General features: G+C 39.1%; 4 protein-coding genes and 1 long non-coding RNA gene across 11 annotated transcripts; 4 read left to right on the top strand and 1 right to left on the bottom strand.

The window, feature by feature from the left end:
• The first annotated feature begins 15,160 nt into the window (after window positions 1–15,160).
• On the top strand, window positions 15,161–25,693 carry LOC147510073 (kinase superfamily with octicosapeptide/Phox/Bem1p domain-containing protein). 6 transcript variants are annotated; one of them, XR_015218743.1, is made up of 9 exons: window positions 15,161–18,571; window positions 18,671–18,858; window positions 18,943–19,014; window positions 19,103–19,255; window positions 19,383–19,546; window positions 19,671–19,818; window positions 21,955–22,181; window positions 22,259–22,325; window positions 24,827–24,952. XR_015218743.1 is itself a non-coding variant. In XM_086602137.1 (9 exons), exons 1-9 carry the CDS (start codon window positions 15,571–15,573, stop codon window positions 25,422–25,424), a joined length of 4,137 nt encoding a protein of 1,378 aa, XP_086458263.1. In that variant the 5' UTR covers window positions 15,164–15,570; the 3' UTR covers window positions 25,425–25,693. The 6 variants fall into 6 exon arrangements, 2 of the variants coding, with proteins under 2 accessions (XP_086458264.1, XP_086458263.1); XM_086602137.1 differs by lacking the exons at window positions 21,955–22,181; window positions 22,259–22,325 and adding exons at window positions 25,056–25,143; window positions 25,225–25,693 and having other exon boundaries at window positions 15,164–18,571; window positions 24,827–24,949; XR_015218741.1 differs by having other exon boundaries at window positions 21,955–22,325.
• On the bottom strand, window positions 22,168–24,816 carry LOC147510074 (uncharacterized). Its single transcript, XR_015218745.1, has 2 exons — window positions 23,436–24,816; window positions 22,168–22,899 (listed from the first exon to the last, which is right to left on the bottom strand). It is a non-coding gene; the product is annotated as an uncharacterized LOC147510074 (long non-coding RNA).
• Window positions 25,694–27,091: 1,398 nt separating the features above from the next.
• Window positions 27,092–31,809, top strand: LOC147510072 (putative monogalactosyldiacylglycerol synthase 3, chloroplastic). 2 transcript variants are annotated; one of them, XM_086602136.1, is made up of 8 exons: window positions 27,092–27,464; window positions 29,319–29,491; window positions 29,759–29,920; window positions 30,011–30,152; window positions 30,241–30,465; window positions 30,557–30,619; window positions 30,749–30,823; window positions 31,275–31,809. In XM_086602136.1, the coding sequence occupies exons 1-8, from the start codon at window positions 27,240–27,242 to the stop codon at window positions 31,542–31,544; spliced, it is 1,335 nt and encodes a 444-aa protein (XP_086458262.1). In that variant the 5' UTR covers window positions 27,092–27,239; the 3' UTR covers window positions 31,545–31,809. The 2 variants fall into 2 exon arrangements, with proteins under 2 accessions (XP_086458262.1, XP_086458261.1); XM_086602135.1 differs by having other exon boundaries at window positions 27,093–27,464; window positions 29,759–30,152.
• Window positions 31,810–54,408: 22,599 nt separating this feature from the next.
• Window positions 54,409–55,619, top strand: LOC147510071 (uncharacterized). Its single transcript, XM_086597997.1, has 2 exons — window positions 54,409–55,018; window positions 55,156–55,619. Exons 1-2 carry the CDS (start codon window positions 54,409–54,411, stop codon window positions 55,617–55,619), a joined length of 1,074 nt encoding a protein of 357 aa, XP_086454123.1.
• Window positions 55,620–58,264: 2,645 nt separating this feature from the next.
• Window positions 58,265–58,723, top strand: LOC147510070 (uncharacterized). The gene has a single exon (XM_086597996.1). The coding sequence runs from the start codon at window positions 58,265–58,267 to the stop codon at window positions 58,721–58,723; it is 459 nt and encodes a 152-aa protein (XP_086454122.1).
• Window positions 58,724–72,089: the final 13,366 nt, after the last annotated feature.

Here is a 72,089-nt window from a genome sequence, read left to right as displayed (position 1 = left end):
AACTCCGGTGTATAGTAGGCACACATTTCCTCACAATCTCAATGACAATCCAAGGAAGTCAAGGTCATTCAAACACATCTACCACTTACTATCACACTAACCTATTCCTAATTGAGTTAAAGGTATTTATTGGGTGATACAGGGCGTAGGTATTAGTTAAAGAAAGAAGGAAATGGATATTCAAAAAGACAAATTTGATAAAATAGGGTCTTCATATTATGTAACTAGAGAAAACCTCGTTCTTATTTTTCTTCTACACTTTGTTTCCACCTTTAGCCCTTTTGTTTTGGCTTTTGACACTTTTTTATTCTATTTTTGGAGTTCTAACTTTTATTTTTCTTCTTTTTGGAATCTTTCTTTTCTTTTCTTTTTCTATTTCTTTTTCTTTTTCTTTTTCTTTCGAAGTAACTAACTAATTTTTGTTTACACGGGTTTTTCTCTTCTATTTTCTTCACTCGTCTTATTTCTCAAAATTATCCAGATAGGTAGGCTATTTTTATTTTTTATTTTGTTTTATTGGGTAAAGGATTTGTGGTTTGTGAAAAGGCTAATGAAAGACTCAGTGGGGCGACTAGCGGATAATAAATTTCATGTAGGTGTAAATTTCTAGCTATATCGATCCAAAGAGAGCCTAAATTCTCACTTAGGATATGGTGTGGTGATCAAGCAAGTAGATGTGTGATTTCTCTACTCGGAATTGACTTCACCCTTGTGTCATCACTCAGATATTAATTCATATGGGCTTTTTGGCTAGATGCTCACAGGATATGTATTAAGTACTCTAACCTAAGTCTCAGAAAAATATTGCCAAGTACAATCATAGATGCTCATGCAAGATGTTCTTGAAAAGATGCAATAACTATTACCTATATATTAATCTAAGTTTCAAAAATTAAATCCTAATTAAAGTACTACGTTAGATTTCTAGACTAATATTATCATGGAGAAGGAAACAATACCATTATCTCAAAGTGTATAGCATAAACTATATTTTTGATTTTTTTGTTCTAATTTTTATAAGACAAATAATACATAATATACAACCTAATATGTGCTTAAATATTTACAACGTGTTTCTATACCACCCCTAAATATAATCATACTTTGTCCCCAAAGTATGGAATGAAAATAAAGGATAGAGAGTACCATAGAAACGTGCTTGTAAATGGGAGCACCTGAAAAAGAAGGTTAATCTATAATAATATAAAGAAATAAAAACATACGCAACTCCTATATGAGTTCCTCCCGTTATGAGGATAACATAAAATAATAAATAGCGCTTGGGACATAAGCCAACTCTAATGTAAATAAAATAATACCGAAACCGGGCAGGTATATTGGTAGAAGTAAACTAGGTTTCCCCTAGAATGTTCATCATGATGAACAACATGGTTGCGCCTACATTCGAGGATAGGCTACAGGCAAGAGTTTATATTGCAATATGTTATATCGTCTTGGTCCATGATACTCTAAATACCCTCCCCCATAATACCTCATGGAAATAGGCATATTCATATAGGTATGAGTTATCCGTCATATATATCCCCACGCGTAGCATTGGTCGTAATGGCAATCCCTAATGAGCATGCAAAAAACCAAAGCTATCAAGTGCTTATTGAATTCCATAGTCGCACCATCAATAGTAAGGGAAAATTTTTGTTCTCCTTCTTGGGTACAAAAGAAAGTAATATTATTATAGAAATTTCGTTAGCTTAGGTCCAAAAAGAATCGGCATCACTCACCGTAAGATGCCGCCATCCTAATCCTGCAAGATCCATAGTTTTTCAAAATGAACCATGCTCCATAGGTATAGGTTCCCCATCAAGTCTTCAAAAGACTGTTCGGGAATGACTATAGGTGGTGTCATCTCAACACTACTTTGTAGAACTTTAGCTAAGAATAGCTGTTTTCCTTAAAACTTAAAAACGGAAGAACCCGGAAAATCTAAAATTCCCTGTGTTTACTAAAGAGGAGGGCGCTGCCAGAGGAAGCCTATTAGTTTAAAATAGTCTCTTTTGGTTTTGAAATTACGAAATAGTTTAAGTTGTTTTAGCCGTCGCTTACGCTTATCGCCGCATATATATAAGATTTTTTTTTGATTTCCGGTGTTTGGCCTAAATATATGGTCGCGATTCTACTTGAAGTAGTGAGAGGCCGCTTAACAGTGAATTTTCGATTTTATTTAAAGTAGAAGGCGAAGTCGTCTAAACGCTGAAGCTTATTCCCCATTCTTATGGCAAACTCACTATTATCTAGGTGCGAGAAAGTGAGTTTCTAAGAAAAAACAAGAAAAACTAGAAAACTCCCTCTAATGGGTCGAGTGAAAAGTGAAAAGATGATTGTGGGGTGTAGTGTGGGTTGTGAGTGTAGTATGATGGAAGTTTAAATAGGTTCTCGGTTTCAAAGCGAATCGGCAAGTTGCCAAATTGTTTAAAGGCAATTTCCTAAAATAGAAACCGCCAAACCCAAAACGGAACTAACCATGTCTTTGATTTCCTAACAACCCCGGTATCTTTTTTTAAACTTGGTTTAGAATAGTAACTTCTAAACTCTCCTACATATCATGCTACCGCTACAAAAAATCATAGATATGCACTTGTGATCGGCCTAATTTTCAACTTTTACCCAAGACAACTATAATGAAGATAATCAAAATAAATTATATTAAAATAATATGAAATCCAAGCACCTAAAATTAACAACTTAATACTCAATCTAACCATGGAAATAAAATTCCACTAACAAAACAATAAAAACAATGTAATTAAAGGACAGGAACAACCGATGGTGCACGAACACTAGGCGTGTGAAGATGGTCCATGAGATGGAGACCGGCTCTGTGGTGATACCCTATAACGGCTTGAGCCATCCGCCTGCGCGGCGACGACGCCATGCCCTCGTCCACTTCACCGACCGGAGACTCATCCACGAAAGTGGCACGCGTCGTAGCATCTCTATCCTGAACAATCGCCGTTTCTTCCATCTCGATCTTGAGTAAACGTTCAGATCTTGGGCTTGGTGATTATTGTGGATAACCTCCATGTTGGAAGACAGATATCGCAAAGATATCGCCCCGACCCTTTACGAGCATTTCAACTATCGCCCGAAGGTTCGTTTGCTTATTTCGAATTTGGGCAACGATTTGTCTATGTCTAATATCTTCACAGATATGATAAGCGCATCGCAAAACCAGTTTGAACTAAAAAAGCATTATCAATCGCTCTAAATTAGAAGTATGACTATCAAAATTATCCCTCAACCAACCATGTCATATCTTCCCCTACATTATCCACTTCGACTTCCTATTCTCTGGCGACAACCGCCACGTCTTTTGATGCATTCCTTATAAATACCGCATTAGAAGGCAATTTGATCTTAATAGGAGCAGATCTAGCGGCGGCTCTAAATGAGAGCATAATCTTAGTGATCAATACGGAAGAGGGCGCTCTTCCCCCACCTCTAATCACATTCAAAATTAAATGAAGGATGAAGAAATTATACTCCCTTCTCGCGTTTGCAAATTCCATTTAGAACGTCGTATTACACCGAAGTCCGATGTCAATTTGACTTTGTCTTTCAGGACGTTCTTACCAATCCATCGAGCGAATTACCAATTGATTGGTTCTCGTGGTCGGTCCCGCGTAAAACGCGAATGAGATATCGTGTGTATTCACCCCTATGATCAGATCTTTCATCAAAACAGAACCTGCGGTATTCTTGGATTCTCGAATGGTCGTATCTAGGTTGGTTACATTCGGGTGATTCCTAATAGCTCGACCAACAACCGTCATTTCAGAAACTTCCTCCGCGGCGTTCGCTATCCTAATGAAAATCCTATTTCCTCCACTTCGTTTTTATTATAAAACCGTTTCTACCAAATCATAGTGATAGAAATCCTCCCGTCGAATACCACAGTCCGTTCCAATGTCTCTTAAACATCTCCGCCATAAAATAAACCGCCTAAGCAAACGCTTTTTCCAGAATTCTACGTCGTTAAGCCATTGAAGTTATTTCTTTAATTTTGATTTGGGGTTTGGTAGATGGTGGTGGATGCGAAGTTTGATGAACTCTAACTAAACCAACAGTGGTGGTTATGGTAGGTAATTTGACGGTGGGTATGAAAACTTGAATTGGTGGATGGTTTAATGGTGGGAAACGGTTGGATTGTGTGGAAGATTGGTGTTTCACAATGGGCGGTGGGTCTTCTTATTGTGATGTAGTCTATTTTATTATTTTTTTTTTTTTTTTTTTGGTTGATAGGGTTTGGATTTAAAATTTGTGTCAAGCGGCTGGAGAAGAAGAAGATAAGTGATTTGGTTTTGGAAAGGACATGCATTGAGCGCCTAGGTGAGCCGAAGCGGCCCAAGCCCACTGCATTTTTCGACTTTTGTCGATTTTTAAGCTAATTTCAAACTAGATTTCGCTCAATGAGTATCGGTCCGATTCTTTTCGAATGAGATATGGAAATGATCAGGAGAGAATTTCCAATCCAATGATCCATAAACTACTCTATTCCGACCGGGGTGACTAATAAGATAGTGGAAAATGCCTCGTAGTGCGTGCATGACGTAAGTTATCGCTAACGAATGAACACTAAATTTGATAACGCCAACCCCAATGAACTATACTAATGGACCTAAACAACACAACTAGAAAGTTCGAAAGCAATCCGATGGAAAGACTGATTTCCACCCCAAACAAATTTTTAACCACAAAATTTGTTTACAACGGGTCGATTTTAAAGTCGATTCCCAAGACTTGTTGGATTGCTATGTCTATGATTTTTATGAATTTTAATTTATTTTTATTTGTTTACTATAAGAAACACTATTAAAAACAATAAATACATAATTCACTCCATAGAGGAACATGACTCAAAAATCGAGAAAACATCACTAAAAAGTGGAAAACGCGGAATTATGTGAACTGTGGACTTAGATCCCAGCATTACATACAGCCACACACTCCATAAGGAGGGCCCGGTTACCCTGAATAGTGTACTTATCAAGATATGGAAATGAAAGTAAGTACACCAAATGACAAGGTCATCCTCATAGATGTGGTCTGTAAAAGGACTTCCTCCACATCGGGGACAAAAGTTCGTGAAAATGTTTTAACCGGGTTGACCATTAACTTGAAAGGTAATGTTGTCATTGGGATTTACCAAGGTAATGCCCCGTAAGGGTGACTTCAAGAACTTAAAAGGACCCGGACCAACGGGTTTTAGTTTCCGGGAAAATATGTAGACCGGGGAGTTGTAAAGCAAAACCTTTTGTCCGACCACAAACTCTTTACGCCAGATATGCTTATCATGAACACGCGTTTCATGTTGGCTTTATAATCCTTCAAAGAAAACGAGATCGTAAGAATCGCCACGATTTCTTCAAGCTCATTTAATTGTAACTCGCGAACTAACCATTTTGACTTGGGCCTCCATCAATATGGAAATTAAGGCTTTTATAGCCCACGAGTTAACGGTTTAATTCAATCCGCAAATGACATGGTTTCCCAATACAAGTCTCAAAGGGAGACATACCCATAGGAGTTTGAAAGCAGTTCTATATGCCCATAAGGCATCCGATGGATAGACCGACCGGTCCTTTTCCTATCGTGGTTTCATCGTTGTTTCTAAAATCTTTTGATTTCCCTATTAGAAACTTCTACTTGTCCGCTTAGTTTGTGGATGATAAGGAGTTGCTACTTTGTGTGTAACTCCATACTTTTTTCACTAGGGGATGCAACAACTCAAGCAAAATGTGTTCCCCCATCACTAATGATGGCTTTAGGAATGCCAAACCTATGAAAATGTATTCTTTAATAAAAATACTACGGTCTTATGGTCATTGCTACACGTAAACAAGCTAGGGCCTCTATCCATTTAGACACGAGTCCACTCAAACCAAACCAGAATATAAATATAAATGGGAAACGGGTGGAACGGGCCCATGAAATCAATACCCCAAACATCAAAAATTTCTACTATTAAGATTGGATTTAATGGCATCATATTACGCTTCGTGATTAAGCCAAGTTGTTGCAACGAATACAAGGTCTTGCAATGCACTTGGGCATCCTTAAAAAGGGTAGGCCAATAAAATCCACATTGAAGAACTTTAGCGGGTTGTTTTCATTCCACTAAAGTGGCCACCACACACTCTTTGTCATGGCGAAGGATAGAACTTCATTATATTCCAATCGGGAATGCAACCCACGAATAATCCGATCCGCACAATACTTAAAAAAGGTAGGGCTCATCCCAATAGTATAACTTGACTCTAAAACTCGGCCAAGAACTTCTTACGCTCATTTCTTGACCCATGAGGCATAACATCAGCCGCTAAATAATTTACGATGTCCAAGATACCATGGTGATGAAAAAATAGCATACGATGCTCATCGGAAAAGAGTCGTATGGACTCGGAATCACTACTATCGCCATTTGTAAGTCTAGATAAGTGGCCTGCAACTACGTTTTCGACCCCTTTTTGTCTTTTATTTCTAATGTGAACTCTTGCAGGAGAAGAATCCATCGGATTAATCTGCTTAGCATCCATTCTTTGCAAGAAGGTACCTAAAGCGGCCGTGATGGTCCGTGGTAAACTAAAGTTTTAGAACCAACCAAATAAGGACTTAAACTTATCTAAAGCATAAATGACAGCCAAGAATTCTTTTTTCAGTAGTCGCGGTAATCTGTTGGCGTCGTTTAATGTTTTACTAGCATAATAAATAATAGTGGACTTATTATCTATTTTCGGTCCTAAGACAAAGACCAACTGGCATAGTCACTAGCATCACACATGAAGTTCGAAGGTTTTGACCAATCAGAGGCTAGTATAATAGGTGCGATGGTTAGGCGGCTTTTAAGGTGTCAAAAGCCTTTTTACAGTTAAAATTAAAATCAAAGATTGCATCCTTCAAAAGCAAGTTAGTTAAAGGCCTAGCTATTTTCAAAAAATCTTTAATGAACCGCCTATAAAACCCCCCGCATGGCCTAGAAAGGTTCTAATCTCACCTGACAACCGCGGTTTAGGTAGGTCGCTATCTTATCTAGTTTGGCTTTATCTACTTCGATGCCATCACTAGATACAATATGACCTAATACTACTATGCCCTTTTACCATGAAATGACACTTTTCCCAATTTAAAAACGAGGCTCTTTTTCTTCACACCGGTCAAAACCTTAGATGTTAGACAAACTGGGCGGAAGGAGTCTCCATAGATAGAAAAATCATCCATGAAAACTTCCATAAAGCTTCTACCATGTCACTAAATATATGAAGCATATCACCGGAAGGTACGGGGAGCATTACAAAGCCAAAAGCGCATTCGCTTATAGGCATATGTTCGAAGGGACATGTGAAGGTTGTCTTTTCTTGGTCATCAATATCAATAATAATCTGAAAATAGCCGAGTAGCCATCCAGAAACAATAAAAGGTATGACCCGCCGGGACGCTCAAGCATCCGATCTATAAATGGTAAGGGAAAGTGATCCTTCGTGTCATAGCATTTAAACGCGTCAGAATCAATCTGATTCTCCATTTCATAGGACCTTGAGTGACAACGTAGTCACCCTTCCCGCTACGCACCATGGTAATTCCGACTTCTTAGGGAACTACATGAATGGGACTTACCCATTCGCCATCTGAGATTGGGTATATAATACCCGCGATCGAAAGTAATCGTAAAGACTTCTTCCCTAACCACCTCTTTCATGGCGGGGTTCAAGCGACCGGAGGTTCATGAGAAGTCTTCGCGTTATCCTCCAAATGTATACGATGAGTGCGCACATTAGGGTCAATGCCCTTAATGTTGGCTAAGGACCAACCAACGCAGATCGATGTTCCCTAATCACCCTTATTAACGATGTCTCTTCATCTTTAGTTAACGTGAGAAGATATAATTATCGGGTGACTACCATCCGGATCAAGTTGAATATATTTTAACTCAGGGAAGAGGTTTAAGTTAATCGGTGTGGGACAGACCGTCCGTTGATGTTTCATAAGTGTCCTTATCTTGCGTAATGAATACTTGCTTAGGTAGCAAGTCTTCATACTCGCGATATGGAGCAACCGATGGGTCTACAATTGGTGTGGATTCCAGATGGTGTTGACCTCCTCTAAGTAGGAGTCATTCACAAAATCAGAAGTTCCAAAAGAAAGGAATTTGTACATATTGTTTTCGTGAAACGTGTTGTTAAAATAATCTTGAGCTAAACTCTCGATCATGCTAACCTCCCCATCTATAGACTTAACTGGTAATCGTTTCATCATTTTAAAAACATTTACCTCGACATTAAAAGATGGCCAAAAGATAAGGACATCTTTCCATCGCGACAATTTATAAGCGCATTGGCGGTTGCCAAGAAGGGGGCCCTAAGATGATCGGCACGAGTCATTAGCGACTCGTGATCGAGGATAACAAAATCAGCAGGATAGTAGAAATCCCTGAACCTTAACAAGCACGTTTTCCACTACACCTTTAGGATACTTAATCGACCGTCCGCTAATTGCAACGTTATTTTCAGTAGGTTGCATTTCGTAGACCCATTTGTTTATACAAGTAATACGGGGGAGTAAGTTAACACCGCCCCGTGTCTAATAAAGCCGTCGTCGTGGTGGGAATCTCCTAAGGTGCATTTTACGATGGGATCTACCGGGGTCCTTGTACTTAACAATTCCATTATTTTCGGATAAAGTCGGGAAGGCTCGGTTAAAAGGCGCCTTTGGGTATGTTCGCCTCTTCGCCTAGGAAGTGCACAACTCTTTAAGAAACTTAGCGTGGTTAGGAAGCTTTTTTAATAGCTTCGGAAAAAGGAGGTTTATCGTTAGATTCTTGAAAACGTTCCTAATTTCCTCAAAGTTTGTATCCCTAGTTAGCATAGCTAATTTTGGGGAACGGTGGTTTCGGCTTCTATATTTCGCGATATGGCTCTACTTGATGCGGTAACCTTGGCTTTCTGTTTTCTTTGGTTGTGATTTAACCGGTACCTCTACCGTGGTAGGCTCCTCATTTCTATTTCGCATCTAGTTCGATATCGGTGGTGTGGAGTATCGATGGGGTAACTACAGCGTAGTTACTTTGTTATCAACCACTCTTCCGTAATCCGGAGAGTGGTGATGGCATTTAGGTCACCTACGATTGTAGTTTCGGTGACTAGAATTACCGTTTACCTCGCGCCGTGGTTTCTTTGTTTTAGGTTTGGTATAAACTTGACTTGGAAACACGCCTTTGGTTTGGCTTTCTCTTGGGGCTAATTGTTGTGCCCCGATTTATGGATTGTAAGATCATTGGTTTGATTGAGTCATTATTCCGGAAAAGTTGTTGGGTAACTTGTATAAAGGCGCCTATACGATCGGTTGTGTAGGTGTAGTAGTCACGGGTGGTGCGACCGAACTATCTCTCGTTGATTATTTATGGGTGGGTTGTGATAGATATTATTATTAAGGAACGATACCTCTATCGGGTATTGTAATTATTATAATTATTCGACCTTGTGCTTCGACCTTGTCGTGGTTGGCGCTTTGGTTGTTATAATTATTATAATTCCCTTGACCTTGTCCTTGTCTAGGTGGAGCTTGGTTATAATTGTTTGCTTGCCTAACGCTTTGATTATTAAACCACGGAGGTTATTTGTTGATTATTTCTCCAACTGAAGTTGGGATGTTGTCTCCAAGGGGCGTTAGGAATAGGATAGTTATTAATAGAGTAAACATTATCTTGCTCTGGTGGTTGTTGTTCATAAGCTAGAGGACAATAATTGTCAGGGTGCTCTGGACTCAAACAGAAATTACATGGGTTGGAGTTTACATTCATGACGGGGATAGGCTTTTGTTGAACAGAAATAGCCTCTACTTTTTTAGTTAGAGATTCGAGTAAATTTTTAAGTTCTGGATCGGTTTTATTCTCAAACATACTAGCGGCCTTATTTGTTGAAGAAGAACTAATGATGAGGGGATATCATCACTCCCCAATTATTATTCCGTTTAGTTTGGTCTTCTAAAAATTTGTAAGCCTCCTCCGGGCTCCTTTACTTAGGAAACTACCCCCATTCATTATGTCAAGGACTTCTTTATGGTGATGTTGAAGTCCTTTGAAAAGGCAATTTAACTAACGTGTCTTTTGCTAGGGTTATGGTGTGGACACTCTATAAGGAGATCGGTGAAACGATTCCATGCCTCGAGAAAATGATTCATTTAGGGTTCCCGGAAGAAATGGATCTTGGAAAGCATTTCATCCGTCTTTTAGGGGTAAAAATGTTCCATAAATAAATGAACAAGTTTAGCCCCGCGGTTCACGTAATTAGGGCGTAGGCTTAATCAAGACGCCGCCTTTATCGCGGTAGGGTGAAAGGGAATACCCCGGTTTAATTTGTTCGCACCAACCGTAGGATGGTGGAATGTTGTAAGGACTTGTTCAATCCTACGCGTAGCCGATAAGGTTTTTCATGGTCTAACCCATGAAAAGCGGGTAACAAATTAAATATGTTTGGGGATTCAAAAATCCCCATCGGGTCCGCTAGAACGATGCACGATTTAGGGCTATCGCTCAAGGCTTTGTAAAAAGTCGGGAGAGAGGAGCTCTCTTTCTTCACCATTATGTCGTATGGTGTGTGTGATAAGTAGTTAGAGGTGTCGGGTGGTGTACTAGATAGACTTGTTTGTTGTGGTGTAATTACGTTTGTTGTTTTGTTCGACCGGACCTTAATCTCATGCAAGACTAAGTTGAGCTTAACTAACATGCAACACTCCAAACAATTCTCGATATACTAGTAGAAAACCTCTAACTGGAAATGCTGAGGTGTGGAAGAAAGGAATACCGATGGCGCCCTTGCTTGCTTATGAATAGCGTCTTGTAACGCGTGTTCAAGTGCGGTATATAAGAGATTAGAACACCGAAAAGCTTGACAACTCGAAGTTCAATCAAACTGCGGAAATCCTGAATTTTCAGAGAAGGGGCTGGCTTTCCAAGATTGCGGCGGGCGCCAAGGCAATGTCGAAGCTCCGGAAGAAGCGGGTCGCGCTCTTTCGAAGCGAAGCCTTCTTTGTAAATCCAGAATTCCAAGAAGATAGCGTGGTCGCTCTTCTTTGAAAGCGCGATTTGTATTTTCTCTGAATTTTTCCAAAACTGAAACTTAGCAACCACAAGATGAATCAAACAAGGGTGGGTGGGTTTAATGGGACTTAAAAATAACTACTTCTACAAAGAAAACAATGCTAAAAGTGCAACTAAGATGGCGGTGGCGCCATTTGATAAATGTAAAATGAATAGTTTACCCTACCTAAATGAACTATGAATTCACAACGTAAGTAAACTATAACTAAACTTTTTACGAGTCCATTATCAAAGCTTCTACCTCAACGATTAATTGCACTAAATGGAGTACCTAAGTTAGTTTCCACTCCTAGTTCCCTAGCATAGATTGTTTCTCTAAGTCTAACTAGTCGCTCTTAAGTCTATGAGAGCTTTACTTAAATATTAAACTACGATACTTAATTAAGATGATTACTAGAAATTAACTACAAATGCTATGGAAATACTATTGTTTGACTCTAGATAAAGGAATTAGGGAATTGAATCCCCTCGAATCCAACTTAATGACCTAGTACAGTTGTGGTATCTCCGATTCTTTGCCGGCAAGAATTCGAAGTCTAATCCCTAGTGTTCATGGCATTTCTACCAAGTACTAACTAGCATGTGAGGTCGCCCACCCATTCTCATGGCTAAACGTGACCTTCAGAGTGGAATAGATGCTACAACGTTTCTATACTAAACAACTAAAGGTTTCATCAAGGCTTCATCAACCCCTCTAATGGGTTTAGCCTTGAATCATCAATCTAACATTTCCCATTGAATCTAAACTAAACATAATGTAAGAAATTTAGATTTACTTAATTTGAACAATAATGAATCTAATTTAATGGTCGGAATAAAACAATGACAAGAATTGAATTTAGATCTAAAATGGAAATGACAAATTCGAACTTGATAAAAATACTACTTTATTTATCTAATCAATCAAGAACAATGATTCGTAGATTTAATCTAAAACAAGAATTTAAATGGAGCTAAAACTTAATTTAATTAAATAAACTAGATCTAGAATTCTATATCTTAATTTAGGTCTAACTAGCTACCATTAACAAAGAGCTAAGCTTTTGTTTTTATACATCCAGATCAAAATTCGTGCATGGGCTTGGAGCCATGTTTTGGAGAATCGGGGCCCAAAACCCAATCTTCAAATCCAAAAGGCCTCTTCAGACTGCAGTTGGCTTCCACAGACTTTTTCGTCCACTTCTGCTCCTCTGATTGGGTCAAGGCTTGGACCATTGCAAAGCTCTTTCCGAGCCGGTCGTTTTGACATAAGGTAGGCCCAATTCGAGGAGGTCCGAGTCCCAAGATATGGCATTCGGAAGTTCTCACGACTTTTTGCTCCTTTATCTTGCTAATGTGGCACATTTCGCATTACATAATGGACTTTCGAAAATAATAAAACACGCGTATATTATTAACTCTTACTTATTATTCACATAATTGGTCTATTCGGTATGATTATTAAAGGGTTATTTTAGACATTTTACGGTTTGGGCTCTTATCGAGCATCGCCATCCAACTTTGTACAGTCTCAGTCATTTTGGGACCGGATATCAAATCTAAGCCTAATTCCTAAGTAGTGACTCTAGAATATTAAAGAGTCAATCCGGATTTTTTCACGAGCAACATAACCCTCCTCGGGGGGATTAGCTCATGGTCATAGAAGGAATAATAAAACTTGTTGTATACATTAAGTAAATAAATGCAGGATAGGAATTAAACTAAAAAAGAAATGACTGTTATTAAGGGTAAAATAGCTTACGAAGATTTTTAAGTCACATTTGGAATGGAAATGGCGTAATGTAAGTATTGAAAAAATCTAACTAGCGGAAGCTAAAGCATTAATATCTTTCGGGGGGTAATAATGAAGGTGACCCCCATATATATAGCTGGAGACTGAAGATGGTTTAATTTGATGTTGTTTGTTTGCTAATTGAGTTTTTCAAAACTTTGATTCTCAAAGTTTTGTTTTTACCTATTTTGTTTTGTCTTTTGTCGATTTAAGGTTTTGTTTGTTAAATTTCATTTCAATTCAAACCACCTGGTTTGAATTGGTACGTGTCTTCTCTCTTGCAAGGTGGTACCAAATTGAAACCATCCTTTGCCACCTGCCTATGCTGACTCGTCATGACTTCTGAGCCCGCAGAGTGGGTCCACTTAGTGTGTCTAATGGCTGCGCCGATTTTGGCGTTTTTACGACTTTTTGTCCTTGCGCAGAGTTCGTCGCCCGGGTCGCTATGGCAGCTTTACTAGCCAACGTCGGCATCTAGATTTATCCGATTTGAGCTTTGGAAGTTTGCTACTTCTTTATATGTGGACCCGTTTTGCACTGGTTTTGTTATTTTGGAAACTTCGGCTCTAGTCAGGCTCTGATGGGCTTCACGGGGGTTGAGTGGGAAACTTCAAATATTCCCGTATTCCCGTACTTCGATGCATGTTTTATCACTATATTTATTTTAATTGCAGAATCCTGCAAAAATATGAAAATATAATTATTACATGATTATTAAATACATAATCGACCAAAATGCTATGTCTCTTGGGGTTTAATATTACAGTTTTGGGTGCTTATCATTAATCAAAAGCCATATTCTTTTATTAGATTTGATATGTTTAATTTTAACATCGTTGTCATCAAAGATTCAAAGCACACAGGATTGCATTTTTTGAAAAGTAGAAGAAGACAAAAGTAGACCAAGCAAGGCAAGCAATTCCAAGAGAATAACTCAATAAGATTGATGGCTTTTTAGGAGTTTCGACTTCTTGTGGTGGTGTGAATCCGACCTGTTGATTTGACAATAAGATTGATGGCTTTTTGGGAGTTTCGGCTTCTTGTGGTGGTGCGAATCCGACCTGTTAATTTGTTCAACCTTGATGACCACATTTAGAAAAAGATATTTGAGGAGGTGCTGCAAATTTTCTAAGTGAATGCACACTTAGCAGCACCATCAAACCTACCAATCTCTTCATCAGGAACGTGTGATTGGGTTGTCTTATTCTTGGGGAGTTGTTGGAGGGAAGAGGGAGAAGAGTAGTAAGCAGGGTACGATCAAAGGTAATTTGTCTTGAAGACCAAAAGTAAATAGTAATGAGCAAAAGACCAAAAGTTTGTTGAAGATAAATAGATAATAAATGAAAATAGAGCTGTTGGGAATTATAGTCTGATTCGGGTTCGGGTTTTGGTCGGGCATTTTTACCCTCTATAATCGGGTTTTGGGTTCGGGTTCGGTCTAGATATGGTTTCGGGCTTTTTAACCCTTTTAACGGGTTTAGGGCCAAATTATCGGGTTGGGTTCGGGTCGATCCGAGTTTAGATAGTGTGACCAAACCCGACCCTATGTATTTCGGTCTGGGTTCGGGTTCGGGTTTTGTCAAGCTCGGACAGGGTTCGGTGCGGGGTTTTTTTTTGGGTTTCGGGCAGAATGGACAACCCTCGATGCAAGTGATCCATTTCTGCCAAAAAAGAAATAGATTTTAAAAAGAAATTGATTAGAATTTGCGAACAATGAAATAAAAATTAATAACAATACCTATTGCATGCCTAAATTATTCGTAGAATTGAATTGAAATCAAACAATTTGGTAGCTAGGGCTTTTTTCTTATGGCTATGACCTTTGGAATTGTTGAAGAAGATGATCAATTTATACAATTACACGTGATCGTTGAAGTTGACTCACTGATTGATTTCCACATCATCCATTTATTTCTTGCCACATTGGAAAATAAATTACAAGGTAAATAAAATGATCGATGACGTCATGTATGTAAAAAATAAAATGACATCATATATATCCAACGTCATCTATGAAACTAACTGTTGCGTTTGGTACTTGTAACTTCAAGGGATTTTTCGGTTAGAAAAAAAATTTGGAGTGTAAATGAAAATCAAGGACAAGTTCAGGGAGTGACTTTTGTCCTTAATCTTTTTTAAAAAGAAAACATACAGATACAACCCAGCCATTTTTATTTATTCTCCACACAAAATATATTTTCTCTTTTCAAATTTCCATTGCAAACATGGAAAGAGCAACTAAACTAAAATGCATACAAAAGTCCGTACTCCGAACCGACTAACAAGCTACTACCAATAAATAGCAAAACTAACGAAATCGAAGTAGAAAAAACAAAAAGACTGGAGACAGCATGCAAGATAGACACGTGTCTCTTTAATCAAAGTCTTAAACTCTTAGATTTCCTCCAAACCGAAGCAAACCCAAATAAATTAATTAATAAAATAAGTAAAACCAAAATCTCAGATACATTTGGTCATTTCACCACCACCTTTCTTCAAAACGAAGCGAGCGAAACAACCTGAATGAATCATTCTCCTTCTCAAATCGGGTAACACTGAACGTACACTCTTTCTTTATTATTTTATATATATTATGCTGCCTACTTATTAATCAATAGTTTTTCATACCACGCATTAGCAGCAACTCTAATAATAATAAGCTTGCCACTCATTCCATTAAAAATAAATGGCAAATGATCAAAACTCAATACCCAAAGACCTCCGCCCATTAAACATAATAACTCGCCCCATTACTGACACGTCAGCTAGAAACATAGATGGGTTTTTTCCCAATCCTCATAATGTTATTAATGTTAGTAATAATAATAGCCCTGGGTCTAGATTAGCAGCCCCCACCGTCGAAGGACAGTTATTAGGATTCCCTAATGCTACTTATCCTTTTCGACCGGGATTTAATGACGGTCCGAGTGTGGGAAGTCGCAATGCGGGTGAGGAAGTTGCAGCGGGTGAGAAGAAAGTGAAGTTTTTGTGTAGTTTTGGTGGGAAGATGTTGCCTAGACCGAGTGACGGGGTTTTGAGATATGTTGGAGGGAATACTAGGATTATTAGTGTGAGGAGAAATGTTAGTTTTCCAGACCTTGTTAGGAAAATGATGGATACTTATGGACAGCCTGTTATTATTAAGTATCAACTACCTGGTGAGGATCTTGATGCACTTGTGTCGGTTTCTTGTCCTGAGGATCTTGATAATATGATGGAGGAGTATGGGAAGTTGGTTGAGAGTTATTCAGATGGATCTGGGAAGTTACGTGTGTTTTTGTTTTCTGCTTCGGAGCTTGATTCTGGTGGGGTTGTGCAGTTTGGGGATTTGAATGATAGTGGGCAGAGATATGTGGATGCGGTGAATGGTATTATGGATGGTTTAAGTGGTACACTTACTAGGCGGGAAAGTACGGCAAGTGCAACGTCTACTCATAATTCGGATAGTTTGGTGAGTGGTGGTGAGGGTGGTGATGGCTCGGTATATGCCCATGGGGATGGAGGTGGAATAACATCACCTAGTATGTTATCTCCTAGAGTTGTTCCAGCTGCTTCACTTGAGGCCACTACAAGATTGGTTTATGTGGGTCCTAATCCAGTGATGCATTCCGAAAGTCCGACCGTTACACAGGGTCATTCAGCAGTGGTAACTGCTGCTCCTCAGAGTTTATCATCTGTTTTAACTGAGCAGGGGCCAGTACACGCAGTGGGACAACAGCAACCATTAGTATATGATTTTCGTGAACCTTCTGGAATGGGGTATGTGCAGACAACAGTGTACACACAGGGTTATGTGGATCCTCATCAAGATGCCTTTGGTCGTGTTGATTATTCTCAATTTTCTCCTCAGATCGGGTACTTCAATCCTAATCAGGTGTATGGGATGGGAGCGCCCATGTATAGGCATGTTGACCACCCTCAACAGATGCACGACAATGCTGCGGGTTTTCCACCTCATCAGTTCATACCAGCTATGCACATGACTATGGCTCCACCAACTTCGCATGTCAATATAAGACCTAATGGAGCTCAGCAGTTCAGCCAGCTACAACAACCCTGGGCCAATTCGTACCCTGGCATCAATTCTTTTGGAACAAGGATTGTTCAGCTTTCCAATGATAAGATTCATAATGCCCATGAACCCCACCCTTTATCTCTCCATTCTCCGGTCGACCTACAGGCTAGAGGTTATGAGCAGACTCCGGTGTCATCTTCAGAGCATGTGGTCTGCTCCGAGGACTACACCTCATCTCAACAGAAAACAGTTCCTGAAAAAGCTATCAGATTTGATGACTGTTCTATGTGTCAGAATGCTTTGCCTCATGCCCACTCAGATGCTGTGGTGCAGGACCAGAGAGATAATAGCTTGATGATCAATGTTTCTAACTCCAATCCAGTTTTCCACAGTATGTGTTCAGAGGATATTTCAAAACTTCGAGCTCTGAAGAGAGTAGTCATAAGTGGAGCAATGGGAGAGGGTGCAGTTGAATATCTAGGAACCACGGCTCAACCGACTGCTGTTGGACAAATAAATCAAAATGTTCCTTCACAGGTAGGAATGCTTGGGTCTGGACAGAGTCCAAAGGTGCAGCATGACCATGAAAATATCTTTGCGCAAAAGCGAGAAAATTTCAATCAGACTAGGATGTATCCCCCTGGAGGAATTGCGTTGTCTAACAATACGCCATTGCCTTATGGTTTACATTTCGAATCTAGCGCTCAGTCTGGTCAAGATGGAGCTCTCCAGCAACATATGACGCCACTCCATTTACAGGATCCTAATATGATGAATCAGCCAGTGAGGGCTGGTAACTATTCCAAAGTTATGCCTTCACAAACATCAGAACCCCAAGTTCATGATTCTCATATAGGGCATTTTGGGATGCATCCTGGCCTTGCTCAGAGAGAAGATGCCCCAGTCACTTGTGTTTTAGGTGACCATCGTAGACCCATTGAAGGAAGAATGGAACCGTTTTATACAAACACACCTGAGATTTCTGGGAACAACGAGCAGTATAGGATGCAATATATTCAACTTACGAAAGATGAGATACAGGATATTAGACCTCAAATGATTGGGAAAGAAACATATGTTCCAAGTGTCTTCACCAAAGCTGGAGTCCCTTCTGTTGGAAATCACATTGATCCAGTTGAGACACTGCCCTCTTCTTCAGAGGTTGTTTACGTGCATGATCTTCATCCTGCGCAGTCCATTCAAATTGCCCAACCGGTGACTTCAAATATTTCAGGGCCATATCTGTGTTTAAGCACTGTGGTTCCTCTTGTCTCATCCAATGAAGTTTGGAATGGTAAACCCACATTCTTAGGTGTTGATTCGGCTTATGCCACTGATAGAATCTCCCTTATTGGGGAACAAAGAGAGGAGGGTTCACAGTTCCCTTCAAGGGTAGTTTCTGATGAATCAGCATCTGTCCCTCAGAATGGCAACTCCCTATCTGCTATACCTCCATTAAGTGGTAAGGTCGAGGAGGACATCAATACTGCTCCTTCAGATTCGCTTTTTAGCAACCAGGATCCTTGGACACTGCGGCATGGCACCCATTTCCCTCCTCCAAGACCTAACAAGGTGCCTACGAGCAAAGAACCTTACATTATGTCGGATGAAGGGGTTATCCCCCAATTACCAAGCAATTTGAAGGATTTCGAACAGGATAGGTGTGTCAAAGGTGAGAATTCATAATTAATCGAGGTATATTCTTTTGAAGTAGTGATAATTCATTTTACCTAGTTGTTGCTTAATACTCTTTTCATGATGCATGTTATAGATTCATCAGAGGAGCATATCAGACAAGAACTTCAGGCAACAGCAGAGGGTGTGGCAGCATCTGTTCTTCAGTCATCTATGCCTTCTGATCTTCCTGCTCTTGAGTTGAACGAGCCTATTCCTGAGGTCACTGCAAACACAGAATTTCACAGTAACAGTGTAGAAGTACAGAGTACATCTGAAGTTGAGGTGATTAAGTGTTGGGATATTCATTCCCTGTTTATCTTTTAGTACCTTAACTTGATTCAACTTACTAGCACTGCTTTCATTCAGAATACAAAGACCAGGCTGGTAGACAAGACAATTCCTGGTTTACCAATATCAAATGGTATTGGTTGCTTACAGGTTTAAGACCCTTCTTCTTCGCATTGGTGGGGTTCATATTTCTTTTTCCCGCTTGTTTAACTAAAGTAGACAATCTATCTTATGGCAGATAATTAAAAATATCGATCTGGAAGAATTGCGAGAACTTGGCTCTGGGACCTTTGGTACAGTTTATCATGGTAAATGGAGAGGCACTGCTGTTGCTATTAAGCGAATCAACGATAGGTGTTTTGCTGGAAAGCCATCAGAACAAGATCGTATGGTTCGTGTTTTCATCGGCAATTTGACAATATGCGATTATTGGTTTTCACCACTTTCTTTTTGGACCCACTTATTGACTTTTTTCTTGCTTTCTTTGTCTCCATGATTTGGTTCGGCATTTTCATTAGAGAGATGACTTTTGGAATGAAGCAATCAAGCTTGCTGATTTGCACCACCCAAATGTGGTGGCTTTCTATGGTGTTGTTCTTGATGGTCCAGGAGGTTCTGTGGCAACCGTCACGGAATATATGGTCAATGGTTCCCTGAGACAGGCCATCCAGAGGAATGACAGGTAAAATTTTGTTTTCTCTCATAGGGTACTTGTCATTTTTTCGCAATGTTACTATTGTACCAGTATGCATATCAAGCTATGTAAATAATATTAAGAAAAACTGACCAACAGTCTTAATGGACAGGACCCTTGATAAGCGCAAGCGCGTCTTGATTGCAATGGATGTGGCCTTTGGGATGGAGTATTTGCATGGCAAGAATATAGTGCACTTTGACTTGAAAAGCGACAACTTACTGGTTAATCTTCGAGATCCTCACAGGCCAATATGCAAGGTAAGTGGCTTATACCCGTTAGTTTGTTTATGGCTTTTAAGTGATTTTTTGTGACATTATTTTGGAACTATTCTACGTACTGGTGTTTTTGTGCAGTCTTTTGGACTGTTTAAGCATGTGGTGATCATCCATTTATTTTGTCTTGTTTTTTTTCCCCCTCTCTCTCTCTCTTCCTCCGTCTCTCTTCTCTTGGGTTTTAGGTGTTGATCACACTTCATTCTATTTAACAAAATAATTTTTTACCTGGTTGAAAGTAAAAGAGTCAAGGCGCGCCTAAAGTATGGTGTGGCGCTACTTTGGTGCCTCCTCGCCTTGGTTAAGTCGCACACATCATAAACATCAGGAGGACATGCAACTTGTGTTTATTATGATGTGATCTTCTCAGCAAATAATAGAGGTACCCACACCTTTGGCAAACCTTTGTTAACTTCGACCCCTATGCCGTCCATGATTGTGTAGCCAAGTAGTTGGTTACGATCTGTTTGTCTTGTGTGCAGTACTGCAGTCCCAATTACGTCCCTTCGAGTTCTTAGAAGCATAGTAGACTATGTTCTTATATATCTTTGATATGCACTCAAATCAGCCTTTATCTCTTCAAATTTAATTGCATTCCCTTTTTTATGTAATATCTTCATTTCACTTGCTATAACAGCCAATCATATGTGCTATATTTGACTGCTTCCCCTTTGCATTTCCTTAGTTGCCAACCATATTGTTGGATTTTTGGAGGTTCCTCAATTTTTGACAAGAAATCGTTCTCTTTTTGTTCCTTTTTTTTAGTCCTTTCGTAATATCCAGCTCTCCCGCTCTTGTATTTTTTTTTTATTCATTTTGGCGTTCTTTTATCCTTTCTTCCTTTTTCTGGTTTGTCCACGCTGCGTTGAAATTTGAATAATGTTTATGCTATTCGAATGGTAATTTAACTTCTATGTTTGATATAATATTGCATTAGACTGTCAGTTGTATTTTTACTTTTTATTTGAATTTTTGTGTGATAGATTCTAGAATCTGGTTCTTTATCTTCTACTGTTAATTTTATGGTTGATTCTGATTCTTGTTTACTGAGCCATCTTTTTTCCGTCTTCTTTTGTGCTTCTTTCTTAATTTATTTCTTGTCCCCCATTGTTTGTTTTCTGGTTTTCATTGGGAGTAAGTTTTCTTAAGCTTCCTGTTTAAACTCGTTTCATTACGGACTAGGTTGTAATTTAAGACTGTTGAGATTATAAATCCCACATTGGGTGTCTAGAGCCTAGCCATCAATATATAAGTCTTGGGACCGCTCCACTTATCACCAATTAGTTTTAAGTTAGATGCCCATTTTCAGTATGGTATCAGAGCGGGCTATTTCTCTGGCCCAAAGGGCCCATGTTACTCCACGTCACCCGTTTAAAAAATTGTCCACATGTTAGGCTTAAGATTACGCCACACGTGAGGGCCGAGGACGTGTTAGGCTCAAGATTACGCCACATGTGAGGGCTGAGGGGGCGTGTTGAGATTATAAATCCCACATTGGGTGTCTAAAGTCTAGCCATCAATATACAAATCCTGGGGCCGCTCCACTTACCACCAATTGGTTTTAAGTTGGATGCCCGTCTTCAATAAAGACTATAATTGTGCATCCATAATCCATAGGATATAATATAGTTGAAAAAACCCCCCAAGAAATCTATCATTTGTTAATGCTTGAAGGATAATTATATCCATATCCATGCCCTAGATTTTTGGGATGGAATTATCCTGGTTCTCAAGGAAATTACACATCTTTAGTGTTTCTTTCTCCATAGCATCTTCTTTTGAATTGGAAGCTTCCTTCAGCGGAAAAATTATATGAATTATCATCCTCTATCAACCCAAAAAAAGAAAATCTTCAAGACATTCATCCACTGTTCGCTTACAAAAAATAAAAAATTTTATTGTAAGATTAGTATCAACTTCTTAGTTCATTTTGCTCGTTTGTCACACCCTTTCTACCTTTCTGAGTTTGGCTTTATAATACAAAAAATATATACTTTCTGTTTGTCATATCCATATGTCCCAACAACTCTTTGGTTTCCGCTTCTTTCTATTGACTTCAACCAACCTACTTTTCCACGCATATAATTTTATTGCTCAAGCAAATGCTATTTTTCCTTGTAGGACAACTACTGCTTCTTCCTACAACCCAGGATTTGTCTACCTCGTGTGACTACATCATCAGTGTGGACTGTGCCCTACCTGCTCGCATGCCTTTATGGCCTCCATCCATGGCTTGTTCTTTTCTCTCTGTCCTTCACTGCATAGCATCTTTCTCAGGAACTGCAACTGGAAGCCTGTGTCCCACCACCTTTTCCTTACTCACTGATGTCAGCTTCTAAAGCTTGGTGGTAAAGCTCTCTGTTGTTGGATCGATAGTGATATAATCATCTGACCGATCCTTTATAGTTGACCTCATTTTCTGCAGGCGTCCCCTTTGCCCTTCTACTGTTTCAATTGACCATCCTGACGTGCGACAAGTGTTCTGCTTTGTAGTAGGTTTCATAGTTGGCCCTCTCCATGTTTCTGGTTTAATGCTCTTAAACTTTAACTGGGACTTTGAAATTGTGAACTTAATTGGTATCAATATAGAGTTGCATGTCAAAACAAAAGTTATAAACCAATAACCATGAAAGTCGTTCATGGTATTAGGGACTGACCATAGATTACTACAATTGAGTATGAATTATTACTTGTCATTCGGTTCCTGACATTTCATTCTAGGCAAATCGAAAATTGGTCCGTGACACCTTCTTCAAAGCTTGCATATAACCAACTCCAGATTGCCAATGTCATGACGGATAAATGAGTGCAATCAGATAACAGTAATGATTTCAATAGATGATAGTGTTTTTTTAAATAATACAATCTTCTCAGTTGCTGGCTCTACCAACAGTTGGCCCATACTAAGTGTTAGGTAGTTATGCATCTAATTATTTGCAAGTTGATAAGGCTGACATAAGCACTGTTGGGAGTGCAGGAGAAGCTTTACTTTTAACTGAAGTATAGCAATAGTGAAGTAAAAAACCATTTTGTAGATGTACGCCAGAGCTCCTTCAAGCATGCTTTCTGCAATTGGAAGAACAAGATGTATTAGTTGAGAACTGGTCTGCAAGGCTTGTTAAGTTTTAAAAAAACTACACTCAATTATAGGCACATCTAGATCCAGCGATGGTTACATTGACACGGGCACACGTGTCGGTGTCCGACACGGATACGGGGTGTCGGATACGGCGAGCAGTTAAAGATCGACACGGGGACACGGATAGGAATAATTAATTAATTTTTTAATAATTATAAATTTATTAAATTAGATGGTAAATTAGAAATTCGAGGTAAATTAAATACAATATGGGTCCGACATGGACACGTGGATACGTATCCGACACAGATTTTTTTTCAAAATATGGCGTTTCCATGTAACCTAGCATAAATCCGTACATGAACCTAAAATTACACCATATGATTAGTTGAATTCTTACATGCCTGACCTGAACTTGGACTTGCACAAGATAATAAAAATAATTAGTAATTGCAAATTACTAATTCCAACAATCCCCTTAGTTTATAATACAACCCAAATGATAGTCTTGATATATTTTCACCTTTCAGTACTCCCCCATAATCTGGATTTTCGCCCATGATCAAATATTTTTCTCTTTCTTCCTTTTGCTTGTTGACACGCTTGAATTGCCACTTTTCCCTTTCATGTGTTTTTTATTCATTACCCCAAAATTTGATTGCTTCTGAATCTTGGTTTCTTCCTTGCCTCATTACTGGAATCAAGATTCATGAACTTTGACCACTCCATGATCATGCAACAAAAAATCTTCACATGATTTTTTTGCTCAAATAGTTTTGCTATGTTTTCATTTTTGTTTTATTTGCTCATGATCAACGGGTAGCGTTGTTATTCATGTGATCGCATGAGATCTTCCATCTTCAGTTGATGGGGAAACACTTGTTTTGTTGTTGCCCCAAAACCAGCATTGGACTTTTTTCAGGAAATTGGATGAAAATGACTCTTTCTGCGCAACTAGGCAATTTGTGCTCACGCTCAAATGACCCTTCCTTTTTCACAAGACATGGTCGATATTTTACTCTTGACCAAAACTTCTTTAGAAAACAACAAAAAAAGTGGAAAAAAACTTGGGCTTGACTTTGCTCGTAAAATTGGTCTCATAGTTCACAAACATGGAGGAAGATGAACTTTTTCTTAACACGAATTTGTCGATGAAATTTTTTCCTTCCATACTTTTGGGCATTGAAAGTTCAAAACCTTGCAAATGAGAAAGATAGGCGATGACAAATTGTGATTACTATTTAAATTAAACGTGTTTGATGTCAAAGCGCAAAGTACTTTTTGAACAACCGAATACTGTGGCAAAAACCAAAAAAACTTAAAATAGCTGTCGGGGCACAGGGAATCTTTTACTTTAACTAAAAAATTAGTACAGTGATGAAGTAGAAAACATTGTGTAGATGTATACATGTCCAAGGCCATATAGAGCTCTTTGAACCAAGCATACTTGAACTTCAAGACCAAGAACTTGACTGTTTGGATCTAATCTTCAAGGACTGAACAGTTGTACAAGTTACAATGACCTGTATATACTCATTCATAGACACATCTCTATCCATCTACAAATGACCATACATAAACGTAGAAGCACATAATGACTTGGACTCGTACATGTTAGTGACCCTTGCACAAAATACTGAAAAACAAGAATTAAGTAATCACAAATTTCTAGTTCCAACAAGCACAACATTATGGTAATCATTTGAATAAACGGGTCTTTTTTATTTATTTTTTGAGGATGAGCATAGATCATTTTTTATTTTTTGATACTTGGCAATGCTGCTATTTGCTGAAATGAACTCAAGATATTTAACTGAATGGACTTCATAGAATCATAGTTATCTTAGAAAGTTGTATATGTGCTATCATACAAGAAAATAAATTTTGAATTCATATCTGTATATCTGATTTCAGGTGGGTGATTTGGGTCTATCGAAAGTGAAATGTCAGACTCTAATCTCAGGTGGTGTACGAGGTACGCTGCCCTGGATGGCTCCAGAGCTTTTAAATGGCAGCAGCAACCTTGTCTCTGAAAAGGTTTGGTGATAAACCCACTTGTTGATTTAGTATTCACAGTAGAGCCTCTTGACATAAAGTTTTGTACTTTTAGCCCTATGGAATCACTATTTCTGAAAATTTTCAGGTTGATGTCTTCTCTTTTGGAATTGTGATGTGGGAACTCCTCACTGGAGAAGAGCCTTATGCAGACTTGCATTATGGTGCCATAATAGGTTTGTTTACACATGTTTATTTGTTTATTTTTCCACAGATTCCTACTTCATTCTGTTGATAATTATTATTAAACCAAACAGGGGGTATTGTGAGCAATACTTTGCGACCGCCAGTGCCTGATTCTTGTGATCCGGATTGGGGATGTCTGATGGAGAGATGCTGGTCAGCTGAGCCATCAGAAAGGCCTAGCTTCACAGATATTGCAAATCAATTACGTGCTATGGCAGCTTCTCTTCCTTCCAGAGGAGCCCAACCAACTCAGACAAATGCTCAAAAGTGATATCAGGAAAGCACAGTTTTCTTAAATATAGGCTTCCTTATTTCTCTCATTTACATCTCCTAATGTCCTGAAGAATCTTCCTCGGCTCCTTCCTTATATGATGTAACAGGGAAAGTGGCATCTGGCCTCATTCTTACAATATGTTATGTATGTTAGAAAAATCTAAACGAATGAATAGTGATTCCATAGGATTACTTTTCATATTTAAGACGATGTAGCATGGAAAGTTGGCAACCTAAAAGTGGCAGTGATGAAAATTTTGGGTCTAAGGCTTCGGTCTTTTGAATGAAACCCCACTCCTAGCAAAATTGATGTAGAAATGATAGGTACTAATAAATCTATGACCGGGCTGGGGCTGGGGCTGGGGCTTGGGACTTTCAGTTGCAAGTTCTGTTTGGGTTGCAACTTTTGAGTGTTGCCTTTCAAATTCAGTGACAGTGGTAGTTTGAACAAAATGCACATGTAGAGACAAGGCTACTCTTTAAACAGATACAGAGACCACTTGAAAAGACACTTCCATGTCCATACACTACACAGTAACACAGGTAAATTCCCTGTTACCAACTTAGCATCGTTTAAAAGCCACTGAAGAGTCACTATCATTCTCGGTGATAGTCTTTTTCATTTTCTTTCCCGAATGATTATGCGTCGACCTTCAAAAGTCAAAACGTTAGCCAGAGATTTCCATGCTCTTACTCTAAACGAGTTTCTGATATAGCAATATAAACCTGGTGGAAAGAACATTGTTGTCAAAATTAAAGGGCGCGACTATCACACATGGCCCAAGACAAGAATTGGCTTCGGAGGTTATCAGAATTGGTTTCAGAGGTTTTTTTTTTGTGTTGGGCTATGTGGGTTAGTTCCATGGACCAAAATATCGCCGATATATCCGATATATCGCTGATATATATTGATATTTTGGTACACCGATATCAATATTTCCGACATATATCCACCGAATATAGAATTCTTTTTTTCCCGATATATATCCGAATTTCCGATATAAAACTTTATATCACCGATATAATCGATATATATATGATATTTATGATATATATTAGTTAACTTTTTGACTATTTTTTAATATAAATCTGATATTTCTAATATATTTTCGATATTATATTTCCAAATATATCCGATATTTTAAATAATTTGGACTGGTCACCAAAAAAAATAGATATATCCGAAATATCCAATATATCTGATATATATCGGTTTTTGGGTACACCGATATATTCATCGATATCGATATTTTGGGCCTTGGTTAGTTCTATCCAAAATTAAATACCCAGTAATTTATAACTATGTGGTGTCTGTGTCTATTGAATTAGTAACACTGGACAAATATGAATCACCGTATCACTATTTTCTGTGCAGTTCAATGCAAATCAAGGTTACCAACAGCCTTGAGGTGTGATTATTAGTCGACATGGCAAAATGGCCAGCTAAGACTTGAAAGAGAGTATGTACAAGAGAATCTGAAATGATGACGGTTCAGAAGGTTAGTTCAGTTATACAAGTCCAGCCTAATAAAACAGAAGCACCTGTCATAGTCAAAATGGAGAGATGCGAATCTTCCTTTTCTCCTGAGACGAACATTCCAAATATATATGCGAATAATCAACGGCTCTAAATATTCCCTCCCAAAGTTCCAACCAATTAACAAAGCCCAAACGTATTTGCTTCGTACCATTCTCCAGCACAGCTCTCAAAAACTTAAACTACTTTCTCTCTCCCTTTCTTTTTGTCCTTCCTCTTAAATATTTGGAGGGAGTGAAAGGAGGGAGGGGTCTTTTTTGTTTGTTTGTTTTTACGATGGTTATGTCAGTGGCGTCCCCTAGGAAATTTATATTTGCAGGCATTGGTGGAAAGAGAAGATGTTTGTTAGATGAAGGTGGCGGTACGGTGGAGCTTGTACAACTTGGGGCGGAGAAGACGAAGAATGTTTTGATATTGATGAGTGATACAGGTGGTGGTCATCGTGCTTCTGCTGAAGCTATTCGTGATGCTTTTCGTTTGGAGTATGGAGATGAATACAGGGTAAATTTTTTTTAATTTTGTTATTCATTGTGAATTATTGTTTTGTTGAAACGTAAGGGTATGCTTTCTTGCGTGAATTTGTTGTCGGTTAGTTTTTGTTATTTTTTTTATTCAAGTGGGCTTTGTCTTTTATTAAAAAAAAAATTAAGTAAAAAAATGGCCTTTGTTTTTCATTACTACTAACTGGCCGGCTGCTCCTAAGTTTGTAACAGAAGAAAGGGGTGTCAGGTTAAATATAGATGATGTACTTTTAGAATATTTGATGTTCTATATGATATGTGATGTCAAAGACAAATGCATCAATATTTTAATTCGTTTGGTTTGGGAGATTGTGGCAAACATCAATAATTTTCTGATTTAATCATGTATAGGATGGGGACTTATTATCTAAAGCACGCATGTCATGTGTTTACTTTATATGATCCCTGCAGCTCTGGATTTTCAGTGAAACATGAGTGTTTCATTGTCACTTTCAGTGCAGCATTCATATTTTATTATGATTCTTTTAACTGGAATATCATGTGACATAGATGTTGCATCAAGAAAGCTCAGTGCAATGGGCATTGATGTTGCCTTAATAGTTGCTGAACTGCCGGATTGAAAGACGTTGACAGATGGCAAAGTGCATTCTAGAGTTGCACAACGCAATGTCAAATGCCTATATGGTCAAAGGACTTACTTTTTAAAAAAATTGCCACATAGGGACGCCACATGCCCAATTTATAAATTACTTCGACCTCTTAGTATAACCGATATATAAGAGAGGACGTGTGCTACATTTTCAATTTGGTTATGATTTATAATTTTGGATTCTCTATACCTATGTCATCTCTTTACTTTTGACTATAATGATTTCACAAATCTGCAGTGCCCAAGTGATGTGAAGTATTCATTGTCGATGACAAGACAATTTCAATAAGAGCATTGCAGTTGGACCACTATATATATGCATATAAGGATTTGCCTGTATTTTCTCTTATGGAGTCAAAATTGTTTGTATTTTGGTCTACATGGATGCAATGTTTAAAAACACACATAAAAGGCCTTGAGGCGCCAAGCCTCTTAGAGGCTTAAGTGAGCCCAATAGTTTATTTTTTTCTAAGTGAGCTAACTTTTGGGGGGGGGGTGGCTGGCTATTACAAGACTGTGTTAATGTATTTCTGCGCAAAGAAATACATACAACACTAATCAACTCTCAGGGTAAGCAAGGGGTGATTGAAGGGTAAGCCTCATTGTTCAAAAGCGTAGTAAAGGTTTGGAAATTTTATTAGGCAAATTTTTTTTGACAATGATCTCCTAACTATATTTAATGTTTCTAGAAAAATTATTTGCATACAACTACCCACATCAAATCTAGTTAAGAAATTGAAGATCTGTGAACCATCATTGCAGATTTTGCTTGGCATGGTAAAAAAATTAACAGTTATCTGACATTTTGTGGATGCGATTTATATTGTCAGGAGATCGTATATACAAAAACTTAGCATAATCAAAAAGTTTCGAAGTGTAGTGATGACTCTAGGTTTGTTTGTGTCAAACTAATGTTTGTCCTTGGAACCCTTCCCTTTGTTTATTGTTACTTGCTTATTATATTGTGATTGCATTCTCATGCATGTGAATTTTAAAATATTTGATTTAATATGAAATTATTTCCGATGTACCACTGGTCAAGCCCGTGTATTGTGTATGAACACACAACTCGATTACTTAACTCCCCCCCACCCAAAAGAAAAATTAGAAAAAAGAAGAGAAAAGAAAAGAAAGATGACATTCTTATAAGTCTTTTCCCTTGTTTTGTTCTTTCAAGCTCCAGGTCAGTTTTTATAATTCTTGTTTTGTTTTGCTTGCATGCAGATATTTGTGAAAGATGTATGGAAAGAGTACACTGGCTGGCCATTGAATGACATGGAGAGCCAATACAAGTTCATGGTGAAACATGTTCAGCTTTGGAAGGTTGCATTTCATAGCACTTCACCTCGTTGGATTCATTGTGCCTATCTTGCTGCACTAGCTGCCTTTTACGCTAAGTATGTCCTCTTCTCATTGATGCAAAATTCTACAACTTCATATTGTCTTTAAATGGATTGACATGAAAGACAGTTAAGTTTCGATTTCGGGTACCAGTTCACTCAACCATCTGAACTGTAAAGGTTCTGCCTCACACTTTGATTATTGACCTTGCTTTAGTTGTTAGAAAGACTGCAGAAGTTTAACGTCACTCTATTTGAATCTTAATTGTTTTTTCAAGTATGCTCTTTTCTCATATTTAACATTTTGTTATTGTGCAACTGAAGAGAGTTGGAGGCCGGTCTGATGGAGTACAAGCCAGACATTATCATTAGTGTTCATCCTCTCATGCAACATATTCCTTTGTGGGTGCTCAAGTGGCAGGGCCTTCAGAAGAAACCAGTCTTTGTTACAGTCATTACAGACCTTAATACCTGCCACCGCACATGGTTGGTTATATTAATTTCAAGTTTCATTTTTCGCTGTCCCCTTTATTTTTTGCTGGTGGAGTCGGTCAATAAAGAAACATTTCTATCCAGGTTCAACACTGGTGTGACGAGATGCTATTGCCCCTCAGAGGAGGTAGCCAAGAGGGCTTTATTAGATGGCCTAGAGTCTTCTCAGATTCGAGTATTTGGCTTGCCCATCAGGCCTTCTTTTTGTTGCGCAATAATCTCGAAGGTTGGTTTTGACAGTAATGTATTAGTATATAACCTGGTTTCTTATAACTAACAACAGCAATGTATTCCAACCCAATTTTATCGAACAGGATCAGTTAAGAGACGAGCTAGAGATGGATCCAAAACTTCCTGCAGTTCTGCTAATGGGAGGCGGTGAAGGGATGGGTCCTGTTAAGAAAACTGCCAAGGCTCTAGGAGATGCACTATTCGATGAATCGATGGGGCGTTCAATTGGCCAAGTCGTGGTTATATGTGGCCGTAATAAAAGCTTATCGTCTACTCTACAGTCAATCCAATGGAAGGTACCTGTGAAGGTAATTAATTTCAAGATTCTTTTACACGTTATTAGAACCATTGTTCTTACATTACAAATCCAATGCTTATGAATTCCTTCTCTTTCTTCAGATAAGAGGATTTGAACTGCAGATGGAGAAATGGATGGGAGCTTGTGACTGCATTATAACAAAAGTATGTATCTGTTATATGTATCTTAGTCTACATTCATCTCCACACCCTCCTAAGCAGCTAATTCTTTCTGTTCACTACATCTGTTCCTGAGTCGCGGGGTCTTGGTTTTCCTGTCTTTCATCTATGTAGGCGGGACCTGGTACAATTGCAGAAGCTTTGATAAGAGGTCTTCCTATTATTCTTAATGACTTCATTCCTGGACAGGTCAGTCTTTTTTATTCTGCAATTCCTAATGAGTTGTTAGGAGATGATAAAAGAGAAGACGATTTTGAAATGAGAATCCTATAACATAATATGGCTCAAGCATCTTAGTTTGACCAAATGTGGATTGTATTTGAGACTTCAGAGTACCGTACTTGTAAAACTCATTGAGAAAAGATATTTCACTTTTAACAGACCTATCTTAAAGGTGCTTTATTTAAAGTGAACCGAAAATTTGCCTTTACGCGTGGTGAACATTTTTTCAATCAGACTTACAATTTCTGTTGCAATTATCTTTCTTGTTGGATACTTGTTTAATTTGTTAAGACATCATTTATTGGGATTGCAAAGTTGAATTGTTTTATCTTTGAGTGGTTAAACTCGTAGTTTTTAAGGGTATTCCTAGCATAGTCTGCCTTTAATTATATTAGTAATTCCTTTGTTGTACATGTAGGAAGTCGGTAATGTCCCTTACGTGGTAGACAATGGAGCAGGTGTGTTTTCGCAAAGCCCGAAAACAACAGCTGGCCTTGTCGCTGAATGGTTTAGTACCAAAACAGAAGAATTGAAGAAAATGTCAGAGAATGCATTAAAATTAGCACAACCAGAGGCCGTGTTCGACATTGTTAAAGACATTCATGATCTGGCAAGCCAACGAGGTCCCTTATCCAACATTCCATATTGGATAACATCATCATTCTCATATCCAACAGAATCCAAATAGGTTTGACTAGTGTTCTGTGTACAGCTACCTTCCAACTCGTTTCTGTTCTTCGCAGGCTTGTTGCCTATCGAATCTTGTAAATTTAATGTTAAGTATGATTTAGTATTTTGGCAAGTTTGATTTTAGGATTACGCTGATAGTCAGATTTGTTTAGGAGGATCTTTACTGGTTTATTTATTTATTTGTGTTATATTCTTTCATTGATGTCTTAACTCATAAGGATTGATGTTAATTTACTACATGAAGTTGGCCAAGGTTTATGTGATTCCATTGTCCATTGGTGTGGTTTCTGAAGTTATTATGTGATTCCCAGCTTCTTTCTTAAAACTCGGAAGGATAGGCCTTGTCTGGCTTGAGTATGATTTTTTAATGGTTGTTTGTATAGTATTTTTTGTACGAAGTCAGTGAATTTGATTATTTTGTTTCATCTTATTCTTTTTCTTTTACTGTGTTTTGTACGGAGTCAGTCTCATTGATGCTGGCGGGTTCGAGCCCTCTGGTATTAGCAACTTTGCTAGTTGTCTCATGGAAAACTTTGCTGGTATTATATTTGTCTTGTCTGGCCACTTTCAGTCTATCCTAGTCAGGCCTTCTTTTATTGTTTAGCCCATTCCCATTTAGTAACGCCCACTGTACTAACCATCCCTATTTTTGTTGATTGTTTTGTTAAAGAATTATAAAACGTACAATGGAGAATTTGCATAAAGATTGGTTTTGGGATCATAGCTTTTAGTCCATGTGTACAATTGGTGGACGATTATCCTTTTTTATAATTGTTATTTCCGGTCTAAGAGCAACAAGACTATTAAACAAAACCTTGGGTGACTATTAAACAAGCTAGGATCTTTACCATTACACCACAACAGTTTTTCTTGCTAGTTATTAACTATATAAGAAATATAAATAACATCTAATAGTAAACTAGTAAAGAAACATTTTAATTTTGAAAAACATAACATGTATAGACTCGAATCTTGGTTTATTGGAAAATAAAATGGCTCTAAGACCACCTGGGCTACTAATGAAGTTGTGAAAAATGTATGTACTAAGTGAATTATATAATATATTTTCAACTTAAGTATTAACCCACTGGTTGAACCAGTGACCCAGTGACCTAGTTCTTTTGTCGGGTCAGTGTCCGGGCTGGGTCTGATAACTATGATTTCCCCTCTTTGCTACCTCTACAAGGAGTTGCCTAATGCAGAGATGATTTAAAATTTGGGACGGAATGTTTCATTCCGTTGAATGTAGAAAATGAAAAAATATCGAAAAAAAACGTCGGACGAAATGAAACATCCCGTCCAAAGAAAAAAAAAATCGAAAAAGCTAGCAAGATGGAATGAAACATCCTATCTCAAAAAAAAATCGAAAATAGACGCGAGACGAAATAAAAGGTCCCGTCCGAAGTTCATAACTCAACAGCTATCTCCATAGCAAGTGCTACCCTCATTGTCACCCTTGCATTGGGCAAGGGTTTTTGGCTCCACAAGGGTGACAAGTCCCTATTTCCCCTCATAGTGACTTGCATTGGGAATGCTCTACCAGTTGAAAAAGTTGCAACTATAAAATTTGGAAATAACTGCTTGGTTCTGTGACTACATTTTTTAAAATTTTTTTATACCATTTGTTTTTTTCTTTTCCTTAACACCACTAGTAGGCTTAGAAATCGTCTATATAATGGTGGCATACTCGAGATATATGCCATCAGACAAGTAATAACACATATCATAATATTGTTCATTTCATTTAGCATGTAATTACAAGGAACAACTTCATCATTTACTACATTATCAATTATGGGCTATCGCTTAAGCACATTGTGATTATTGTAGGAACTAGACATTCGAAAAAACATGCCAAATCCATGTATAACATTAAGCTACCACCTCAAGTATCAATGTTGGTTTACGAGAATGTCCGGTGCAAGTCCCTTGCCATACATATGGACAATTATTCCAACACTAGTGCGCATATTCAATACTACATAGCAATCAAGACTACCATGTTCTTCTAACTCTGCAACATTTGGTTTATTCAAGTACTAGTTGCCATAAATTCTAATGATTCTATCACAAAAGTGGCGCATGTTTTCATGAACAAGTTGGCTATTCAATATGCAACATATAGTCTACTAGTTCAGCTGGAGACTCATAAGGCAGTATGCGTATAACAATAGCTCTTATTTTTTGGCATAAGCCTAACTTATCCATAACGTCAACTTGTTGTTGAAAGTATACACATTTTGGTAAGGATCGTTTAAGATGCGAAGAAACAAATTTTGACCCATGTGAAAGCGGCGACGAAAGTTGTAGTCATCAAATATGGCATTTTGACCAAAATAGTTGGCATCTAAATGAGCCAAAGTTGCATCATACTGGAGACACTTAAATTGTCTACCTTGCTTTGAATCACCATCCTTTCTACAGGAAGACTTGACTTCTTGTTGACCCAATAAAACCAAATGATGTTTGAAAAAAAATAGAGTAGTATCCAAAAAATTTAAAGAGATTTTAGTTGTGTCAATATTATCATCTGAAGAGCTTGATGAATCAGAAGAAAAGAAGAAGAAGAAGAATAAGAAGAAGATAAATATTTGTTTGTATATAGGTTAGTGTTCATAAATGTCATCCATGATTTTAGACTTAGCAACTGTAGAAGAGCATGTTCATTAATATATATAATGGTATAATAAATGTGGTTGGTTGAAGTTGTGGATGTAAAAGAATGTTGTTGGTTGTGGATGTACAAGAATATAGTTGGTTAAAATTGTATATGTAAATGAATGTGGTTGGTTAAAAATGTGGATATAATTGATACAAGACTTTAGTTCAAAATATGGATCCAAGTGAATGTCGTAAAGGATCAAGTCGTGGTTTCCAAACAATAGGTCATGATATGGGATCAAGTTGTGGTAGAGGAAGAGGAGGAGAGTTGAGACTAATAAAGTTTAAGTTTAGAGAAAGGTTTTCTCTTTGTGAATTATTATGTGAGCGTTCATGTTCTATGTGAGGAACAAGGATGTCAAACCCTAAAATCAACATAGATTTTGAAATTAGATTCCAAATCATATCTAGGTCATACGTGACCATCAAATTAATTGTGGATGTAAATGAAACAAGTAATTAAAAAATGAATGTGGTTGGTTAAAAATTGAACAAGTAAAAATGAATGTGCATATATAATGTTTGGAGTTTTGAATGAGAAAAGGCGAAAACAGATACATACTGAAATAAATTAAACTAAAAACAAAAAACTACAACAACAACAACAACAACAACAACATGAGTTTTGAATAAAAAGCTCACCAACAAAGATGTTATGAACAACATAACCCTCAAACCTCCAACTGCTAGAAACTTTGTAACATGGCTTATCCCAATTTTTGAAGCTTCCAGGCTTCCCAAAAAATATAATCTTTGAACCGACAAAGCTTAGCCCAAACATCAGTTTCGTTCCAACCCTTCAACGTTTTGGCTTCAGAGAGACATCAGCTCATTGCATCCAAAATGTACTTTGAACATTCTTCTAAGACTTGAATCCGCTTCAAAACCATATAATACACAACGTGCATTTGACTTGGTGAAAGATCTCATCTAGACAATGTTCTGGCATTAATCAATGACATTGGCAGCTCTAAGAGCATCTTCAACGCTACTTTAAAACATTATGTGTCGAGTGGGCAGCTCAAATTTTTCACACCAACCAATGCTCTATACCAAGTAGACAACTCACCACACTCCATTTTGGGGGTCAAATATGGAGAATGTATAATTTGCTTTATCAAGTCCCTACCTATAATAGCTGGCCATGCCGCCCCAACTTGCCACATGTCCAAACAACCAATTTTATAAGTAAAAGTTTGATATTTGAAGTAATAAAATAAAAATGTAAGGTATATATGGAAGATATATGTGGGGTGTCGACAAGTAGATAGTGGTCATATCATTTTGGAATAAGTGTATATTGGTTTTATATTATTAGTTTCATTATGAAAACAATAATATAGAGTCCAGTGCGTTGGTGTGGATACTTTTCTATACTTCAACTAACATCATCTTTTAACTGGTGCATTGGTGTGGATAATTTTCTATACTTGAACTAACATCATCTTTTAACTGGAAGACATTACTTTGGACTTTAAATAAAGTGGATGTGTTGAAGATGCTCTAACCCATAACATAGTTAGTAGTAGCAAACAACAACTTCATCACTACCAACTTCCTTGGCGACATCTTTTAACTTTCGAAGTTTGAGGTTAGCCCAAAATTGAAAATTCTTTAGTTGCTCATAAAGAAATTAAGTTTATGGTAGTTGCAAATACGAGAAAATTGCCAACCAACTTCTTTCTGCCCTAAGTTTCAATGGGCCCAATATAAAGTCCAGTCCACTCAATGGGGCCTTTGTTCCTTTTTCTTTTTCTAGCAATGAGCTTTTGTTTGGGCTTTTAACACTATAGTAGGTTTTTTTTTGCTTAATAAGGCTTTTGTTTTGGTTTATTTTGGGGGCCCTATGCAAGGGCGTAGACAACATAGGGCTAGGGTTAACCCTGCTTTTTTCCATCACCTTGGGTACATATCCACCGTTTCTCAAAAAATAAAGAATAAGGGAAAAAGGAAAGAGGAGAATTTCCCCAATTCAGATGTTAGATCGATCAAATCAAATTTAAAGGGGATTGGATATATGTTTGGATATTTTAAGGAATTGCATTTTTGCTTGAAGAGTAATATAGAAAAATCCCACGGCCAACACATCTCGATCATTCCTTATAACCATAGTACAAAATGCCTCGAAATTTCTCAATTTATCACGATATATATCGGAAATATAGCTAATCGGCATTGAAATGTAGGCGATATATCCCTAGTAGAGGAAACTCATCTTACCGAGTTGATAACTAAGTTATAATAGATGTAAAAACAATATTTCTACAATACTAAATCATGCATATCAAGTTATTATAATACTCTCTAAACATGTTGATATAAAGGAGCAATCGTGTTCTCCACTGTTGTTTGCACATACTTAAAACGAATTTAGACTAACTAAACTAATTCATTAATGAGAGAGTAATATTTTAGGCTAGGAAAACAGTAAATAAATATGCTAAAATAGTGATTTGAATGATGAGAAAGATATAGAGAAAGTAATGAATCCACCTAATGATTAGTTTCATATAAGAATCAAATTATTTATTGAAAAAAGATCGTCTTTAGGTTTTCACGTAATGATCTAACCTAAAGCCTCAAACTTTATCATCCCTAGCAATAACCTACATCTTTATAGTAATTATTATTATTTTTTTCGGAATTAACCTGGGGTTAGCGCACCCCACCCCCCCCTGTATTGATTAACTTTTCCTTACATACGTTTGCCCACTCACATCATCATTTACAATACTTTGTAACATATGATCTAATGGCGGAACAAAATGCATAACAAAATTACTACAATCCTGACCTATTGAAGCTAAATAATTCGCTGCTCTATTCACTTCTCTATAAACATGTGAGAAGGAGATATATCTAAATTGCTGTTTTTCTTCCTCTATAGCTTTGATGATATCCAAACAATACCACGGTGGCTTTTCTCCTTTGTTGATAATGTTGACAGCCCTTAATGAATCAGCTTCAACCTCCACTTCTTGGTATCCTTCCATTAGCCATCTTTGTAGACAAATGTCTATTGCTTTAAGTTCCCGAAATAAGACCGATTCCAATCCTCCTTTACCTGTGAAAGCTGCTAAAACCCTGCCCTTTCCATCTCTCAGAACACAGCCATGGGCTTGGCCCTTAGCACTGAGGGATCCATCAGAATTTGCTTTTATTCGGCCCTCTCTAGGTGGTACCCAGCAGCACCCTATTGTTCTTGCGATCTTGAGAGGGATATTAACTTTGAGACGATGCCATAAATTCCTGGATGCACTACATTCTGGGATCGTAGGCTTTAAAACTTGCACATAATTCCTTACCTCTCTCTCCATCTTCTCAAATACCGCCTTTGCTGTTTTGGAGATTTTTTGAAACCTGCGCGCATTTTGTTCCTTCCATATGCTGTCAACAGTTGCACAGATAAAGATTTTATAGACTTCTCCTACTGATTCTTCTCTATAGATCCTAAGTATCGAAGTCCACTCCCTGTTTGATGTTCTTGAATCTGTAGAGATGCCCAACAACTGTTTCACTCTAGTGATTACTTCTTTGGAAAAAACACACTCAAAGAAAAGGTGTTATGAGAATTCGCTGCTTCTATTGCACAGGCAGCATGCAGATGAGTTTAGTATTCTCCTTTGTACCAACCTGTCCTGAGTAGGGATGCTATTGGAAAATAATTGCCAAGTGGTGAAAAAGTGACAGGGCAGAACCCATTTTCCCCATACCAATTTGTGCCATCTTTTCTGCGCTCTTTTCTGAGTTAAAGCTTCGTATGCACTGTGGGAAGTGAATAGTCCGCTTTGATGTGACATCCATACAATCTTATCCTTGATCATATTCCGATTGATGTCCACTGTCAGAATGCTCGTCTTCAAGGATTGGGAGTGCAAATTTGTGACTATCTGATTCCAATCACCATTTGAAATAAGAATGGACACCTTAGTGTCCAGCGGAAAATTCCACTCTGCCAAGGCTTCTGCATTCTCGACCAACAACGATTTTGCACACCAGATGTCATGCCATAGTAAGGTATCCTCACCATTTGCTATGATGTATCTTATAAGCTTTTTGCTATTTTCCTGGTATTCAAAACACTCCTCCAAGTCCACGAACAATCTCTTGACACTTACAGAGACCAAAAGTATTGCCTTGATGTGTTGTTGCCATGTCCAGTCCACCCATATTGTATCTTCTCTGGTGACTAATTTAAAAATCAGCCCACAATACGCACCCAGATTCCATCTATGCACATTCATTATTCCCAAACCACCCTCCTCTTTTGGTTAACATACAGACTTCCAACTTGCTTGATGATATCCCCTCTGTGCATTTGTGCCCCTCCATAAGAACTGGGCGCATATACTTTCCACTTGCTCGAGCACTGTCTTGGGTAAGATGGAGGTTCTAGCCCAATAAGTGTGGAAAGATAGCAATACTGAGTTAATCAGCTGTAATCTACCTGCATATGAGAGAAGCTTAGATTTCCAGTTGATGATTTTAGCTGTCACATTCTCCACTAATGGCTGACACTCCCTGATGCCAAGCCTGGCAAAGATGAGAGGCAGTCCCAAATATCTAACTGGTGGTTTTATCAGTTCTATCCCCAGAATCATTACTAGTCCCCTCGCATCCTAATCATTAAGTCCTCCGGCTAATAAAGTTGTCTTGTGTTTGTTAATCTATAACCCCGTCAGCCCTTCCAAATTCCTCCAGACATACTTTAATAGCTTGCACCGATCCTGTTTCTCCTTTACAAAACATGAGTACATCATCCGCAAAAGCTAGATGGGATAGCTGTACCTTCTTGCATTTTGGATGATAGAGGATGTCCTTGTTCAAAAGCTTTTGTTTCAGAACACAATTGAGGATCTCCATTACTAATACAAACAAGTACGGGGATAAGGGGTCTCCCTGTCGAACACCTCTCTTTCCTGAGAAAAATCCTTCTGGTGCTCCATTTATCATGATTGAATAAGAAGGAGTTGAAATGCACATATCAATCAAATTGCACATACTGTTCGAAAATTAGAATTTCTTGAGTATGGCCTTTATGGAGTCCCAACTGATCATGTCATATGCCTTCCTGATATCCAGTTTAATGGTGCATCAGGGAGTACCATTCTTTCTATCATACCCTTTAAGTAGCTCATGAGATAGGAGTATGTTGTCTTGGATATATCTGCCAGGAAGGAAAGTCGATTGATTAGTCTGCACTAAATCATTGATGACTAGTAACATTCTGTTTGAGATGACTTTAGATATACATTTATAAATAGTGTTACATAATGCAATGGGTCTAAAGTCCTCCACCCTTGAGGGATTGCTAACTTTTGGAATGAGGCATAAAAAAGTAGCATTGACACCTCTAGGGAATTTGCAGAATTTAAAAGTATTAAGAATAGCAGATAAAAAATCATGACCAATAGTATCCCAACATCTCTTGAAGAAAATAGTATAGGAACCATTATTTCAGAATGTAAATTTTTACAAACCGTGAAAACCATGCGCAGTGGAATTAATGGTGTTCACGATTTTGATTGGAAAACAAACCTGTAGATCAGTTGTGATAACTCTGAGAATCCAGAATCAGCAACCTCTTGATCTTCTATTGTATTCCTATGTATAGAGTAGACGTTGTGTGGGCAACGATCTTCCAACCTCTTCTTTCTCACTTGGCCTCTCTCTCTCTCACAACCTTAGGACTGAATTGGAAATGTTTTTGCTTGAGTGATGTCTGAGAAAAAAATGGCCAGAGAAAGAGGTTTCTTTTTATAGGCTACAATAGGGACCATGAGGAGAAATTATGGTTGGGCCTCCTGACGGGCTTGGGTTTCCCATGTTCGCCCAGAACACACAGCCCAAGTCCGTCAACAAATGGCTTATTCCACTAAAGGCCATTGTTGCACTACCACCCTAATCCCAAATTACGTGTCAGTGTTTATGGGCTCCATATTATATGCTCATTGATCTCCCCATGTTTAAGATATCAAATGCCCGTTGATTAAGTCAAGTTACTGACAACTACATTAATCAACTTCTTATGTCCTTGAGTAGTACCACTCAACCTCATTGTCATGTCGGATCAAATCCACCTGCAGGGTTTACATGACAATCCTTATGAGCTCCTCAAGGGGACATCATCAGCCTGACATCTTGCGGGACATGAATTTCTTCTATAATCAACAGCATAGCTTATATACAATGTCATTACCCAATCCATCGAGTTTGTTGATTCACAAATGAATCTCACTCATTGATGATTTAAAGCAATGTACAATGCACGTAAGTGCCCGTTATTATATCCGGATTAAGAGGACAATCATCTATAATAACAGAGGCGTTGGTTCTCTTATATAGTCAGTATAAAGAGAAACAACCTCACTTGGTCCTATTCAATACACACAAAGTGTACTAGTGTAATCCTATAGTCAAGATAGACTAATACCAGATTATACTACAACCGTACCAATGGTTTGTCCAAATTCATCTAGGTTGTGAATGTTTACTTATACTTTATAAGGTACTGATGATATGATCTTCTGTGTGTCACCACACACCATATCATTTACAACATAAAGTATTAGATACATACATATAACTAATAACATATATAATATGCATAACATTTGCCCATATGATTCTCATTCAAAATATAAAGAATTAGAGTTATTACAAAAGTAATGCTTTTAGTATATAACCCTATCAAATAGGAGTAAACCCATCCGGTCCTGGTGCTTTATTCTCCTTCATATTAAACAGGGCGTGCTTGACCTCCTCAGGTGTGACTTCATCTTCTAGAGACTTGAAAAAAAAGGTAGTACATTTATCTCCTTCTAACATCCATTCATTTTCTTGTTGACTTCTAATCTCGGATATCTCAATACTAGCCAGCTCGATGTACTGTTGTAGAGCTTCTTTCTCCTTCTGGCCCAAGGTCCATGGGCTTTGCTTGTATCTGCCTTTGTATATCATACAGTACCTCCCTCTCTTGCTGAACTCTGGCATATAAATCTGAAAAATTTCTCCTTGCCCATGGCTTAATTCTTTCTTTGAGTGCTTTTAATTTCTGCATAAGAACATACATAAGATTGGAGATAATTCTGTCCTGCCAGACCTCTTGCAGACTGTCATGAAACTCCTTTTGGTCGAGCCAAAGGTTTTTGAATCTGAAAGGTGTAGCCTTTCTATTCATATCTGTCTAGTATAGGATAATTGGAGAGTGATCAGAAACACCATGTGGTAGGAATTCCACTTTTGAGGTTGGATACTCCATGTTCCATGTACTATTTACTAAGCATCTATCTATCTTCATCATTATTATTCATCTACCCTCTACTTTGTTGTTCCAGGTGTAGAAAAACCCATTGTAGTTCAAGTCTGGTAGACCAGCATGTCGCAAACAATCTACAAACTCTTCTGCTTTGCGTGGATGCATAGGACTCCCGCCAACTCTCTCTACAGCCTTTGTAATGTTGTTAAAGTCACCTGCTACACACCAAGGAATAATGACCGAGCCTTGAATGTCCCATAGATCCATCCATAAATTTTGCCTGAGAGTTTTTGTATTTCTAGCATATACCACCGTCAAGATAAACTCTTCATTTGTTGGCTTGAATTGAACTTTACAATGTATAAACATCATATTCTTTCAGCTTACTAGCTTCAGCCAAATACAGATCCCAACATAGCCATATTCTACCAGACGGATCCTTCCCATAATTGTTTGTATGCTCCCATAAAGGACAACATATGTTCCTAATGAAATCATATTTATTCTCCCTAACTTTAGTTTCAAGTAAACAAAACATGCTGAGTTTCTTGTCGACTCTCAAACTGTTTATTTCTCTAGCCTTCTCTACTTCATTTACACCTCTGATATTCCAAAATCCCATGGATGTAATCATCGGTAATTCTTGTGTTTGGAACCTCTCAATCGGCCCCTTGCCTTCTTGCCACTATGACTCTTTGCTAAAGAACCTTTTTGCTTTTCTGTGGTCCTGCCAGTTTCTCCTCCACATTGCTTCCCAGACCTAGTTACCATGCCTGATCTCACAGGTTCTGGAGTGATAGGAACAGGTTCCATGACACTAGTATTCTTGACTCTATCCTGGAAATATTCCACTTCTCTGTCAGATGTCTCATCATCTGAGCTCTCTCTAGTTTCCGGGATACCGATCAACAAATGAAACCGGCTGGTTTCCATGTTAAACAACATAAATCATCTTCTTCCGTTCTCGAATTTAAAGGCCCAACACAATCATTCAACAGTATAATAGCTTGTGTCTCTGTCATCTCCTCTGTTGTTGCACTTTAATCTACCATTCCTAGTATTGTCCCCATCCCACTGGAGTTTTCAGTCTCAACTGCTCCCATAATAGTGCACTTTTGAGAAGATTCTCTTGTGAATTACTTGGCCCAGCTTCCGTCCCACTTCCACCTCTGGGCCTCCATTCTTTTTCTTGGTTCCTCCTCTTTAATCCCTTTTTTTTTTCTATTAGACATTCTCCTGCCATTTGCCTGCATTTCCTGTTCCATTGGTTCCTTCCCTCTGTTACTAGTTGGGATTTCCACTGTGTTGCTGTGGGTAGATGCTCTTGCATTCTTGTTAACTTGTCTGCACTCAGCAACAATATGGCCAACAATCTTACAATGATTACAAAACTTTGGGAGAGAACCATATTGAATATCCTACCAGAACTCCACCCCAAGCTCCGGAACTTCGATGGATATTTTGTTCAGAAGTGGATTTGCTAGATCTATTTCAACCAAGACACTTGCATAGTAACCATTATTTCTTTGCAGTGAATTTATATCCATGTGAATAGGACACCCCAGTCCTCTGCCCAAGCTCATCAAAATGTCTACCTCCCAGTATTCAAAAGGCAACCCTGGGAATTTGACCCACACAAAACCAGTAGTTTGTTTGTGAGTCTCACAATTGAAGTTAGGCATCCATCTACAGAATCTCACCATTTGTCCTTGAAGCTTCCATGGGCCACCAACGAAAATCTTGTTGTGGTATGCCTCATTGTTGAACTTAAACAAGATATAACCTTTTCCCAGTGGTGAGATCTTTACTGCCTCAGTTAAACCCCACTCCTTGTTAACCGCAGCTCTGAGTGTGTCTAAGTTGGTGGATTTATCCATTCTTGCAACCAAAGCATACTTGCAGGCATCAATTCCTTTGTCCACCGACGCTAATGGAAGTTTGATAGCTGGGTTGTCACCCTTTCTTGTCAGAACAGGTAGAGAGGTAACATCCACAGTTTGCTTCAGTCTCCCTCGAGCTTTATCAGCATACGATACTCTATTTGCTTCCACCGTATTATTGTTGCTGTTGTTACCTTGCCTTGACTCCGCCTCACCAGTTACAGGAAACCTCATCTGATGTCTACCCGACCTTAATCCAAGTGGAACTGCATCCATTTGTTCCTTTCAAGAAAGCCAGAGTCTTCGAAAACTTTTGTTTCTTGTTTCTACGAACTCTCACTATATGCAGTAGAGGATTTCACCAACAGATAAAAGAAAACAATTTGTTTCTACTAGTAAATTTGCATTGTTGACAATGAAGGATTTTACTACTAATGGAAAAAAAAAAACGAAAGACCAAGATAAGAACCAGACGAAGGGTGTTTTGTTTGCAATTATTGGTAAGAAAAGGTGGCACCAGATCAACACAGCGACTTAAGTTATCTCGCTCCCTGTCGCTCCTAAAGCTGTCCCCATTGCTCTATAGTAATTATTACTAGCATGTGATTACTATAACCAAATCTCTAGACTTAATCATAACAATCCCTAGTTTAATTTACTATATGTTTATTTTGGAAGTCATACAATAAACTAAACTCATTGAAACACATACACAATTAAATAATTCTACTTAACAATCTATTCCTTATTAGGCTTCATAATCACTCCCTCTAATGGAGGATTAGCCTAATATCATTGGATTAATTAAACTAAGACAAGAAGAAGACATAGTAATGTAAAGACAATAATTGAAATTAACTAAACAATAGAATAAAGACATAATGTAAAGAAGAATTGAATAAATACTAAGCTTTTATTGATGGGGAATTAATGGAGGCTACACAATAAAGTAATTAATTAACTAAACCTAAACTAAATTAAAGAGGGAGAGAGGTAGATAACCCTAATTACAACTAAACTAATGTGGGAGTAGCCAAATTTTGTTTAACCTTAACCCTTTTTATATAGGAGAGGGTTAGGGTTCATTTTTCATGCCTGGGCCAAAACGGGAGACTTTGGGCCTCTAATGTGAGCCAAATTCCATTAGGTTAAGTCTAAAGAGGCCACAACTATTGGAAATTACTTCAGTACCCTTCTAATCAAATTTTACAACTCTGATTTGGGCAAGACTAGGTTTATTGGAAATCTTATTCCGAGGCGGTCGTTTTGACATAAAGTAGGCCCAATTCCAAGGTTCGAGCCCAAAGATATTCCCATTTGAAGTTTTGTGACTTTTATATTCTTTTTCTGCTATAATTGACTTTGACTTCCTAGCTTTGACTGGGCTTGAAAAATCTTTTTCTTCTTGATTCTTGGGCTTTAAATATAGAACTCTTCTAGCAATCATCTTGACTCATTTTCCAAGCAAAATGACATCTTTAAGCAAATAAACAGCCTCAAGACCTGAAATACACAAAAATACGTAAACAATACTAACTCTTATTCATTATAAACATAATTGGCCTAAATGTAATACTATTAAGAGGTTTAAACTACACTTTTGGGTGCTTATCACACCACCCCCAAACAACATTTTGCTTGTCCTCAAGCAAATATGAGAAATAAAAACAGATAAATGGCCAAAAATATGGTCCTAACTAATCTCGTTTCGCAGAGTGCGATTGCATTGACCATATGCAATAATGCCTTAAACTACTAGGAATTCCCTAGTGGACGAGTTATAACCTCGTGAGAGTTTCCTAGAGAAGATACTCACAAATTTCATTTATACTATAACGACTAAGAAATAAAAGTAAATGTCCGGTAATTTTATCTCAGAATCTATACATCTCGCTAGCATTTAAACAAGGATTATCAATCTAACTCCTAAATTAATATATACATAATAATCAAATCATCTTAAGATAAATAACTATACAATGAACTATGTTATGAAATGCAATGTCATGTCTATTTTTGAAACTTTTGGGTAGCGTGCCTAAGTATGTTCTCACAAGGAATGTATCAAGACACATAACACTCTGATTTTTCAACTCAAGTTTGCTAACTCCAGTATGCAGTGGGCATACGTTTTCTCACAATCTCAATGACAATCCAAGGAAGCCAAGGTTGATTAAACACATCTACCACTTACTATCACACCAACATATTCCTAATTGAGCTAGATGTTTTTATTAGGTGACACAGGGAGTAGGTGTTGGTTAAAGAAGGAGGGAAATAGATATTCAAAAAAGCAAGTCTGAGATTATAGGGTTATCAAAATATGTAACTAGAGAAAACCTTGTTCTTACTTTGTTTCTACACTTTGTTTCCATCCTTAGCCCTTTTGTTTTGGCCTTTGACTCATTTGATTCTATTTTTTTGGAGGTTTAACTTTTTATTTTATTTCTTTTCTTTGGATGGAAACATTATTTTCTTTTTCTTATTTGAAGAAACTAACTAATTTTTACACAGATTTTTCTCTTCTCTTTTCTTCACTCATCCTATTTCTCAAACTTATCTAGATAGGTAGGCTGATTTTATTTTTTCTTTTGTTTTATTATGTAAAGGATTTGTGGTTTGTGTAAAGGCTAATGAAAATGCTCAGTGACTAGCGGATAATACTTAGGTTAGAATTTCTGGCTATATCGATCCAAAAAGGGCTTAAATTCTCGCTTAGGATATAGTATGGTGATCAAGCAAGTGGATGTGTGATTTATTTACTTGGATTTGACTTCTCCTTTATGTCATCACTCAAATATTTCACTCTTATGAGGCTTTTAGGCTAGATGCTTACATGATATGTATTAAGTACTTTAACCTAGGTCTCAGAAAAATACTGCCAAGTACAATCATAGATGCTCATGCAAGATATTCAAGAAAAGATGCAATGACTATCACCTACATATTAATCTAAGTTTCAAAAATTAAATCCTAATTCAACTACTACGTGAGATTTCTAGACTAATATCATCATGGAGAAGGGACCAATACCATTATCACTAAGTGCATAGTATAAACTATTTTTATGATTTTGATATTTTTCTAATTTTTATAGAACAAATAATACGTAATATACAACCTAATATGTGCTTAAATATTTATAACATGTTTCTATACCATCCCCAAACATAATCATGCTTTGTCCCCAAAGTATGAAATGAAAATAAAGGATAGAGAGTACCATAAAAATGCGCTTGTAAATAAGAGCACATGGAAAAGAAGGTTAATCTATACTAATATAAATAAATAAAAATATACGCAACTCCTATATGAGTTCCATGAAATAATAAATAGTGCTTGGGACATAAGCAGGCTCTAACATAAATAAAATAATATCATATGTTCACAAATCAAACATGCGTATATCGTGGTTTCTATAGGATTAGCTTTCGAAATTCAGCAAAATAGTGAAATTTCACGAAATTAAGGTACCTAATTACATTATGCATCAATATTTCAATATCTATACATGCAATTTTAATATCTAAATGTACAATATGCTAAAATTAAATATACCACCCTTAAACAATTTAGGAGAAGGGGGTTCATGAAATAATTCAATAGCACAATTAAATTACTTAACTAACTAACCTAGACTCGATTAGAGTAAACATGACAGACAAAAAGTGGCAAAAAGTTTTGAAATAAAAGACCAAAATACGTTACCCCCAAACAAAATTTGAAACTCTTTTTTAAGTTTGAAAACTTTTGTGGCCTATACTCCATTAATGTGGTATGTTACAAAAAATTATATGGGTATTTTAAAGTTAGATTCCCTAGACTTAATGTGAGGTCGTTTTAAATCAGAATTCCCAAGATTGTGCACACCCCCAAACAAGCAAGAAATTGGGGTGGCACAAGATGGATAATGTGTTGTCAACTATGAACTAATAGTCGAAAGAGTTGGGGGTATAGCTATAAAAACATAATACTAAATGCACCCCTAAATAGAATGAAGTGGCATAATTGGAAGTAATCATGTAGAAGAATGAATGAATGAAAACTTATGCAACCTATCAAAGAACATATGCAAACCATCATGTTGTAGGTGTTTTAAAGAGTTATAATGACCCAAAAGATGAACTAGTGACATTTTAGGTGAGAAAGGAATGATGTATGGATCTTGATGTCTTTTATGAGGCTTAGATGATGAAAAATAAGACAAACTAGGTTTCGCACTACACTCAGTCAAAGCTTAGCTCTCAACTATAGGAATGGTGGACTCATGGAATTGTATGCTAGGCAAAAACTCTTCACCATGAGGGTTGAAAAAATTATAGAGGATCTCTGAGGCAAAAGGCTCAAGTGCAAATTTGAGGTTCTTTTGAAATAGTGAAGGAATGGATGGCTTAGTTATGATAAATGGTTAGATTTCAGGAGGTTGTAACTCAGGTGGATGGTGGTTAGTTAGTGGTGGATCCTCACACGCTCTTGAGAACTTTACATCTAGGTTGGATGAATCCACAAGGTTGTGGTCATTGACTTCATCTTTAAGAAATTCATATATTATTTCCTCATCTGCCAAACTAAATTGAGATTCACATTGAGCTCAATAAGTTACTTCCTTTAATTCTTGCACATTAACTTATTCATGCCTTAGATTAGAATTGTTGATTTCTATTTCCACACTCTCATACTATAAAATAGTATAAGGTTCCTCAATGGCATCGTTTGAATTTATTGAATGGTCATCCAAAACAAGTCCTAAAGAGTCGTCTTCAAGAATTTCCTCATCCAAGTAGGGTGTGAAGTTAATATAATGGTTAATGGGAGGGTCATGGGAATGTAATGGTGCATGAAATTTAGGGTAGGTTTCAACTAGGTCGAATGGTTTGGTTATGGGAATAGGTTGTTCAACTTGTGTGTTCATCTCTAATAAGGCTGAAAGTTCTGTGTTAGGTGAGGGGATCGAGGAAATCATCTGGGCTAGATTCTGAAGGATAGTTTGGGTGATGGCATTTTGTTCCCTAATTGAGTCGGCTATTTATTCATTAAATGTTTAAATGTTTGTTCTGAGTTAGTCTTTTGTTCTCTAAATATGTTTGTTGAGTTGGTTACTAGTTAGGAAATTTGGTCTGGGAAGAGTGGCGAACTAGATGGGTGGTTGATTTCTGGCATGGTGGAAAGGTCTGGCATAGGTGAGGTTAGTATTAATCTTGTCTGTTCTAGGTTCTGAAGTATTATTTTGTTTTGGGTCATGATTTCCTCAAATATTGTTAGCGGTTGGGAAGCTTGGTGGTGTGGTTCTGGTTGGTATGGTGTTTGATAGTCATAGTTATTGGCGCTTGAGTGACCCCTGGTTGATTTCGTTGGGTTAGGTTGAGGTTGAATGGCTGGTTGATTGTTTGTGGTGGAATTCCATGAATAGTTTTGATGACTAGAAAACTCTTGATTGTATGGGTTACTATGAAAGTTTGAAAATTGAGGTTCATAATTATAATTATATCTTATAGTAGGCCCAAACTCTTGGTATGATGGAAACTGAAAAACCCAATGGTAAGGACTACCACAACATGAACATGGTGAAGAGTTTGCCTAATAACCACATGATTGTTGGTCTACATATTGATAAGCCATATTGGTTTTAAAGATATATTCTATGTTAATTAATATACCAAAATTCTAACTATAAAATTTCTAGATAGGTGATTATTTCTGCATCTACGAGAAACTAATATGGCAGGTTTATGCGTATTAGATCTTAATCTCATGCAAGTTTTAAGTATAATAGGCAATTCCTAATGAGCATGAAAAAATTGGCCTGATTATTACTAGAAATAGAATCCTCTGACAGTAGATTCAAGGATGTATAGAGATGTTACCTGGAGCGTCCTTGCTACGCGTATAAATAGCGCCGTCAACAACCTTGAAACACGTCTACTAAAAACATTTCAAACAAATGGCCAGGCCACTTAAGAATTGAGGGAGGTTGTCCGTGCATGCACGTTCCTTAATTAGATAACCCCAATTCTTTAATTTTTCTAGACACCGTAAAGTATGAGATTTTTTTAATGCAATTACTAGAGCGGTTGGGCATACAAGTACTGTACTGTACACATGATGTAATATTGCATTTAGTATAAAAAATTTAATTTAATCTAATTAACCTAGGGCGCGCGTGCACTAAAAAGTAGGCTAAATTGGGCGCGTGTCGCGCTTTGGTACTTTTTTTTTTCATAAATTTAAAGGAGCGTGGGTGCGCTTAAGAATAGGGTAAATTGGGGGCGGGTCGCACCTAGTGTGTAATGCACGGGCACGTTATGTAAGGGCAATATGAGGGTGCGTGCGCGCTCTCAAGTAAATAATGAGGGTTGAATTTTTTAGGGTTAGGTCACAAAGGTGCAAGGAGTTGGTTGCTCAACTCGTATGCACTAAAATAATAGCAGAAACATTTCGGAAAATTGCGAACAGTGAAAACAGTGTTTTGGTTAGTGAATAGTGAAAACAATTTGTATAATCTAAACACGCGATACGTAACAAAGCAAGATGGCAGTGACGCCATTTGATAACTATGAATTTAATGGAAGTGAACAATAATACGTAAACAGTAAATTTAATGTTTTAAACAGTGAATACAATCAATATCAAATGGCAAAAAAGATATAGAGGGAGTAATGAATCCATCTAATGATTAGTTTCATGCAAGAATGAAATTATTCATTGAAAAGAGATCGTCTTTAGGTTTTCACGCAATGATCCAACCTAAAGCCTCAAACTTTATCATCCCTAGCAACAACCTATATATCTATAGTCATTATTACTAGCATGTAGGATTACTACAACCAAGTCTCTCGACTTAATCATAACAATCCCTAGTTTAATTTACTATATACTTATTTTGGAAGTCATACAATAAACTAAACTCATTGAAACACATACACAATTAAATAATTCTGCTTAACAATCATTCCTCATTAGGCTTCATAATCACTCCCTCTAATGGGAGATTAGCCTAATATCATTGGATTAATTAAACTAAGACAAGAAGAAGAAGACATAATAATGTAAAGAAAATAATTGAAATTAACTAAACAATAGAATAAATACATAATCAGGGCCGGCTCAACCCCTTAGCAAAATAGGCAGCTGCTTAGGGCCCATGATCCAAGGGCCCCAATATAATTCAACCCCCAATATTTTTCAACATTACATAATCGTTTTTCTGGCCCTTATTTAAGGGTTAGATAACGTACATTGGAATCTATGAAATAACATTAGATAACCATTTGTTTCCCCCGCCTTCTCCAACGTTTCTCTCGCGTTCTCTGACCAAAAAAATTTCTCGCATCCATTGGCATTCGGCGTTCTCTAACCAAAAAAATTCCTCGCATTCATTGGCATTTGAACTTTGCCTAGGGCCCCTGATTGTCTTGAGCTGCCCCTGTACATAATGTAAATAAGAATTGAATAAATACTAAGTTTTTATTGATGGGGAATTAATGTAGGCTACACTCTAGACTAATTAATTAACTAAACCTAAACTAAACTAAAGAAGGAGAGAGAGAGAAAACCGTAATTATAACTAAACTAATGTGGGAGTAGCTAAGTTTTGTTTAGCCTTAACCCTCTTTATATAGGAGAGGGTTAGGGTTAATTTTTCGTGCATGGGCAAAAAAGGGGGACTTTGGGCCTCTAATGTGGGCCCAAAGTCTATTAGGTTAAGTCTAAAAAGGCTACAACTTTTGGAAATTACTTTAGTTCCTTTTTCGTCCACTTTTACAACTTTGATTGGGGCAAGGCTTGGTCCATTGGAAAGCTTATTTCGAGTCAGTCGTTTTGACATAAAGTAGGCCCAATTCCAAGGCCCAAGTCCAAAGATACGCCCATTTGAAGTTTTATTGACTTTTTTTACCCGAATTGAGTTTGACTTCCCAGCTTTGACTGGGCTTGGAAAAACTTTTTCTTCTTGATTCTTGAGCTTTAAACATAGAACTCTTCTAGCAATCATCTTGACTGGTTTTCCATGCAGAATGACATCTTTAAGCACATAAACAACTTCAAGATATGAAATACACAAAAATACATAAACAATGCTAACTCTTATTTATTATAAACATAATTGGCCTAAATTGAAAACTATTAAGGGGTTTAAACTATACTTTTGGGTGCTTATCACGAGTATTTATCGATAATATTGTGATATTATCTGAAACATATCCTTATTGTTAAACCACAAGAGATCGATCTCTAAAGTGGATGTTTATATATCAATAATAAGTCAACATTGGCTTATTCTTAAACCACAAGAGATCGATCTCTAAAGAGATGTTAATATAGCTTTCAGTTTCTATGTTGAGTCTGATAACCTTATTCTTGATTTGTTGATTTCATCACCTCCCGAAAGAAAATAAATAACGTCATTCGAGATACAAGATGCTTGTCATTGTTAAGTATACAAGAAATGAGGCGGATTCATCTTATTCATTGAGTTAAATTTTTCATTACAATCTAGAATCTATTTATACTACTCTCGGTTACAGTCTCTCTAGCTCAGCTAACAGAATTCAGTTACAACTGTCTTCAGACATTATATTCTGGTGCACCTCCTTCATATTCTGATACTCCTGTATGTACATTTTTATGGTACTTCTGTTGAAATCTTGCTTTTCAACATCTGAAACCTTGTAGCTGCCAATGGTTTTGTAAAAATATCTGCTATTTGATCATCTGTATAGAGATAATTTATATCAAAAACCTTGGTTGTAACAAGTTATCTTATATAATGGTAATCAACCTATACATGCTTTGTCCTAGCATGAAAAATAGGATTTGAAGAAATTGCTATTGCACTAATATTATCACACTAGATGAAAGGAGGTTTTGATAGTTGAAATCTCAAGTCTCTTAATAGTATGCATAACCAGTAGATTTTAGCTGTCATATGAGCTAAGGACCTATATTCTGCTTCTGTGCTTGATCTTGCATCAATATTCTGCTTCTTAGATGACCAAGAAATTGGATTAGACCCAAAAAATATAGTAAAACCTCCTGTTGATCTTCTATCAAGAGGACAACCTGCCCAGTCTGAGTCACTAACAGAGATTACACCTTTTAGATACCTCAAAATTCTCTTCATTGCTGTGAAATGTGCAACCCTTGGTTGATGCATGTGTTGGCAAACTTGACTAACAGAGAAGGCTATATCTGGTCTTGTCCAAACTAAATACTGTAAACCCCTACAATTGATCTGAATTCAGTAGCATCTGAAAGTAATGGTGTAGTTAAATGATCAACCTTTGTAGTAGAAATTGGAGTATTGCAGGGCTTTACATTGTCCATTTGAGCTTTCTTCAACAAATCATAAATGTATTTTGTCTGAGTCATGAAGATTGAGTCTGAACTTCTATGAATCTCCAATCCAAGAAAATAGTTTAGATCTCCAAGAACCTTCATAGAGAGTGATTGACTGAGCTGTTTAATGATGGAGTCACACATTGCTTCAGAATTTCCTATAACTAGGATATCATCCACATAAACAAGTACTATAGTTATAGTATTGTCGTTATAGTGTCTGACAAATAATGAAAGATTTGAATGTGTAGTAGTGAATCCAAGAGCAAGTAAAGCTTGATATAGTTTTTCATACCATGATCTAGGTGACTGTTTCAAACCATAGATAGACTTCATTAACTTGCAGACATAATGAGGTTTGTAGGATCCTCAAAACCTGGTGGTTTCAACATATAAATTTCTTCTTTGAGATCTCTCATGCAGAAATGCATTATTGACATCCATTTGCGTAATCTTCCAATCATATTCTAAAGCTAAACTTAAAATAACTCTAATGGTCTGAGGCTTAATAACTGGACTAAAAGTCTTTGTGTAATCTATTCCCTTCTGTTGATGATATCCTTTAGCTACCAACCTATCTTTAAGTTTATCAATCAACCCACTTGGCTTATACTTTATCTTGAAGACCCATTTATTTCCAACTAGATTCATTGATGAAAGATATGGTCCCAGCTCCCAAGTACCAGTTTGATGTAAGGCAGTAATCTTTAAAGCCATTATTGCTCTCCATCCTTGATCTTTTATTGCTTTAGAGTAACATGAAAGTGTAACAGGTTCATTTTGAACTTTTGACAGAAGAGCTTGAGGTAGTGGATATTTTGTAACAACAGTGGAATTGGCATATCTTGGATTGTGCTTGACAATTCCACTTTTGGATCTTATGCGAACTTGGGACTGGTATGTCACTTGATGTTTTTGAATTGGTTGTTGTGATTGAATTTGTTGAATAGGAAGTTGTTATTGAATTTCAACTGGTTGTGAGATTAAGACTGGTTCTTGAAGATTATGTACGAAAGTAGATTATTGTAATTGACCTTGAATATCTAATTGATTTGATAAAGGAACAGGCGTTTATAGATCACTTCATTCATCATAAAAAGCGGGTAGTGGATATCGCGACACTATTCAATGTTCGACAAAGATCAGCGGAATCAGTGAGGGAATACCTGTGCCGATTCAAGACTAAGACATTGAAGGTCAAAAATCTGAATGAAAGGACCATCGTGATTGCATTTGAAAGAGGCCTGTGGCCAGGGATAGGAGTGCACCAGTCGGTGGCAAAGAACGAGATTGCAACCTTGCATGAACTATATCCGCGAGTAGAAAAATATATCAGATATGAGGACAGTATGCAGAAGGAATCTAAGAGATCTGGGAAGGCAGTGCTATCGTTGGAGAAAGACAGGGAACCAAGGAGGGCAGGTGTGGCCGAGAAAGAAAGGGATGGATAACGCGGATACCCACCACGGGTGGAGAGAAGCTGGGAAGGGATTCGAAGGGAAATTAGAGAGAGGAAACCATACCGCGAGATAGAAGCTACGTCGCTGAATAGACCCCTAAGCAAAATATTACCGCTGATCAAGAACCTTCAGGGATATGAAGGGCCGCGGAACACACCCAGAGAGTTACCTAATAAACCTTTCTGCGCCTACTATCAGATACGCAATCATGAGATTGACGACTGTTATGCACTAAAGTGGATGGTTCAGTGATTGGTGGAAAAAAGAAGAATGAGAGAGTTTATAAAGGGAGGACAGAACGAGGAGGGTGTGCCGCGACAAGATCGTATACTAGGAACCATTAATGTTATCTTCAGTGGAGAAGTACTAAGCCATAATACTCATAGAGACAGAGTGAGAAGAACTGTGAGCATCCAGCAGATCAATGATGGGACCGATAGACCGCGAGCAAGAGTGGGGAAAGTGGAGGACAGGGATAAGATCGTCTTTAGCAGTGCGAATTTGCGGGAGGTGGATTCTCCCCATGAAGACGCGTTGGTCATCACAGTGGCAATGGGCAATTACATAGTGAAAAGGGTATTGATAGATTGCGGCAGTGCAGTGGACTTGTTATTTAAAGGAGCACTGGAAGAAATGGGGATTGATCATAGGCAATTGCGGCCTCCGCGGACTAACTTATATGGATTCAATGGGAGCATGACTGAGCCCATGGGAGAACTCTTGCTACCAGTAACCACAGGTCCAGTGACTGTATTTGCGCGGTTCATGATGGTAGATTCGTCTTCCCAGTACAATGCAATTCTAGGAAGGCGGTGGATTCATGAGATGAAGGCCGTCCCGTCAACCTACTATCAAGTGATACGGTTTCCCATGCCCGGGGGTATGTATGAAGTTCGCGGCGACCAAGTGACGCCAAGAATAGTCATAGGGGTACAGTGAAATGGCTGATCCGCGGATTGAAAGAAGAAAACTCGAACCCGAGGAAGAGGCAGGCATAACAATTATAGTGCATCTCAGTGGAGGAAAAGGGGGAGGCGACAGCAGGACCGAAGACGCTGGATGAGATTGAAGTGGTGAATATTGGAAGGGAGGAGGAGAGGTTTACCGCGGTAGGATCTACCTTTCCTGAGGAATGGAAAAGGAAGTTAATTCAATTCTTGTCAGAAAATCAAGACGTGTTTATGTGGAAAATTGAGGAGGTTACGGGGTTGGACCCGGAGTTCGCATGTCATCGGTTACACATGAAAGAGGAGGCTAAGCTGGTGAATCAAAAGATGCGGAGTATTAGACTGAAGTATTTGGAGGGCATTCGCCAGGAGGTCGTGCTGTTGAAAGGAGCCGGACTAATTCGAGAAGTGGAGTTTACAGATTGGTTGTCCAATGTGGTCGCGGTACCAAAAAAGAACGGCAAGGTAAGTATGTGCGTCGATTTCACAGATGTGAATGTAGAGTGCCTGAAAGATAGCTACCCCATTCCGTAGGTGGATGAATTGGTGGATAGGACAGCTGGATTCAAAATATTTTCATTCATGGATGCGTATATGGGGTACAATTAGGTCGCAATGTATGGGCCAGACTAGGAGAAAACATCATTTGTTGTAGAAGGCGGCACATATTGCTACACAAGGATGCCATTCGGGTTGAAGAATGCTAGAGCCACATTTCAGCGGTTGGGGGAGAAAATGTTCGAGAGCAAGATCAGGAAGGGGATAGAAATATACATAGACGACATGGTGGAAAAAAGCATGTCGGAGATAGAACACTTAGATGGATTGAGGGAAACGTTCAGAATCTTGCGGAAATACAATTTGAAGCTAAATCCAGAGGAATGCACATTCGGGGTGACCACGGGGAAGTTCTTGGGCTATATCGTAACTCACAGGGGAATAGAAGCTAATCTAGAGCAGATAAGAGCATTGGTGGAGATGCCATCACCGCAGAATGTCACAGAGGTGCAGCGGCTTGCTGGAAGGGTAGTGGCATTGAATAGGTTCATTTCCAAGTCATCTGACAAGTGTAGACCGCTGTACCAGTTATTGAGAAGCACACCAGACTTCTTGTAGGAACCGTTATGGTTTCGCCGAATGATTTACTACGAACCGCGAAACACCAACGCATAGCGGAATAAGGGGTATCAGGGTTTGGTTAGAAATTTACCTTTAGAATTGGCTAAGATAACTCTGAGAATCCAATAGCTATGAAATCAGCAACCACCTCTTGATCTTCTGCTGTATTCCTTTCAATAGATTGGATATTGTGTGGGCAACGATCTACCAACCCCCTTCTTTCTCACAAAGCTAGAACCGATTTTGGATCTATCTTTTCTTGCCTCTCTTTTCACTCTAGATGAATAGTAAAATCGGCCAGGAGAGAAGGGTTTCTATTTATAGGCTACAATAGGGACCATGAGGAGAAATTAGGGTTGGGCCTCCTGACGGGCTTGGCTTCCCATGTTCGCCCAGAACACACGGCCTAAGTCTGTCAACAAATGACTTATTCCACTAAAGGCCATTGTTGCACTACCGCCCTAATCCCAAATTATGTGTTACCTTTATGGGCTCCATATTATATGCTTGTTGATCTCCCTATGTTTAAGATATCGAATGCCCATTGATTAAGTCAAGTTACTAACAACTACATTAATCAACTTCTTATGTCCTTGAGTAGTACCACTCAACCTCATTGTCATGTCGAAATAAATCCACTTGCAGGGTTTACATGACAATCCTTTTGAGCTCCTCATGGGGACATCATCAACTCGACTTCCTACGGGTCACAGATTCCTTCTATAATCAACAGCACACCTTACATACAATGTCATTACCCAATCCATCGAGTTTGTTGATTCACATATGAATCTCACTCATTGATTATTTAAAGCAATGTACAATGCAGGTAAGTGTCCGTTATTATATCCGGATTAAGAGGACAAACATCCATAATAACAGAGGTGTTTGTTCTCTTATAGTCAGTATAAAGAGAAACAACCTCACCTGGTCCTGTTCAATACACACAAAGTTTACTAGTGTAATCCTATAGTTAAGATAGACAAATACCATATTATACTACAACCATACCAATGGTTTGTCCAAATCTATTTAGGTTGTGAACATTTACTTATACCTTTATAAGGTACTGATGATATGATCTTATGTGTGTCAACACACACCATATCATCTACAACATAAAGTATTAGACACATGCATTTAACTAATAACATATATAATATGCATAACATTTGTCCATATGATTCTCATTCAAAATATAAAGAATTAGAGTTAATACAAAAGTAATGCTTTTAGTATATAACCCTATCACTTCTTATGAACGTCAGAATGTGAGGAGGCATTTTAGGAGTTGAAAAAGTATTTGGGCAAGGCCCCATTGCTATCGCGGCCAGAGCAGGGGGAGAAGTTGTACCTGTATTTGTGGGCACTGAGTATGTGGTCAGTTTAGTTCTTGTAAGGCTGGTGGATCGAGTGGAGAAGCCAGTGTATTTTCAAAGCAAAACATTGTTGGACGCCGAGACGCGGTATAGCAGAATGGAGAAGTATGCCCTGGCTTTGATCTTTTCAGCCATGAAACTGAAACCTTACTTTGAGTCACATTCGGTAGTGGTGGTGACGAACCTGCCATTTAAACAAGCACTAAGGACTGAGAAGTCGGGCAGGATGTTGAAATGGGTAGTGATGCTTAGTTCATATGAGATACAATATCAGATAAGAACAGTGGAGAAGGCTCAGGCAGTCTCAGAGTTTTTGGCAGAGTTCCCCACAGAGGGTCCGACGTGGGGAGAGGAAATGATCATGGAGTCGGAGAAGGATGTGGATCCCGATAAGCTAGACCCGTGGGATAAGAGGAACGGGTGGAGAGTGTTCGCAGGTGGATCTACCACGGACGCATGCAGCGGCATAGGGGTGGTGTTGGTTACTCCTGACAATAACAGAATAGAGTTGACCATGAAACTAGGATTCACGCAACATCTAGTAACGAAGTAGAGTACGAGGTCGTTATAGCGGGACTAAGGATGGCTGAGGACTTAGGAGTGAAAGACTTGATCGTGTACTCGGATTCAAATTTGGTGGTATGTTAGGCAAATGGGGGTTTTGCGGCCAGGTGTCTATGAATGGCCAAATACTTGAAGGTAGTGCACCGAAGGGCCAGCAAGTTTACAAAGCTCCAATTTGTGCACTTAGGGCGTGGGGAGAATAGGCACGCAGACGCTCTGGCGTACGTGGCTGCTGCCATGCCGGGGTTAGAGGAAAGAATGATAAAGGTGGAAAGACTGGAGACGCCGAGCATAGAGGAAGTGGTAGAGGTGAGTCAGGTTACAGAGGAAGAAGGGGGGTGGATGGATCCCCTTAAGCACTTTCTAGAGGGAAGGGAGGTGACAGATAAGAACGAAAAAAAGAGGTTGGGTCAGGCATCTCAGAGATATGTACTGATGGAAGGAGAACTGTATCGGAAGAACTTCAATGGGCCATTGTTGAAATGCCTAGGGCCGCGGTTATCTTTAGAAGTGCTCGCAGAATTGCACGAAGGGGATTGTGGGAGCCACTCCGCAGGGAGGACTGCGGCGCATTGAATATTAACACAATGCTATTTCTGGCCTCATATGAAAAGGGATGCCATGGAATTTGCTAAGAGGTGTGACAAGTGTCAGAGATTTGCATAACGGATATTCGCACCCACAGAGCCCCTACATAATGTCTCAAGCCCTTGGCCTTTTGCCATATGGGCACTGGATATTATGGGACCATTGCCCATGGCTAGCGGCAAAAGGAGATATATGCTGGTAGCCACGGACTACTTCAATAAATGGATAGAAGCTGTCCCATTGTAGCATGTAAAAGAGGTTCAAGTGATTAAGTTTTTATGGGAGAAAATCATATGCCGGTTTGGGCTGCCGTATGCCGTCATTGCCGAAAATGGGACACAATTCACAGGGGCTAAGGTGGCGGCGTTCTTCCAAGCGTACAAGGTGAAACAAAGGTTCTTTGCCCCTACAACCCCGAAGGCAATGGGTAGGCTGAATCTTCCAATAAAACGATATTAAACAATCTAAAAAGAAAGTTGGAACATAAGAAGGGCGCGTGAGCCGACGAGTTGAACCATGTTCTTTGGGTTTATCGAACCACTCCACGGACCACCACCAAAGAGACCCCGTTTGCCCTAGCATACGGCGTTGAGGCCGTGATTCCTTCAGAAATGGTGGCGACTACAATGAGAACCAAGGCTGTGGAGGAAGGATCAAATTGGCGCATTTTGGTAGGGGATTTGAATTTGGCAGAAGAGAGAAGAGATTCAACTCGCATCCGATTGGAAGAGTATCACCGAAGAATACAAAGGCAATACAACAAGCGGGTCAGGCCGCGACGGTTTAAGGTAGGGGAATTGGTGCTCCACCGGGTGACTGCAAGCACGAAAGAAGAAAGGGACGGGAAACTGGGTCCAAACTGGGAGGGGCTGTACACCGTGACGGAGGAAGGGGGGTCTGGAACCTATAAGCTTCGAACAATGGAGGGTAAGCTAATAAAGAAGCCTTGGAATGTAAGAATGTTGAAAAAATCTTACAACTGAATGTACTGAAGTTTCAGAGCAATGCAAGGAAGGTTCAGAGCAGAGGACTAAAGTTGTTTGTAAATATATAAAACCACAACACTTTTGTTAAATGAAATGTGTATGTTATGTGTGATTTCTGAATGGGAATGCGAACCAAGGACTAGAGATACAAGAGACACATGGGGCAATGACAGTAACCCCATCGGGCTTCTACACCCATCAGGGGGAGAAGCGGTGGAGGGGATGAGCCCTTCGCTGCCACTAGAGCTGGAGGGAGCTGGGAACAAGATGAGTTGTTCCAGTAGGTCATGGCACGATCGAGCCCGCAGAGCGGGATGAGCCCTCCGTGGATCGAAGATGCAAGAGACACGTGGGGCAATGAGAGTGACCCCATCGGGCCTCTACTCCCATCAGAGGGAGAAGCAGCGGAGGGGATGAGCCCTTCGCTGACACTAGAGCTGGAGGGAGCCTGGAACAAGATGAGTTGTTCCAGCAGGTCATGGCATGATCGAGCCGCTGAGCGGGATGAACCCTCCACGGATCAGAGACGAAGAGACACGTGGGGCAATGAGGGTGACCCCATCGGGCCTCTTTGCCCATCAGAGGGAGAAGCAGCCGGAGGGATGAGCCCTTCACTGACACTAGAGCTGGAGGGAACCTGGAACAAGATGAGTTGTTCTAGCAGGACGTGGCATGATCGAGCCCGCGGAACTTGATGAGCCCTCCGTGGATCAGAGATGCAAGAGACACATGGGGTAATGAGAGTGACCCCATCGGGCCTCTATGCCTATCAGAGGAAGAATCAACAAAGGGGATGAACCCTTCGCTGACACTAGAGCTGGAAGGAGCCCAAACAAGATGAGTTGTTCCAGCAGGTCATGACATGATCGAGCTGCGGAGCAGGATGAGCCCTCCGCAGATCAGAGATGCAAGAGACACGTGGGGCAATGAGGGTGACCCCATCGGGCTTCTACGACCATCAGAGAGAGAAGAAGAGGAGGGGATGAGTCATTCGCTGACACTAGAGCTGGACAGAGCCTGGAACAAGATGAGTTGTTCCAGCAGGTCATGGTATGATCAAGCCCGCGGAGCCGGATGAGTTCTCCGTGGACTAGAGACGCAAAGACACATGGGGCAAGGGACTCGGGGAGGTACATGAGGTATGCTTTGCTAATCTAACAAACAGATAAAGATAGAAGAGGGAAAGGCAACATGCATATAAACGCAATCAAAAAGTAAAGTACATAAATGGGGGGCGAATCAAGTCGCAAGTTAATAACAAGGTTTCAATACAAAAAAGGACTAGGGCATCCCCTAGGTGGATGCATCAACGATCATTTTTTCAATAGCTAATTCAACAGTGGCAGTGGGGGACTCTTCAATGGTTGCAGTGGAGAGGGGGTCTTCACCCATCACAGGGTTCTTTGGAATGCCAGAAGGGTCCGCAACTCTAGCAGGTTCATGGGCGGCCTCAGTAGGTTCAATCATTGGGACGACATGTCTTTCAGGGAGAAGGTGGCCTTCCTGGATGAGCCGGTCAAGTTCTTCCTGGATCTTCCGGGCCACCCTCTTGTCAGCTAGGGCCTTGAAGTGGTCCCGAAGAACCGTCACATCTGATTGGTGCTGCTCCATCATCTTGGTGGTATCATCCTTGTGGGTCTGACTAAGAGCGTCCATGGCCTTCTGATGTTGTTGGGTGAGGGCGTGCAAGTTGAGATGGTGGTGTTGGAGAAGCTCTTCTCTTTGACAGCTCAGGCGCTCATTGACGGAATCCATGTACCGTTGATGGGAGGATTCCGCAAACCTAAGTTCATCCTGAGCTTGGACTATGGCCAAATTGGCAGCTGCCAAATCTGACTGAAGTCCAGCATAGGATGCTCGCAAGCCAGTGGGGCCGTTAAGCTCTTGCTCCAGGGTAGTCACCTTATTCTTGGCGTTGAACAGGCCGCGGATCATAAAAGATATGTCCAGGCTCACTTGGGGTCAAAGATGGAGGTGGATAAAAGAGAGAGAGAGAGAGAGAGAGAGAGAGAGAGAGAGAGAGAGAGAGAGAGAGAGAGAGAGAGAGAGAGAGAGTTGTACCCTTTCCCAGTTGGTGTACAACGAAGTGCGGTGCTGGTCAAATGAACCCCCGTCCGCGTAAGCAATGTCCTTAGGCAGATGAGCATTGTAGAACAGGGAGGATGCCACGGCGGCATTGTCCAGAGCGGAGTCGGCCGTACTTACTTTACTATTGTGCACCTTGAATATCAGACATAAGTCCTCAACAGTTGCAAGAGTGGATGCTGGGGAAGTAGGCTGAGCGAGTTCTTTGCCAAGCCGGCGAGTGCAGGGTGAGGAGGTAGCTGTGTGAGACGGTGAAGAAGTGGGGGCTTGATCTTCAGGCATGGAGGCCGGGTGAGTGGTAGAGGCAGGCTCTTCAGAGGTGGATGTCTGCGGCCTCATGGCTAGTGGCTGGTCAGCAGGCGCTTGCATTTCAGTGGGGGGGACCTCTATCACTTCGTCATCGGAGTCGCTGTCGAACAATTTCTGCTTATGGACACCCATGTCTTCTGGAAGGGAGGGGGAGAGGCGAACTGATCGTCCCAGTGGGAGATAGAACGATAGGAAGGGACGTCGGTGGGAGTGGGGGAGGGGTGAAGATCTTGAGAGTCACAGGAGGCGGAGGAGTGGGAGGAGGTTCAAAGAGGGAGGCGACGAGAAGTGTGGGTGCGAGACCTCTTCTTTGAAGGAGGAGACGCTCGAGGCTGTCGCTCCTTGGGAGGGGGAGGACGGGAAAAGGGACCTGTTAAGCCGCGGAAGGTGTTGAGATCGGGGATGGGCAATAATGGAGTAGCAGTGCCGGGATGAATGCCTAAGAAATCAGCCTGGGCAGCACCAAGGTCGTGGAGTTGGGCAAAGATAGGACAGGAGATGCTGGCATAAATCTGGGATTTAGAATCTTGCTGCCAACCTACAAATAGAAGCAATCATGAGTTAATAGATTACATGGAAAACACATCAAGGAATGGGGAAAAACTATGATACTCACCGCAAAGTCGGAAGACGAGATGGTTAAGAGTCAGGGTGGAAGGAAAGTTCGCGGACAGAAAGTTTCCTGATACATAGAGGGGATAATGGTGCCAAACTTTATCTGAAGTGGTAAGCTAGAGGAGAAAAGATTGTTTCTTAGGTCTAACACAGAAGGACTGGTATCCTATGTTGACATCCTTGGTACTCGTTTTGAGGTAGTATTGGGAGTAGATGTCGCGGCTGGTAATTTTGGGTTCCCGGGTCCTATTATAAGAATTAGCGGCATACATTATCTGCCGAGAAATTTCCTATGCCTTGGCAAGGGGGAATGTTAAAGTGGTTACAAACTTCGACATCCAGAAGAGTGAGGGGAAGCCGTAGACCGGGAACTATTTGGCCTACAGTGATAACAAGAGAGCCCGGTCGGTGGGGAACCAAATGGGGATAGTGAGTGATAGAGGACACGTGTTCCAATATAACATCAGCTGGAATGCCGTATGCAACTCTAATAGCGTCTAAATTAGGTCTACGAGATTGAGGGGGGGGCGGCAATAAAACAGCGAGGCGGCTGAAAGTGGAGGGTACCACAGTGGAAGCAGGAGGAGGGGGGAGGCTACCCCAGTGGAACGGGAAGAGGATGAGTCGCCGGATCCGTTGTCCAACATCGGAAGGGATATGAATAGATTCTAGAAACCGAACTATTTCAAAACGAAAAAGAGAAAGACATTTCAACTAAAAGAAAGAAAGGGCCTAGAAAACGTATCGATCAAGGGGAAGAGGGAGTTGGTGAGGTCGTGAAAGATAGTCGTAAGTGGAGAAAGGTACCGGAGAGACCACCACAGTGAAGCGCACGCACACCTGGTGAAGGATCAAAGGAGAAGAAAAATAGGGAGCTGGAGCAAATGGAAAGAAGAAAAAGAGACAAGGAAAAAGAAAGTGAGGGAAGAAGAAGAAGGAGGAGGGTTTAAATAGGCTGGGGGTAAAAGGGTAATTTTGGGGTGGTGAGGAAATCAAAGCATCAGCGGGGCTCCAACCGAAGAGCGACACTGGGAGCACAGGAAACGAGGGGCCCCCAAAAAAAAAGCGTGATGAGTACCTTTCACATCACACGCTTCCCAAAGTGGATAGAGATTGGCTGGAAAGGAGATGAAGAGGTGGAAGTTCTCGACCTCGGGCCAATTACATGGCCGTGAAGTCGAGAAGGGGCATTTGTAGTGGCCCGTTATATGACACTGGACTGGGTCAAAGATAAAAGGTGGTGCAGTGTAACAGGGAAGGCTGGGGAGTATGGGATCATGTCCGTGAAACCTTAGATAGTGGACGTGGCTGGTACGACTACAAGATGGGCCAAGGGATGGAGGGAAGGATGGACGGTCTGGATTGGGGCGTCTCAATAGAGGAGCGAAGACCAAGTTATTGGGGCAAGGAAGGGAAAGCAGCTTAATATGCTACCCTGCGGAGCAGGAGAACAGAGTCGTGGAACCCTAGATGGTGGACGTGGCTTAGGTACGGCAAAGAGGAAAGCCGTCAGATGAGGGGACAAATGGATGGTCCAGAAAGGAAGGGGAGGGGTATAAAAAGAAGAGGATGAAGAGAGAAAAGGAGGCCGGATAGTAGGTTGAGAGGAGGGAGAGAAAATAGAGAGAGAAGTGGGTAACAAGAGGGTTCACTAGAGAGAATCTTGTATCTTCTATAGTCTTCTTGTGTGTTAATCTTTTTGTAGGAATTAGGTTCTTACAAGAAGCAAAGTCAATTCAGGTAAAAAAGGACAAAAAGGCACCAAAAATTCAAATGGGAATATTTTTGAGCTAGGGCCTCCAAATTGGGCTTAATTTATGTAAAATTGATCGAATCAGAACCAGCTTTCCAATAGACCTAGCCTTGCCCCAATCAGAGCTGTAAAAATAGACGAAATGGGCACTGAAGTAATTTCCAATAGATGTGGCTTCTTTAGACTTAACCTAATGGATTTTAGGCTCACATTAGAGGCCCAAAGTCCCCCTTTTTGGCCCAAGCACGAAAATGTAACCCTAACCCTCTCCTATATAAAGAGGGTTAAGGCTAAACTTAAGCTCTCCTCTTCACCTCTTTACTCTTAATTATTATTCTCTCATTAATTTAGTTTAGTTTAGTTTAAAAATTAATTATAGTCTCCATTAGAACCTATCAATAAAAAGCTTTAGTTCTTCAATTAAATTATTGTCTTTTACATTTTGTCTTCTCATTATTATTTAGATAATATAAATCCGATGACACAAGGCTAAACCTCCATTAGAGGGGGTTTATGAAGCCACATGAGGATGATTAGTCTTTAGTTTTATAATTGTTTTGCAAAGAACTTCAAGTTATTCATTGTGAATGTCTAGAGATAGAGCTCACAACGGAGAACTAGAGATCAGAAATCCCAGCAAAGAGATTTGTAGGGGTGCTAATCTCTCTTGCTAGTCAAACAATGACTATAGAGATGTAGGTTGTTTGCTAGGGATCAATAAAGGCGATTCAATGACTAAACTAATAGCCAATAAAATCGTGTGGTGGATTAACCCCCTCTCTAATCTCCTCTCATATCATCAAATCACTGTTTTCTAATCTTAAATTTACTATTTTGATATCTTAGTACTATCATTAGTAAAATAGTTTAGCAATCTAAATGTGCATTCAAGTAGCTAACGTACAACTAGAGTGGATCGAACACGACTATTCCTCTATATCTCAAGATTTAGGGAGTATTCAATTTACTATTTTTCCTTCTTTATCTACTGTTCAAGCATCTTAAACCTACTGTCATCACTTTTATTCAACATACTTTTACTTATCAATGGCGCCGCTGCCCATCTAGTTCGTTTATGCTACGTATGTTTAGGTAGAAAAACTGTTTTTACTATTAAAAAAAAACACTGAGAACACTGTTCATAATTTCTTGAAATTTTTCTGCTACTATCTGAGTGCATATGAGCTTCGAAACCAACTCCTTGCCCTTCCATGACCTGACCTTAAAATTTTCAACCTTAGTTATTCACTTGTGAGCGCACATGTGCCTTAGTTTTGCCTTGATAGAGCGCGCCACGCACTTTTTTTTTAGTCGCGACCCACTCCCAAAGCCCACTAACAAAGCCCGTTTCACAGACCTGACATCTAGGCCCAATACGAAGCCCATAATAAAAAGCCTTAACCTAATTCTTAAAACTTTTGGACTAATAAGGTTAATATTTTTGCAGGACTTCACAATCCACCCTATTAACCTGGACCAGTTCTCGTATAATTGTTCAAGTAACCCTAGACGTGCTTCAAGGCTATTGAAGATGCTATTTATACGTTGGCAAGGACGCTATAGGTAACACCTCTCTACATCCTCGAATCTATTGTAGGAGGATTCTATTTCTAGTAATAATCATGCTATTTTTGCATGCTCGTTAGGAATTGCATATTAGACTTAAAACTTCAATGAGATTAAGATCTGGTACGCATAAACCTGCCATATTAGTTTCTCATAAACACAGAAATAATCGCCTATCTAGAAATTCACATATTACCACACACACACCACCTACACCCACCAACACTACATCTGTAGCAATAGGTGAAGAAATAGCAGAGAGTCCCCTCTCTGATTTCTATAAGGCTTTAAACGATGGACCTGAGTCCTATATAATTCTTGAATATACTACGGGAGATTTAAGAATACCCCCAAATATATTTAATCTACTACCTATTTTCCATGGGTTAGACCATGAGAAACCTTATCAACACTTATGTAGGATACAACAAGTTCTTACTACATTTCATTATCCTAACGTAAGACCTGAACAAATAAAGCTCAGGGTGTTTCCTTTCACCCTAGCTGACAAAGCGGCTGCTTAGCTAACAAAGCACAAAAGCCGAACTCTGACGACACATGGGAAAAACTAGTTGAACTATTTATGGAACAATTTTACCCACCAGAGAAGACTGATGAGTTTCTACAACATATTCATTTCATTCACCAAAAGCATCAAGAATCCTATTTTGAGGTTTTGAATCATTTAACTGATTTTCTAGTAGAATGTCTCCATCATAATCTTGGTAAAGACACACTAGTTCGTGCCTTCTTTAAAGGCCTATCCCAACACCATAAAGAGACTTTAGATATCATGAACGGAGGTAATTTCTTAAGTAAAGGAGCCACCGATACTTATAACTTTCTAGATAATCAATCCAAGAAAAGTAACAACTGGGGAGGTAACGATTACTCTCGCCCTATTCCTTCTTCTTCTATAGCTAAGGCAGCTAGTATGTTTGAGGATAAACAAGATCCTGAGCTTAGAACTTTAATTGAATTACTCACTCATAAGATAGATGCCCTTTCTGTAAATAAATAAGAAGCGAAACCCACTCTTGTCATGAATATAAACTCTCCTCATTGTAATTTTTGTTTTAGTCTTGAGCATTCCGATCATTATTGTCCTCTTGCCTATGAACAACCACCACTACAGCTGGAAGATGTCTGCGCTTTTAATATACCTAACGGACCTTGGAGACAAAATCCCAATTTTAGTTGGTGTAATAATCACCATCAAGCCGCACCTCCAGGTTTTAATAATCAAAATGTTAAGCCCACCAATAACTATAATCAATATCAACCAAGGCAAGGACAAGGGCAAGGTAATTATAATAATAATAGAAGTATCATCCCAGTTAATAACAACTATCAAAATCGTCCAGTTAATAATCAACATGAGATAGTTCTTGTTACACAACCCGTGGCCACTCAACCTTCCCAGCCCGATAGATTCGATGCATACATGCAATCTCAACAACAGATTTTACTAGCCATCCAACAATCCATCCAAAAGTTTTTATTTTTTATTTTTAAATGACTAGGGGTTTAGGGGACCCCAACTTTTATTAATGGCAACTTCTCAAGCACATCTGTCCTTCTTTATCCCCTTTGATCAATTCACTTAATTTTTTATCCATGGGGGAGATAAAGAACATACATTAGTTACAACACTAGGTTCTATGAGTAATACAATTACTGCTAATTTTCTATAAGTAATCCGCTACTTGATTTCCTTCCCTAAACACATGGAGGAATTGAAGTTCTACAAAATTTCCTAGTTCAACCATGATCTGAGCCACTAAGTTCCTGCAGTACCATGGTGCTTCTTCCTTCTTGCTCAGAATCTGGATCACTCTCAGCGAATATGACTGCACTTGCACTCTTCTTATATGCATAGTTGCCACACCTTCCAACCCTTTCAGCACGCTAAGCAACTCTTGCTGAAGCACTGAACATTTCGTATAATTTCAACAAATGCCAGCATGACATCTCCATTCCGATCCCTTAGAGCACCCCCATACCCTGCTATCCCATTCTGAGCTGACCCATCGGTATTTAGAGTGGGAATTTTGTTAACATGCTTCTTCCATTTAATCCATTAGTCCGCACTTTGCTTGAAATTCATCTCGATTCCTAGCTTTGATAGGACAGTGTGAATAGTTTCTCCCTCCCTGATAGATTTCAACGATTTCCCCAGGTAGACTTTCATATTGTTCAACGCCTTCATGTTGACCACTTCTGTAGATAGGAATCTCTTTCGCTTCACTCGCCAATTTCTTTCATTCCATATTGCTTGAACAACAGCACAAGTTAAAGCCCTTATCACTTCTTATGCCATAGAGTTTGGTCGACAGATGCACATCATATAATAGCACTCCTCATGAAAGTTTCTAACCCTTCCTGGTAACCCCATCGCCTCTTTGAAGCTTTGCCAGACAAGTTTAGAGTACGAACAATCGAAGAATAGGTGGGCTGAACTTTCATCATGCATATCGCACAGACAACACCTAGATTGCCCGATCACTTTCTTCGCCATTAACCGATTTTGGGTCGAAAGAGATCCTGAGAATAATTGCCACACGGTGAATGAGTGTTTAGGCACTGACAACTTCCTCCACACAATCTGGTACCATTTTACCTTGCTTCTCACATTCTTGAGGGCTGCATACGCTAAGGATGCATTAAAAACCCTTGAGTTGGTTGGGGTCCATATATCTTGGTCTTCAGAGATGTAAGAGTTTATCTCTGTATTCATGATCCACTCCTTCACTTCACCTTCCGGTAGGTTAAGGATACTTCGTGCCCAAGACCCATTTTCAATCACTGAGCTAACTAATGCATCAACTAGTACTACATCCGTAACAAAAGACTTTGCATTTGGATTTAGGAGCATGGGGCCTGAGCACCATGGGTCATGCCAAAATCTAGTACCATTACCATTAGCTATATTGTGTCTCACATAGTTCCATGCAGTTGCACTATTCTTAAGGATACCTCTCCACACCCATGAGCAGTCTTTCGGTGCTTTCATTGTCCAAAACTGCTTCTTCCTGATGTGATTTGCCCATGCCCACTTAACCCATAAGCATTCAGCTTTTGAGCCAATTTCACCACTAATCCACAATATGCAACACAATTCCACACTCTTAGATTAATCAAAACCAGCCCTCCATATTCTTAATCAAGTCTGAGCTTAAAATGACTTGCGTGGTGCATTTTCTTCCCCATACTTGGCCCTGCCCATATGAATCTATTGCATAGCTTCGCTACCTTGTCTTTGGGAGCACAAAGGTTGTTGCCCAATAAGTTTGAAATGATGACAGCACTGAATTAAGTAGTTGCAATCTTCCTGCTCTGTTCAGATCCTTATTTTTCAAGTTGGAAATCTTTCCTGTGATCTTCTCAATAAGTGGGAGACACTCTTGTATGCCTAACTTTGTTGCAGTGAGTGGTAGTCCCAGGTAGGTGACTGATGGAGTAACAAGAGAGATATTCATAGCCGCTGCAAGTTCTAGCCCTTCCTCTTCGGACATACTGCCAGTTAGGAGTGTTGTCTTGGCATTGTTGAGGTGAAGTCATGTAGCCTTGTAGAAAGAGTGCAATATGTTTTTTATAGCCATCATGGATTCCATGTTACCTTTACAGAATAGTAAAATGTCAATAACAAAGCATAGATGTGATATGACCATCTTTCTCCACTTTGAGTGGGATGAAATCCTTTTCGATTGTAGTCCTTGAAGAAGAAGTGCACTCAGGATTTCCATAACAAGCACAAACAGTTAAGGGGACACTGGGTCATCTTGTCTCAGCCCTCTCTTCCCTTGAAAGTAGCCTTCCAGTGATCCATTTATCAGTAGAGAGAAAAACAGAGAAGCATAGCACATCTGAAGCCATTCGATAAAAAGAGTTGGGAACTTAAACTTATGGAGAATAGCTTCAAGTGCTTGCCAGGAAATAGAATCATAGGCTTTCTGGATGTCTAGCTTAATTGCACATCTTTTCTGCCCATACTTCCTCGAGTAGCCTCTAAGAAGTTCATGTGCCATCAGAAGATTATCTTGGATTGATCTTCCAGGCACAAAAGCAGATTGGGAGCAAGATACCAAGGAGGAAATACAACTCTTCAACCTGTTTGTTAGTACTTTGGAGATGCATTTATAAACAATATTACAACATGTTATAGGTCGGAATGAACCCACATGTGAGGCATTTTTCATCTTTGGAATTAGACACAGAAAAGTTGCATTTATACCTCCTGTAATCTGCTTGTGGCTAAAAATATACTTGATGGCTTTCGTGAAGTCTTCTCCAATAATGTCCCAGCTATTCTTGAAAAAGCACGCATTAAAACCATTAGGTCCTAGAGCCTTCTTATCCTTCATATCAAATAGAGCCTCTTTTATCTCCGTGTCACAAATAGGGGTGACTAGCTGTTGGCTAATATCAGGATCTACCTCTTTAGTAGGAATGCTATTAAGGAATTCAGCATCACAATCAGCATCCGACGACACTCCCAGGAGCTCTTTGTAATATACCAGGAAGGCTTCAGCTACTTGTTCTATGCCTTCCCTTCTGGTTCCATACACATCAATTATACTCCACACAAGATTTCTGGTATGTTTTTCCTTCAAGGCATTAAAGAAAAACTCACTACACTTATCCCTCCAAAACATAGCCAATCTATATCTGTTTTATGATACAATTTTGCTTCCTCCAGATTTAGCAACTGGCATAGTTTTTCCCTTATTGTAAACACTTGTGCACTGAGTGTTAGATCATGAGGTGTTAGGTTGAGCCTTTCTTGAACCTCCATCAGTTCAATCCTTGTGGCCGTTACAAGTCTTTGAGTGTCAGAACTGAATTTTCGTGCCCAACCCTTCAACACCCCTTTCAAGCTTTTGAGTTTACTTGCTAACATGAACGGAGGACTCCCATGATCAGCCTATAGGAACCGTTATTTTAGAATAAATATTTCTACAAACCGTGAAAACCACGCGCAGCGGAATTAATGGTTCTCACGATTTTGGATTGGAAAACATACTTGTAAATCCGATTCGTGTAGAGAGGTTTTTCCTATTAGTTCTACTTCTTGTCAACTTAACAACACACTACTCGTTAGAGTGGACACATGCCATCTAGACAAGTAAAACTAAAATGTTGACCTTACTTTGGTCCTACAAATAATAGTAGTTACTCCGATGGGGAGGATACCATTACTTGCATCTAAGTGTATACCATTACTCAACACTAAGTCCATTATTTGTAATGAATCCCTTCAGATGGAGAAGCAAATCCATTCATTTAATAATTTCATATAGTTGTCCTTTAGAAGTTTGTTCTGGTGATCCGTAATTAGACTCATCCGATATGGAGGAAGGCAATAAAATCGACGCGCACGTATAATTACATTACCAACAAACCAGTAATGGAGACCGTGGGATTTATACGAAACAAATTCCCGCTCCCACTTAGTTATTTAGAACTAAGGATCTTTCTGTTTACTGGTCAGGCCTATGTTCATGTTATCTACTATTCATGTGGGCTTAGTTTTTAGTGCAAACATCCACAAATAAAATCATGGAAATAGAATAAGCAAATATGAACAATAAAATGGAAAATAAATTTCCAACTGTTATGGCCCATATTCATTGCTTCATCCTGCTTGCCGAACTCTTTTAGTTGCCTTCGCAAAATCCGGCGGGGTTTGATGTCCATTTCCTTTGAAAACCTTGATGTTGAGGTAAATGTTTTTAAGATGATGCAACAGACACCATACAACCTTATAGATGGAGAAATTAGCATGATAGAGAGCCTTGCACAAGATTACTTTAACAAAACTTTTCCAGATAATCAGATGTACCAATTCCTTTCCTTTAGCTATACTGAGGATTCTTACATCCAAGAAGTACATGCCCTATTATAATCTACTCCTATCCATGACCCCTCAATAGATCTAGCTCCTGAGTTTGAAAACTAATTCGTGAACAAATCTGCATTGTAGAGGAAGAAGACCCTCCTGAATCACTCATTCCCACTCCTCCCACCTGATAAGAGCCCA

The sequence above is a fragment of the Coptis chinensis genome, chromosome 3 (genome assembly GCF_015680905.1).
Source record: "Coptis chinensis isolate HL-2020 chromosome 3, ASM1568090v1, whole genome shotgun sequence".
Classification (NCBI taxonomy): Eukaryota; Viridiplantae; Streptophyta; class Magnoliopsida; order Ranunculales; family Ranunculaceae; genus Coptis; species Coptis chinensis.
This window is presented reverse-complemented; position numbering and strand designations above follow the sequence as displayed.

What these genes read in the sequence shown, in the direction of transcription:
- LOC147510073 (XM_086602137.1), top strand. Translation starts at nt 15,571, where the DNA reads ATGGCAAATGATCAAAACTCAATACCCAAAGACCTCCGCCCATTAAAC. An exon ending in CATCAGAACAAGATCGTATG is followed by an intron (nt 19,256 to 19,382) that starts GTTCGTGTTTTC and finishes CATTTTCATTAG; the next exon opens with AGAGATGACTTTTGGAATGA. An exon ending in GCAACCTTGTCTCTGAAAAG is followed by an intron (nt 24,950 to 25,055) that starts GTTTGGTGATAA and finishes GAAAATTTTCAG; the next exon opens with GTTGATGTCTTCTCTTTTGG.
- LOC147510072 (XM_086602135.1), top strand. Translation starts at nt 27,240, where the DNA reads ATGGTTATGTCAGTGGCGTCCCCTAGGAAATTTATATTTGCAGGCATT. An exon ending in GTTGCGCAATAATCTCGAAG is followed by an intron (nt 30,153 to 30,240) that starts GTTGGTTTTGAC and finishes TTTATCGAACAG; the next exon opens with GATCAGTTAAGAGACGAGCT. An exon ending in ATGACTTCATTCCTGGACAG is followed by an intron (nt 30,824 to 31,274) that starts GTCAGTCTTTTT and finishes TTGTACATGTAG; the next exon opens with GAAGTCGGTAATGTCCCTTA.
- LOC147510071 (XM_086597997.1), top strand. Translation starts at nt 54,409, where the DNA reads ATGAGAGAGTTTATAAAGGGAGGACAGAACGAGGAGGGTGTGCCGCGA. An exon ending in ACGGTTTCCCATGCCCGGGG is followed by an intron (nt 55,019 to 55,155) that starts GTATGTATGAAG and finishes AGTGCATCTCAG; the next exon opens with TGGAGGAAAAGGGGGAGGCG.
- LOC147510070 (XM_086597996.1), top strand. Translation starts at nt 58,265, where the DNA reads ATGGCCAAATACTTGAAGGTAGTGCACCGAAGGGCCAGCAAGTTTACA.